Source organism: Lepus europaeus, chromosome 18 (genome assembly GCF_033115175.1).
Source record: "Lepus europaeus isolate LE1 chromosome 18, mLepTim1.pri, whole genome shotgun sequence".
In the NCBI taxonomy this organism is placed as follows: Eukaryota; Metazoa; Chordata; class Mammalia; order Lagomorpha; family Leporidae; genus Lepus; species Lepus europaeus.
In genome coordinates this window covers 67,129,521-67,201,609 of record NC_084844.1, presented here as the reverse complement: position 1 = coordinate 67,201,609, position 72,089 = coordinate 67,129,521, and the positions used below count along the sequence as shown (strand labels likewise).

Genomic DNA, 72,089 nt, shown 5'->3' with positions numbered 1-72,089 from the left:
CTTTTTAAATCAAGGAACAGGAGTGGGCTTACTGGAATTCCAGGTTGGGTTAATAGTTTTGGGCGCATCAACCAATAATTCCATTGTCCATCTGCAATTCCCTCCATTTATTCTGGTTTTTAATTGGTTTGTTGCCATTTCTCTTTCATTCATTATTTATTCTGACAAAAGAAACAACATTTTTGACGTCGTATAAATTTTGATATACAAGCACACTACATTATGGAAATTTATGGATCAAAATCTATAGGCAACACTGACCAAGAAGATGTTTGTGTTTGTGAAGATGAACGGTAAGCCTTTCCTAGAACAGAAGGACTTTAGTTTTCTGCAAAACGAATTTGCCTGCGATTTTCTGGTTACACTCAATTGGAATTCCTCCGCAATTTTGCCAGGTGTTGGTGGATGAAATGAGAACAATCTGGTTCTTTTGTGGCTAACTCAATATCAGATCTTGCAATAGGCTCTTTGCTTGGTTTTTCTTGAGGATTTTTCATGCATTTCACTCTATTTAATGAAGTTTATGATGTTACTTCTGTTTCATGCTGGATAACGGAATTCAGGTAACTGGATGAATGGTCTTTGTGAATCAGAGCACAGGATTGGGTTTTCTGGAATTCAATGTTGGTTTTATAGTTTTGGGAACATTAGCTGATAATTCCATTCTCCATCTGCATTTCCCTTGTTTTTTCTGATTTTGAATTTGTTTGTTGCCATTTATCTTTCGTTGTTTTTTATTTTGACAAACAAAAAACAGCAGTTTTCATGTAGTATCTATTATAATATAAAAATATGGTACAAATTGGAGTATTATGGTTCAAAAGCTCAGGCAACAGTGAACAAGATGATGTTTGTGTTTGTGAAAATGAAGTTTAAGCCTTTGATAGGACAGAAGAATTTTAGTTTTCTGCATAACGAGTTTGCCTGCGATTTTCTGGTTACACTCAATTGGAATTCCTCTGCAATTTGGCCATTTATCAAAGGATGAAGAGAGAAAAATCTGGTTCTCATGTGGCTAACTCAATATCAAATCTCACAACAGGCTCTTTGCTTTGGTTTTTCTTGAGGATTTTTCACGCTTTTCACTTTATTTAATGAAGTTTGTGATGTTACATTTGTTCACGCAGCATAATGGAATTCTGGTAACTGGATGAATGGTCTTTTTAAATCAGGGCACAGGAGTGGGCTTACTGGAATTCCAGGTTGGGTTAATAGTTTGGGGCACATCAACCAATAATTCCATTTTCCATCTGCAATTCCCTTCATTTCTTCTGGTTTTTAATTGGTTTGTTGCCGTTTCTCTTTCATTCATTATTTATTCTGACAAAAGAAACAACATTTTTGACGTCATATAAATTTTGATATACAAGCACACTGCATTATGGAAATTTATGGATCAAAATCTACAGACAACACTGGCCATGATGATGTTTGTTTGTGAAGATGAACGTTAAGCCTTTCATAGAACAGAAGGATTGTAGTTTTCTGCAAAAAGAGTTTGCCTGCGATTTTCTGGTTACACTCAATTGGAATTCCTCCGCAATTTTGCCAGGTGTTGGTGGATGAAATGAGAACAATCTGGTTCTTTTGTGGCTAACTCAATATCAGATCTTACAACAGGCTCTTTGCTTTGGTTTCTCTTGAGGATTTTTCATGCATTTCACTCTATTTAATGAAGTTCATGATGTTGCATTGTGTTTCATGATGGATAAAGGAATTCTGGTAACTGGATGAATGGTCTGTTTAAATCTGGGCATGAAATCAGGGAAATGCAAATCAAAACCACAATGAGGTTTCACCTCACCCTGGTTAGAAAGGCTCACATTCAGAAATCTACCAACAATAGATGCTGGAGAGGATGTGGGGGAAAAAGAGACACTAACCCACTGTTGGTGGGAATGCAAACTGGTTATAAGCCACTATGGAAGTCAGTCTGGAGATTCCTCAGAAACCTGAATATAACCCTACCATTCAACCCAGCCATCCCACTCCTTGGAATTTACCCAAAGGAAATTAAATTGGCAAACAAAAAAGCCATCTGCACATTAATGTTTATTGCAGCTCAATTCACAATAGCAAAGACCTGGAACCAACCCAAATGCCCATCAACAGTAGACTGGATAAAGAAACTATGGGGCATATACTCTATAGAATACTATACAGCAGTCAAAAACAATGAAACCCGGTCATTTGCAACAAGATGGAGGGATCTGGAAAACATCATGCTGAGTGAATTAAGCCAGTCCCAAAGAGACAAATATCATTTGTTTTCCCTGATTGGTGACAACTAACTGAGCACCAAAGGGGAAACCTGCGGAAGTGAAATGGACACTTGAGAAACAGTGACTTGATCAGATCTTGTGCTGACTGTTGATGTACAATGTTATACTTTAACCATCTTAGTATTTTTTTGTTCTAGTACTAATGCTTGAACTCTGTAATTAACACACAATATTCTTAGGTGTTTAAATCTTAACTGAAAAGTGATCCCTGTTAAATATAAGAATGAGAAAAAGAGAGGGAGGAGATGTACAATTAGGGACATGCTCAATCAGACTTGCCCCAAATGATGGAGTTAGAAATGTGCCAGGGGATTCCAATACAATCCCATCAAGGTGGCATGTACCAATGCCATCTCACTACTCCAAGTGATCATCTTCAGTTCACAATTGATCACACTGATAGATTTAAGAATCAAAGGGATCACACAAAGAAGATTAGTGTCTGCTAATACTAACTGACAGAATCAAAAAGGGAGAGAAGGATCCAACATGGGAAGGGGGAGACACAGCAGACTCATAGAATGGCAGTTGTCCTAAATAGCACTCTGGCCTCAGAATCAGCCCTTAAGGCATTCAGATCTGGCTAAAGAGCCTATGAGAGTATTTTAGGCATGGAAAGTCAAGACATTCTGGAAAAAAAAGAAAAAAGAAGAAGAAAAATACCTAAATGAGGGATCTCAGCAAGTGTGATCCCAGTGGAAAGAACAGGGCCATCAAGGTAGGAGGTACCTTTCTCTGAAGGGAGGAGAGAATTTCCACTTTGACTATGACCCTGTCAGAATAAGATCAAAGTCGGCGAACCCTAAAGGCTTCCATAGCCTCAGCAACCCATGACTAGAGCCTAAGGAGATTACTGACGCCATAAATAAGAGTGTTAAATTGTTAAATCAACATCAAGGATCACTGTGTACTTATGTCTCATGTGGGATCTGTCATTAATGGGTTGTCCAATGTGAAGTAATGATATAGCTAGTACTGAAACAGTATCTTTACACTTTGTGTTTACCTGTGGGTGCAAACTGATAAAATCTTTACTTAGTAAATACTGAATCAATCTTCTGTATGTAAAGATAATTGAAAAAAAAACAACCTTGGTGTTAAATTGGAAATTACATAGAAAATTAATCAATCTTTTTTAAAAAATATAATGTAGGATCTCTGTCATTAATGTGCTGTACACTGTTATTTAATGCTATAACTGGTACTCCAACAGTATTTTTTCACTTTGTGTTGCTATGTGAGGGCAAACTGTTGAAATCTTTATATATACTAAACTGATTTTATGTATATAAAGAGAATTGAAAATGAATCTTGATGTGAATGGAAGGGGAGAGGGAGCGGGAAAGGGGGGGTTGTGGGTGGGAGGGAAGTTATGGGAGGGGAAGCCATTGTAATCCATAAGCTGTACTTTGGAAATTTATATTTATTAAATAAAAGATAACAAAAATCTGGGCACAAGAAAAACTTCCTGGAATTTATGTTTTTTTGTTTTGTTTTGTTTTGTCCCATCAGCCCATAATTCCATTGTTCATCTGCAATTCCCTCACTTCTTTAGGTTTTTTAATTTGTTTGTTGCCATATCTCTTTCACTCGTTTTATATTCTGACCAAAAAAACAACAGTTTTGACATGGTATCCATTTTGATATACAAACACTCTACAAACTGGAATTTTATGGTACAAAATCCAAAGGCGACACTAACCGAGATGATGTTTGTGTTTGTGAAAATGAAATTTAAGCCTTTTGTAGAAGAGAAGGGTTTTAGTTTTCTGCATAACAAGTTTGCGTGAGATTTTCTGGTTACACTCAATTGGCATTCCTCAGCAATTATGCCATTTATTAGTGGATGAAATGAGAAAAATCTGTTTTTCGTGTGGCTAACTGAATATCAGATCTTGCAACAGGCTCTTTGCTTTGGTTTTTCTTGAGGATTTTTTGTGCTTTTCACTATTTAATGAAGTTTATGATGTTACATTTGTTTCGTGTTGGATAACAGAATTCTGGTAACTGGATGAATTTTCTTCCTGAATCAGGGCACAGGATTGGGTTTTCTGGAATCCAATGTTGGTTTTATAGTTTTGGGTGCATTAGCTGATAATTCCATTGTCCATCTGCATTTCCCTCATTTTTTTTCTGACTTTCATTTTGTTTGTTGCCGTATCTCTTTCGTTCTTTTTTATTCTGACAAACAAAAAACAGCAGTTTTGATGTAGTGTCCATTATGATATACACTCTACAAATTGTCATATTATGGTTCAAAAGCTAAGTTAACAGTGAACAAGATGATGTTTGTGTTTGTGACGATTAACGTTAAGCCTTTCATTGAAGAGAATAATTTCAGTTTTCTGCAATTCGAGTTTGCCTGCGATATTCTGGTTACACTCAATTGGAATTCCTCCTCAATTTGGCCATTTATCCGTGGATGAAGAGAGAAAAATCCGGTTCCTGTGGCTAACTCAATATCAGATCTTGCAACAGGCTCTTTGCTTTGGTTTTTCTTGAGGATTTTTTGCGCATTTCACTTGATTTAATTAAGTTTATGATGTTACATTTTGTTTCATGCTGGATAACAGAATTCTGGTAACTGCATGAATGGTCTTTTTAAATCAGGGCATGAGAAAGGACTGCCTGGAATTTATGTTTGGTTTTTTGTATTGTGTTTCATCAGCTGATAATTCCATTGTTCATCTGCAATTCCCTCCATTTCTACAGGTTTTTAATTTATTTGTTGTCATATCTCATTCATTTGTTTTATATTCTGACAAAAAAAAACACAACAATTTGATGTGGTATCAATTTTGATATACAAGCACTCTATAAACTGGAATTTTATGGTTCAAAATCTATAGGCGACACTGACCAAGATGATGTTTGTGTTTGTGAAAATGAAGTTTAAGCCTTTTGTAGAAGAGAACGGTTTTAATTTTCTGCAAAACGAGTTTTCCTGTGATTTTCTGGTTATACTCAATTGGAATTCCTCAGCAATTATACCATTTCTCGGTGGATGAAATGAGAAAAATCTGGTTCTCCTGTGTCTATCTTAATATCAGATCTTGCAACAGCCTCTTTGCTTTGGTTTTTCTTGAGGAATTTTCATGCATTTCACTCTATTTAAGGAAGTTTATGATGTTACTTTTGTTTCATGCTGGATAACGGAATTCAGGTAACTGGGTGAATGGTCTTTTTAAATCAGGGCACTGTAGTGGGCTTTCTGGGATTCAAGGTTGCTTTAATTGTTTTGTTCTCATCAGCCGACAGTTCCATTGTTCATCTGCAATTCCTGCCATTGCTCTGGTTTTCACTTTGTTTATTGCTGTATCTTATTCATTTTATATTCTGAATAATAAACAACAGTTTTGATGTTGTATAAATTTTGATAAACAAACACTCTATAAACTGGAATTTTATGGTTCACAATCTACATGCAACACTGTCAAAGCTGATGTTTGTATTTATGAAAATAAAATTTAATCCTTCCGTAGAAGAGAAACATTTGAATTTTCTACAAAATAAGTTTGCCCATGATTATCTGGTTAATATCAGTTGGAATTCTTCAGCAATTTGGTCTGTTTTTGTGTGTGTGTGTGTGTGAATCAAATGAGAAATATTTCATTCTCTTGTGGCTAACTTAATAGCAGATATTGCTATTGCCTGTTTGTTTTATTCTGTTTTTTGCATATTTTCATGTTTTTCACTATTTTTAATTAAACTTTTATTTAATGAATATAAATTTCCAAAGTACAGCCCATGGGTTACAATGGCTTCCCCCTCCCAAAACTTCCCTCCCACCCGCAACCCTCCCCTTTCCCGCTCCCTCTCCCCTTCCAATCACATCATGATTCATTTTCAATTCTCTTTATATACAGAAGATCAGTTTAGTATATATTAGGTAACGATTTCAACAGTTTGCCGCCATATAGCAACACATAGTGAAAAAAAAATACTGTTGGAGTACTAGTTATAGCATTAAATAAGAGTGTACAGCACATTAAAGACAGAGATCCTACATAATTTTTTTTAAAAAATTAATTAATTTTCTATGCCATTTCCAATTTAACACCAGGGTTTTTTTTTTTTCATTTCCAATTATCTTTATATACAAAAGATCGATTCAGTATATAATTAGTAAAGATCACATCAGTTTGTACCCACGCAGAAACACAGAGTGTAAAAATACTGTTTCAGTACTAGTTATAGCATCACTGCACATTAGATAACACATTAAGGACAGATCCCACATGGGATGTAAGTACACAGTGACTCCTGTTGCTGACTTAACAATTTGACACTCCTATTCATGGCGTCAGTAATCTCCCTAGGCTCTAGTCATGAGTTTCCAGGGCTATGGAAGCCTTTAGAGTTCGCTGACTTTGATCTTATTCCAATAGGGTCATAGTCAAAGTGGAAGTTCTCTCCTCCCTTCAGAGAAAGGTACCTCCTTCTTTGATGGCCCCGTTCTTTCCACTGGGATCTCACTCGCAGAGATCTTTCATTTAGGTCTTCTTCTTTTTTTTTCTTTTCCATGGTGTCTTGGCTTTCCATGCCTACAATATTCTCATGGGCTCTTCAGCCAGATCCGAATGCCTTAAGGGCTGATTCTGAGGCCAGAGTGTTGTTTAGGACGTCTGCCATTCTATGAGTCTGCTGTGTATCCCATTTCCCATGTTGGATCTTTCTCTCCCTTTTTGATTCTATCAGCTAGTATTAGCAGACACTTGTCTTGTTTGTGTGATCCCTTTGATTCTTAGATGTATCAGAGCCATCGGTTGTGAACTGAAATTAATCACTTGGACTAGTGAGATGGCATTCGTACATGCCACCTTGATGGCAACAACAACAAAAACAACAAATACTAAAAAGGATAAAGTATTACATTGTACATCTAGAGTCAGGACAAGAGCTGATCAGGTCATTGTTTCTTATAGTGTCCATTTCACTTCCACAGGTTTCCCCTTTGGTGCTCAGTTAGATGTCGCTGATCAGGGAAAACAAATGAAATTTGTCTCTTTGGGACTGGCTTAATTCACTCAGCATGATGCTTTCCAGATTCCTCCATCTTGCTGCAAATGACTGGGTTTCATTGTTTCTTACTGCTGTATAGTATTCTATGGAATACATGTCCCATAATTTCTTTATCCAGTCTACTGTTGATGGGCATTTGGGTTGGTTCCAGGTCTTAGCTATTGTGAATTGAGCTGCAATAAACATTAATGTGCAGATGGCTTTTTTGTTTGCCAATTTAATTTCCTTTGGGTAAATTCCAAGGAGTGGGATGGCTGGGTTGTATGGTAGGGTTATGTTCAGGTTTCTGAGGAATCTCCAGACTGACTTCCATAGTGGCTTATAACCAGTTTGCATTCCCACCAACAGTGGGTTAGTGTCCCTTTCTCCCCACATCCTCTCCAGCATCTGATGTTGGTAGATTTCTGGATGTGAGCCATTCTCACCGGGGTGAGGTGAAACCACATTGTGGTTTTGATTTGCATTTCTCTGATTGCTAGTGATCTTGAACATTTTTTCATGTGTCTGTTGGCCATTTGGATTTCCTCTTTTGAAAAATGTCTATTGAGGTCCTTGGCCCATCTCTTAAGTGGGTTGTTTGTTCTGTTGTTGTGGATTTTCTTGATTTCTTTGTAGATTCTGTTATCAACCCTTTATCTGTAGTATAGTTTGCAAATATTTTTTCCCATTCTGTCGGTTGCCTCTTCACTTTCCTGACTGTTTCTTTTGCAGTACAGAAACTTCTCAATTTGATGCAATCCCAAATGTTAATTGTGGTTTTGACTGCCTGTGGTTCTGGGGTCTTTTCCAAGAAGTCTTTGCTTGTACCTATATCTTGCAGGGTTTCTCCAATGCTCTCATATAATTTGATGGTTTCGGGTCATAGATTTAAGTCTTTAATCCATGTTGAGTGATTTTTTGTGTAAGGTGGAAGGTAAGCGTCTTGCTTCAAGCTTCTGCACATGGAAATCCAATTTTCCCAGCACCATTTATTGAATAGGATGTCCTTATTCCAGGGATTAGTTTTGAATCTTTGATCAAATATAAGTTGGCTGTAGATGTTTGGATTGATTTCTGGTGTTTCTATTCTGTTCCATTGGACTATCCATCTGTTTCTGTACCAGTACCATGCTGTTTTGATAACAACTGCCCTGTAGTATGTCCTGAAATCTGGTATTGTGATGCCTCCGGCTTTGTTTTTGTTGTACAAGATTGCTTTGGCTATTCGAGGTCTTCTGTGTCTCCATATGAATTTCATCATCATTTTTTCCAGATCTGAGAAGAAGGTCTTCGGTATCTTGATTGGTATTGCATTGAATGTATAAATTGCTTTTGGGAGAATAGACATTTTGATGATATTGATTCTTCCAATCCATGAGCATGGAAGATTTCTCCATTTTTTGGTATCCTCTTCTATTACTTTCTTTAAGGTTTTGCAGTTTTCATCGTAGAGATCTTTAACATCCTTGGATAAGTTTATTCCAAGGTATTTGATTGTTATTGTGGCTATTGTGAATGGCATTGATCTTAGAAGTTCTTCCTCAGCCGTGGCATTGCCTGTGTATACAAAGGCTGCTTGATTTTTGTGCATTGATTTTATATCCTGCTACTTTGCCAAACTCTTCTATGAGTTCCAGAAGCCTCTTAGTAGAGTTCTTTGGGTCCACTAAATAAAGAATCATATCATCTGCAAAGAGGGATAGTTTGAGTTCTTCCTTCCCGATTTGTATCCCTTTAATTTCTTTTTCTTGCCTAATAGCTCTGGATAGAACTTCCAGAACTATATTGAAGAGCAGTGGTGAGAGTGGGCATCCCTGTGTGGTACCAGATCTCAGCGGAAATGCTTCCAACTTTTCCCCATTCAATAGGATGTTGGCCGTGGGTTTTTCATATATTGCTTTGATTGTATTGAGGAATGTTCCTTCCATACCCAGTTTGCTTAGAGTTTTCATCATGAAAGGGTGTTGTATTTTATCAAATGCTTTCTCTGCGTCTATTGAGAGAATCATATGGTTTTTCTTCTGCAGTCTGTTAATGTTGTGTATTACGTTGATTGTTTTGCGAACGTTGAACCATCCCTGCATACCAGGGATAAATCCCACTTGGTCTGTGTGGATGATCTTTCTGATGTGTTGTTGCATTCTATTGGCCAGAATTTTATTGAGTATTTTTGCGTTTATGTTCATCAGGGATATTGGTCTGTAATTCTCTTTCAATGCTGCATCTTTTTCCGGCTTAGGAATTAAGGTGATGCTGGCTTCATAGAAAGAATTTGGGAGGATTCCCTCTTTTTTTAATTGTTCTGAATAGTTTGAGAAGAATTGGAGTTAGTTCTTCTCTTAATGTCTGGTAGAACTCAGCAGTGAATCCATCTGGTCCTGGGCTTTTCTTTGTTGGGAGGACCTTTATTACTGTTTCAATTTCTGTGTCAGTTATGGGTCTGTTTAGGTTTTCTATGTCTTCCTGGCTCAATTTAGGTAGGTTGTATGTGTCCAAGAATCTGTCCATTTCTGATAGATTTCCCTGTTTGCTGGCATACAAGTCCTTGTAGTAACTTCTGATGATCCTTTTTATTTCTGTGGTGTCTGTTGTTACGTTTCCCTTTTCATCTCTGATCCTATTGATTTGGGTCTTTTCTCTTCTTTTTTTAGTTAGTTGGGCCAATGGGGTGTCCATTTTGTTTATTTTTTCAAAAAACCAGCTCCTTGTTTGGCTGATTTTTTGTAATTTTTTTTGGATTCAATCCTGTTGATTTCTTCTTTGATTTTAATTATTTCTCTTCTCCTACTGGGTTTGGGTTTGGTTTGCTGCAGATTTTCTAGATCCTTGAGATGACTTGAAAGCTCATCTATTTGGTGCCTCTCCAATTTCTTGATGTAGGCACCTATTGATATAAACTTTCCTCTTAACACAGCTTTTGTTGTATCCCAGAGGTTTTGGTATGTTCTGCTGTTATCCTCATTTACTTCCAGAAAATTTTTGATTTCTCTTTTAATTTCTTCTATGACCCATTGTTCATTCAGGAGCATGTTGTTCAACCTCCATGTGTTTGCACGTGTTCTAGGGATTCCCGAGTTGCTAATTTCCAATTTCATTCCTTGTGATCTGAGAAGCTGCATGGTATGATTCTAATTCTTTTGAATCTGCTGAAACTTGCTTTATGGCCTAGTATGTGGTCAATCCTAGAGAAGGTTCCATGTACTGCTGAGAATGTAAAGTCCTTAGATGTAGGATGAAATGCTCTGTAGATATCTGTTAGATCCATTTGGGCTATAGTGTCAATTAAATCTACTGTCTCCTTGTTGATCTTCTGTCCTGTTGATCTGTCTATCTCTGAGAGTGGAGTATTGAAGTCCCCCAGTACTATTGTATTGGGGTCTAAGTCTCCCTTTAAGTCCCTTAACAAGTCTTTTAAATAAGCTGGTGCCCTGTAATTAGGTGCATATACATTGATAATCGTTATATCTTCTTGTTGAATGGATCCCTTAATCATTATATAGTGCCCCTCTTTGTCTCTCCTAACAGTTTTTGTGGTAAAGTTTATGTTGTCCGATATTAAGATGGCTACGCCTGCTCTTTTTTCATTTCTGTTGGCATGGTATATCTTTTTCCAGCCTTTCACTTTCAGCCTGTATGGATCATTGTTGGAAAGATGAGTTTCTTGTAAGCAGCAAAAAGATGGGTTTTGTTCCTTAACCCAATCAGCCAATCAGTGTCTTTTAACTGGACAGTTCAAGCCATTAACATTCAATGTGACTATTGAGAAGGAGTAACTTTGCCCTGTCATTTGCCAAAGATTTTTTTCTAATATATGGTTTGAGACTCCTGTGATCTTTTGTTGTGAGGTTTCCTTCCTTTATCTTCTTTCATATTGGTTACCGTGTTTCTGTGTTTCTGTATGTAAGACATCTTTAAGCATCTTTTGCAGGGCTGGACGAGTGGCAACAAATTCTTTCAGTTTCTGTTTGCTGTGAAAGGTCTTTATTTCACCTTCATTCACAAATGAGAGCTTTGCAGGATATAATATTCTGGGCTGGCAGTTTTTCTCTCTTAGTACCTGGGCTATATCTCGCCATTATCTCCTAGCTTGTAGGGTTTCTGATGAGAAGTCTGCTGTGAGTCTAATTGGAGATCCTCTGAGAGTAATCTGGCGTTTCTCTCTTGCACATTTTAGGATCTTTTCTTTGTGTTTCACTGTGGTGAGTTTGATTACGACGTGTCGTGGTGAGGATCTCTTTTGGTCATGTTTATTAGGGGTTCTATGAGCTTCCTGTATTAGGATGTTTCTGTCTTTCTCCAAACCTGGGAAATTTTCTGCTAGTATCTCACTGAAAATGCCTTCTAATCCTTTCTCCCTTTCCATGCCTTCAGGAACTCCTAGAACCCGAATGTTGGGTTTTTTAATAGTATCCTGTAGATTCCTGACAGTATTTTTTAGATTTCTGATTTCTTCTTCTTTTCTTTGGTTTGCCTGTTTCCTTTCCTGTTCTCTGTCTTCTAATTCCGATATTCTCTCTTCTGCTTCACCCATTCTGTTTTTAAGGCTTTATAATGCATTTGTCATTTAATCTATTGAGTTCTTCATTTCATTGTGGTTTTTTGTCGCTATCACAGTTTCATGTTCTACTAGTTGTTTCATTTCATTTTGATTCCTCCTTAATATTTCATTTTCACGAGAGAGATTTTCTATCTTGTCCATTAAGGATTTCTGTAGTTCAAGAATTTGTTTTTGAGAACTTCTTAATGTTCTTATTAATTTTTTGAGATCTGCTTCTTGCATTTCCTCTATCTCTTCATCTTCATAATCTTGCATTGGCGTGTCTTGTTCATTTGGAGGCATCATAGTGTCTTCCTTGCTCTTGTTACCTCGGCTTCTACGTTTGTTGTTTGGCATGTTGGAGATAATTTATGTTTTTTTGGTTTTTTTTTTTTTTTTGCTGTGGTGTTTTTTTCTCGTTATACTATGCCTCTAAGTGGGCTGTCTGCTTTGGTGGATCCTTAGGGGCTGTGATGGGTGTGGCCAGAGAGCTCTGCTTGATTCTTCAGGTTTAAGGCTGTGCAAAAAGGGACTCACCCAGATTGTTCACTCCCTTGCTCCTTACTGGATTGCGCTCTCTCTCTCTCTCTCTCTCTCTCTCTTTTTAATCAGTTGGGTAGTAATCCCGAATGGCTGAGTGAAATTGAGGGTAGTTGAAATCTGGCCTCTGTGAGTATTCCTTTGATCTACCCCTGGGACCACACAAAGAGTTTATGCAGCCCTCAATGTGTTCTCAAGATTCACCGAATTCCGAAGTTACTGAGTTTGTGGCTGCGCTTTAGATATGTAAAATGGCTCCTGCTCTTTGTTTTGCTAGTTGAGTGACAAGAGAGGCCTCTGCTTTCCCCCCCCCCCCAATGTCTCGGGTTTCTGCTGTCTTTGTCTTACCTCCCTCCCGTTCCCGCGCTGGTGAGATTCTGCGGCTCCTTTCCCGCGGTTGAGTTTCTACGCGGTGGGCTCCCTGTAGGTCCTCTGTGTCACATCCACTAGATCCGGAAGCGTTTCCTCTGCAGTTTTTTTCTTGAGTCTTTTCCTGAGGCTACAGTAATTCCACTTTTATGAAACTTTATTTTCCGAAACTACGGCGCACGTCCTCACTATCCGCCATCTTGGCTCCGCCCCATTTTTCACTATTTTTAATGAATTTCATGATGTTTGTTGCTGTATCTCTTTCATTCATTTTTTCTGACCAAAAACCAAACAAACAATAAAACAATTTTGACATAGTACCCATTATGATATAAAAAACACCATGTATTGCAGTTTTACGGTTCAAAACCTACAGGAAATACTGACCAAGATGTGTTCTGTGTTTGTGAAATTGAACTTTAAACCATTCATAGAAAAGAAAAATTCAGTTTTCTGCAAAACTAGTTTGCCTGCGATTTTCTGGTTAAAATCAATCAGAATTCTACAGTAATAATTGCCGGTTATGTGTGGATGAAACAAGAAAAATCCAGTTTTCTTGTGGGTAACTCAATATCAGGTCTCACTATAGCCCCTTTGCTTTGGGTTTTCTTGCATATTTTTCATGTTATTTCTCTATTTTAATGAATTTTATGATGTTACATTTTGTTTTCATGCTGGCTAATGGAATTCAGGTAACTGGATGAATGGTCTTTTCAAATCAGGACACACGATTTGATTTTCTGGAATTCAATGTTGGGGTTTTATTGTTTTAGGCTCATTAGCTGATTATGCCATTGTTATTCAGCACATCGCTCTAGTTTTTCTGGTTTTATATTTGTTTGTTTCTGTATTTCTTTCATACATTTTTTATTCTCACCCAAAACAACAGTTGTGATGTAGTATCCATTTGATATACAGAAACACTACAAATTGTGGTCCTATGATTCAAAATCTACAGGCAACACCGACCAAGATGATTTTTGTGTTTGTGAAAATGATATTTAAGGCTTTTGTAGACCTGAGTGATTTTAGTTTTTCTTTTTTTCTTTTTTGACAGGCAGAGTTAGACAGTGAGAGAGAGACAGAGAAAGTTCTTCCTTCCATTGGTTCACTCCCCTAATGGCTGCTACTACCAGTGCTGCACCAATTGAAGCCAGGAGCCAGGTGCTTCCTCTTGGTGTCCCATGCAGGTGCAGGGCCCAAGCACTTGGGCCATCCTCCACTGCCTTCCCGGGCCATAGCAGAGAGCTGGACTGGAAGAGGAGCAACCAGGACAGAATCCAGTGCCCCAACTGGGACTAGAACCTGGGGTGCTGGCACCACAGGCAGAGGATTAGCCAAGTTAGCTGCAAGCACCGGTGGAATTTTAGTTTTTCCAAAACAAGTTTGCCTCTGATTTTTATTTGTTAAAATTAATCTGAATTCTACATCAATTTGCCTGGTCATATGTGGATCAAACCAGGAAAGTCTGGCTCTCTTGTGGCTGTGGCTGGGCTGATCAGGAGCCCTGAGCCAGGAGCTTCTTCTAGGTTTCACATATGGGTGTAGGGGTACAAGTGCTTGTGCCATCTTCTGCTGTTTTTCTAGGCCACTTGTAGGGAGCCAGATCAGAGTTAGAATGGCTGGGTCTCAAACTGGTGCCTATATGAGATGCTGGCACTGCAGGCAGAAGTTTAACCTACTATGACATAGTGATGGGAGCATAATGTATTTAACTACCCAGTGTTGATGTACTCTTGAATTGTGTCTAGTACAGGGTAATGGCAAACAGACAGCCACTTGGAATATTGCTGCTGTGCAAGCCTTTGAAGTAGTGGTTGTTTGGTTGTCTTAAGTGCCTTTAAAGTGGGCCATTGTGCCAGATGTCAAATATAGAATAAGAGCTCCTCTGTGTCAATTTCCTCCCAGCTTGCTCATAAGACATTCAGATGATCTCAGAGTATGTGTAAGCCTACTTAAGGCATAAGGTTTGTTCTGGTAGGCCATGGAATGAAAGGAAATAAAATATTTATTTATTTATTTATTTATTCATTTTTTCAACCATTTTTCAGATTATTTTAAAAATTTATTTTATTTGAAAGACAGAGTTACAGAGAGAGGTAGAGGCAGAGAGTTAGAGAGTTCTTCCATCCACTGGTTCACTCCCCAGATGGCTGCAACAGCTGGAGCTGTGCCAATCTGAAGCCAGGAGTCAGGAGCTTCTTCTGGGTCTCCCACGTGGGTGCAGGGGCCCAAGGACTTGGGCAATCTTCCACTGCTTTCCCAGGACATAGCAGAAAGTTGGAATCAGAAGAGGAGCAGCTGGGACTAGAACTTGTGCCCATATGGGATGCTGGTGCTTCAGGCCAGGGCTTTAACCTGCTGTGACACAGCACTGGCTCCAACATTTATTTTAGATGTGTAATTAGTATCACTTCTCATAGCAGCATTTTTAAAATTTAAGATGTGTGCCAGTGATTTACTTACAGTATTAAATATATGGTTAATATATATGAGCTTATTGAAGAGTATTTATATTTGTTTATGAAAATTCCAGTGGAATTTACTTATGATTGCATTTTCATTCTCCATCAACTATTCACTTCTCACATTGTCATGTCAAGCAGCCATGCACAAATAAGAGCTCTATATACCTCATTGTAGTAAAACATCCCACCCCAACACAATCCAACACTGCTGTGTTTTTCATGTTGATATGTTGATATGTTTATGTTTTCAGAACTTTTTTTCATCAAACCATTTCCCTGTAAATCCTTCCAATTCTGTGTGACAACCAAGATTTATTTCTATTTAAAGTAATATTGAAAATGAAGACATGGCATGTTTAGTGCCTTCAACATTGCTTTTAAGAACTGCTAACTTATCTTTAGCACAACACCTGTAATAAATTCAAATCATGGCCGGCGCCGCGGCTCACTAGGCTAATCCTCCGCCTTGCAGCGCCAGCACACCAGGTTCTAGTCCCGGTCGGGGCACCGATCCTGTCCCGGTTGCCCCTCTTCCAGGCCAGCTCTCTGCTGTGGCCAGGGAGTGCAGTGCAGGATGGCCCAAGTGCTTGGGTCCTGCACCCCATGGGAGACCAGGATAAGCAACTGGCTCCTGCCATCGGATCAGCGCGGTGCACCAGCAGCAGCGCACCTACCGCGGCAGCCATCGGAGGGTGAACCAATGGCAAAAGGAAGACCTTTCTCTCTGTCTCTCTCTCACTGTCCACTCTGCCTGTCAAAAATAAATAAATAAATAAATTCAAATCACACCTTAATATAAAACAGCACAGCATCTGAACAATCAAAATCTGAAATCAACACATAATATTGTCAAACTATAAGCTGTAGCTAATATGCTTCCATATTTATATTCTACATAAAAACATACCGTAAAACTCAGGATGACTTTAAGGAATTCTTTCTTTAAAATACAGTAAGCAAATATGAAAGCCTGAAAATTATTTCAAAATTACTCTTCTTACAGTTGGCATTAAGATGCAGCAGGTTAAGTGCCACTTGGGACACCACCACCCTACATCACAGTGCTGGTTTGAATCCTAGTCCTCTGCATTTCCAACCCAGCTTCCTGCTAATGCACCTGGACAGGCAGAGGATATGGACCAGGTACTCGGCCACTGATAACCCATGTGTGAATCCTGAATGAAGTTCCAGGCTCCTTGATTCACCGTGGCCCAGTGCTGGCTATTGCACTCATTTTGGAAGCTAACCAGAAGATGAAAGACCTTTCTGTCTCCCCTTTCTAACACTCTGCCTTTCTGGTAGATGGATAGATCTATTTAAAAATATTTTTAAAAAATGCTTCTCTTAGGAAGCAGTAATTTTCAAAATTATTTGAAACAAATAGATTTGGTACAATGTTGCAAAAATAAAATAAAACATATTAATGAAAACTCAGATTCATAATTGCCATCTATTTACAAGAAAATAGAAAATCAGTCTGTGAAAGTCCAAACTTTACTCTCAATAAAAATGTAGATGCATGCTTAACTCACTTTTAGATTATAACTAAAGCAAAATCTTAGAGAAAGAAAAATCTCCCAAAAGTTTAAAGTTTAAATGGTTCTACAAATCTTAGCAGTCCTCATAAATAGCTCAGAAACAACCCCTAAGAAAAGGAGAGGCTGATGAGAGATAGCATATTAGGCTTCTCATGTCAGCAAGTTTTTCCTGTTCCTATATTGGCATTCAAGTATAGTTTCACTTGAAAAAATAAAATGGCTATTTACAAGTCAAATCATCAGATTTTCATGTTTAGAATTATTGCACAAAATAGTATCTACCAACGGCCCTCGAAAGTTCTTTATACAAAGATGATTGATTGAGATTGATTCCTTCAAAGCTTTTATTTTATAGACTATTTTGCAGAAAGTGAATATTCTGAAGTATAAACTATATGCATATTAATATAACTGCAACACATTCCAAAGTCAAATATGTTTTTATACTCATCTTTTTTTATTAAACTTTTATTTAATGAATATAAATTTCCAAAGTACAGCCCATGGGTTACAATGGCTTCCCCCTCCCAAAACTTCCCTCCCACCCGCAACCCTCCCCTTTCCCGCTCCCTCTCCCCTTCCAATCACATCATGATTCATTTTCAATTCTCTTTATATACAGATCAGTTTAGTATATATTAGGTAACGATTTCAACAGTTTGCCGCCATATAGCAACACAAAGTGAAAAAAAAAATACTGTTGGAGTACTAGTTATAGCATTAAATAAGAGTGTACAGCACATTAAAGACAGAGATCCTACATAATTTTTATATTAATTAATTTTCTATGCCATTTCCAATTTAACACCAGGTTTTTTTTTCATTTCCAATTATCTTTATATACAGAAGATCGATTCAGTATATAATTAGTAAAGATCTCATCAGTTTGTACCCACGCAGAAACACAAAGTGTAAAAATACTGTTTCAGTACTAGTTATAGCATCACTGCACATTAGACAACACATTAAGGACAGATCTCACATCTTTTGAATGTAATCCCTCACCTTGGTTTCTATACATTAGCAAATATAACATTCTAATTCTTTATGTCTAGTTCCATCTGTTAGAATTATCAGTGCATTCAATAAGTTTATGATAAAACAGTAGGTGGAGCTTCATGAGTGCATTCAATTTTTAGATTTACTTATTTTGAAAGGCAGAGTTAAAGAGATCAGGAGAGACACAGAGAATAATCTTCTGTCTGCTGGTTCACTTCCCAGATGATCATAGCTGCCATCGTTGGACCAGGCCAAAGCCAGGAGCTGGAGCCTCATCCAGCTATCCTGCATGAGAGGCAGAGAATCAAACACTTGGGCCATCTTCACTGCTTTTCCCACACTGTTATCAGGGAGCTGGATCAGAGGTGAAGCACCCGGGACAGAAAGCAGTGTCTATGTGGGATGGTGAAATCACAGGCAGCAGCTTTACCTGCTATGTCACAATGCTGGCCCCAAGTATATGCAGTTTCTTTCTATTTAAAAAATATTCATTCTTTAGCATGCCATTTTGAGACTTGATTTTTTAAAGATTTATTTATTAATTTGAGAGGCTGAGTTACAGAGAGAAGGCAAGAGAGACAGAGATCTTCCATCTATTGATTCACTCCCCAAAGGCTATGATGGCAAGAACTAGGCCAATCTGAAGCCAGGAGCCAAGAATTTCTTCTGGGTCTCCAATGTGGGTGCTGGGGTCCAAGCACTTGTGCCATCCTCCATTGACTTTCCGTGCCTTGGACCAGAGAGCTGGATTGGAAGAGGAGCAGCCAAGACATGAGCCACTGCCCATATGGGATGCTGCTATCACAGGTGAAGGTTTAATCTACTATGCCATGGTGCCAGAACCATGTATTGAATTTCTAAAATTTCAAACTTACAGTACTTGATAAGCCTCAGAAAATATTATTACATTTTACTTTATCATCAAAAGCTAGATATGTTTGCTTTTCTAGTCAGAGTATTTGATTTTATCAGTGTTACTAATGTACAACATATTTTAAGGTATAATTTAAATATATTTTCAAATGTATTTACCTGCCCATGAATAACTGCATAACTGTCAAACTACAATTTTCACCTTATTTCCAAATGTTATAAATTTTTAATGGAGTACTTTGATGAACTGGAAGATACCATGCTGAATTTAAATGAGCATGTGGTATAAAATCAGAGAAATCATGATATTTCTCATCATTATTGCAACTGATAGTATAATATTCAACTCATCAAATTTGATAATTTTCTGTCTGTAAGTGGGATAATTGGTTCTGAGTTGAGGTTTGGGCTTGTACTAATGAATATAAATGTGTGGAATGGATATCATTTCAGGCTCAAGAGTTCAGATGGCATGAGAACTTCTAAGCATACTTATAAGGTTTGATTTTCCAACTGTGTTAACATTTTCCAACTGTAATTGTTTCTCTCTAGTTAAGTTAATAGTTATGCTCCATCAAAATTTGTGAAATACTGAAATTCTATGTGACCTTGACAGGAATAAGAATGCTGGGAGCTATGTAACTTCACAAAAATTATTTTTACTATAAATATATTTGAAATATGCAGCCCTATGCATGTATTGTCTATTTGAAATGGTTTTATTCTGTGTGTGTGTATCTCACTAACTAAAGTTAGTTTTAAAGATAACAGGGCATTATTTTTGCTTTGTTTTCTATCATCTACACATTAAAGTAATGGTGAAGAAAGTCAGTATTACTGTTCAGACACTGCTTTATTTGTCTTCAGAGAAGTTATCAAAGTGCTCTGGAGATTTCCCTCTATTTAAGAAAGGTAAAACAATTTATAAACTATTATCTTTATGAAAACTGAAGTGTTCTCTCTATCCAACTTTTTGCTGATTTTAAGTTTTATGTATATCATTATACTGCTGGTATCACAGAGAAAACACTTTCAATAACCAATCTAATTTGGCTAATCTCTATAAAAGTGATGCAAATATTTTACAAGATTATTTCTGAAGCAAAAGAAGAGTGAACATGTAAGCAAATGGGTATGCAATTTTCTCTCTTGCATAAGACTGCTTGGATTCCATGAGCTGCCTCATACTAGTTCCAGTAAAAGGGCAGTGCTCAGACACCAGGCTCAACGTACTCTGACAAAGCTGTCAGGATAATAAGTAATTTTCCCCTGAATAAGCTCAACAGTTAGTTCAATATAATTTTTTAACTGGGCAGGTGAATGCCACTTTGATGCCTGTATGTCATATTAGATTGTATGCTTTGAATCCCAGCTCCTTTGCTTTCTCTCACACTCCATGCTAATGTGCACTCAGGGAAGGAGCAGGTGATGACTCACGTACCTGTATCTTTGCCATATACCTGGAATGGTGGAATGAGAAGGCCATGCCGAGATGGCTGCTGGCAAGTGAGTGTCAGTTACTCAGGAATGGCTTCAGAATCCACCTCACAAAGGAGCCTGCCTGGAAACAGGCAGTGATTGGTTAGGGCATAAACTTCCCCTTGACCAGATTGGCTGCCTTGTCTATATAAGCTGCTGCACCAACTGAAATGAGTCTGCAAGCTGCTCACCTCTAACCTGCTTTCTCCTGACTCCCAGCATCTGCGTCATGACTCCGTGCCCCTTGTCCCCACCATGCTTTTCCTCTCAAAATGAGTCCACAGCAACAATGGAAGACTAAGGCAGAGTTTCAAGTTTTTTACTTCAGTCTCGTTCATCTCAGGCTGTTTGAATATTTGAGGTAGTGAACCAGCTGAAAGATCTGTCGCTCTACTGTCTGTGGCTTAAAAATACAGTGAAAAACAGTTTATTTGAAAAAAAATCAAAAACTTCCTTTGAAAAACAAATAAAAATGAAAAACACTTTATTTGGAAAACAAATGGAAATTAAAAACAAAATAAAAATTCTGGATTGTGCAGTAAAATCTAAGGTATTTAAAAAAAAAACAGCAAAACCCTCAAGACCAGAAATCATAAATAATGGGATAAAGTGGTTATAGTGATGTTTTCAGCTAACTTGAATTAGAAGGAAATAACAGCTGCTAAAAAGATGATCTGAAAATTTGAGTGTGGTGAGAACCATAGGTAATAAATTAAGAATGTGGAATCACACAAGTAATAGAATATACATGTGTCTACAAAATAATTTTTCTAAGAATAGGATTAAAAACATAGAAAAAGTACATGTAGGAAAAGAAGTGTAGATTTAAGGTTTATTTTAGGTCTTTGCTTGCGTACACACCTATTTGTGAATGTGAATCATATACAGGCCTAATATAAGACTACTGTAACCATACCATCTGCTACCAATATAATATTTTCTTTATTCTCAATACTTTAGAAATTCTCAATGTAGCTAGCCAAGTTCCTGTGCATCATTGATTTATAATCTTAGTATTTATGGTGTTTGACAATAAATTTTTGAGACAATTTTGTATTAGTACCAGAGTGGAGAGTCTAGAATAGCGTGAGAGTAGGGAGATTCTTAAAGTAGTCTTTTTCTTTTGAGTTTTATCTAATTTGACTTTCAAAAAATAAATTTTAGGCAAGTAATTCTCTTGATTCATATCAGTCTCTAGTTAAATATCTTCATTGTCCCAAATTAAAGAAATAAAAGTTTAGATTATATTCACATGAAACGTTGGCTAATAGATTTTTATAATGCCCTTCAAAAAGCTTACAGACATCATTTTTCCTCATGTGGAAAATGAAATATATGAAAACGAAGGATAATTATGTATGTGTGGATTATTTATTATCAGAAACCACAGAAGTTTATTATCTGAAGTTTATTATCTGAAATCACAATAAGCAGAGTTGTCCTCATTTGGACTGTTTTGTCTTGTCTTTCTTTCCCTTTTAGTGTGTTAAATCAATGTGCCTCTTTTGTAGACTTCCATGTCTTCTCTTGTCAAATGAGGGCTTCTTTACATTGGCACTTTCCTACATAGGTTTTCAGATGTTTAAGTGTACATTAAGGTCGTTTTGGGGATCTGTGTGTTTGGGTCAGAATTTGAAAGAAGTTAATTAGTGTAGGGCATGTAACTAAAATGTTAGCATCCCAGCACTGCAGCTCACTAGGCTAATCCTCCGCCATGCGGCGCTGGCACACCGGGTTCTAGTCCCGGTCGGGGCGCTGGATTCTGTCCTGGTTGCCCCTCTTCCAGGCCAGCTCTCTGCTGTGGCCAGGGAGTGCAGTGCAGGATGGCCCAAGTGCTTGGGCCCTGCACCCCATGGCAGACCAGGAGAAGCACCTGGCTTCTGCCATCGGATCAGTGCGGTGTGCCGGCCACAGCGTGCCAGCCGTGGCGGCCATTGGAGGGTGAACCAATGGCAAAAGGAAGATCTTTCTCTCTGTCTCTCTCACTGTCCACTCTGCCTGTCAAAAAATAAATAAAATAAAATAAAATAAAATAAAATAAAATAAAATAAATTATAATGTTAGCATCATTGACATTGGTAGTATTGCTAAGTATTGTCTTTGAGTCTTATTGTTCCTCATTTTATTCTTGTTGGCTTTGGCTGCTTTGAAAATTTACAGGATGAAACTATAGATTATTGCAACTGAAGGTTTAGGTATTGTTTATTTCATCATAAATCGTATGTGTGTCAGCAGTACTGGTATTTATGTTGCTTTTTGTTTAAGTACAACCAAATTTCACATAAAAGAGACAACTGGCAATAAATGCATATCAGCATAGGCAGCAATACAAAAAGTGAAGTTTGGCACCCTGAGTTTATTGGTAATCACTAACAAATATTTGTGAGAAAAAGTAATATCAACATCTTCAATTTCCAACGAATGAGGTCTCTGATTTAAAAGTCCTTTGGGACCTGGCACAGAACCACAGCAGGTAAAACTGCCACTGTGGTGCTGGAATCGCATATGTGTGCTGGTGTGAGTCCCGAAAGCTCCATTTCTCATCCAGCTCCCTGCTAATGTGCCTGGGAAAGCAGTGGAGGATGGCTCAATTATTTGGGACCCTGCAGCCTTATGGGTTAACTGGAAGAAATTCCTGGCTCCTGGTTTCAGACAGCCCAGCTCTGGCCACTGTGGTCATTTAGGGAGTGAACTAGTGGATGAAAGATCTCTATCTCTCCCTCTCCATTTGTAACTCTGCCTTTCAAATAAATAAATAGATCTTTAAAAATAAAAAAATCCAAACTTTAACAAAACTGCAGATGTGATATTTTATTTCATTTAATCATAATGTACAACCTTAGAACAGTAGGTTAAGGCTCACTTTGAATACTAGGTCATACAAAAACAACATGGGATTCATAGGAGATTGCTTAGCATACACACACAAGGGAATATTGAGATTGTGGACAATGGGATTAAAAGACATGTACTTTGTGCAAAAATATTTAAATCCATGCATAAATTTTATAGTATGTATTTTCTATTAATTTTTAACTCATATCATCCCATATCCCATAATGAAAACACAGTATTCCTTTTTTCTGTATGAGAACATTCTATGAGCATCAGTTATATGATTTCATGAATTTTTTAAAATTTATTTGGCAGATAGAGTTAGTAAGAGAGAGAGAGACAGAGAGAAAGGTCCTCCTTCCATTGGTTCACTCCCCAAATGGCCACTATAGCTGGCGCTGTGCCAATCGGAAGCCAGGAGCCAGGTGCTTCCTCCTGGTCTCCCATGTGGGTGCAGGGGTCCATGTATTTGGGCCATCCTCCCTCCTTTCCCAGGCCACAGCAGAGAGCTTGACTGAAAGAGGAGCAACCAGGACTAGAACCCAGCGCCCATATGGGATGCAGACAACACAAGGCGGAGGATTAACCAAGTGAGCCATGGCGCCGGCTCCATGAATATTTATTTTTGTCCAGCAGTGTATTTCTACCAAATTCAATGAAGAATGATTACTTCACTTTTTCCACATGTCAGACATGTCAAAGGAACAGAGCAGGGTAAATGACTGGATCTGTTTTTCAGCCAATTTCTATCATTTAGTCTTGCACATTCGTTTTATAATTTCATTGCCTTACCAGAAACAAAGGCCAGTTGTCCAAAATCCCACCCCATTGTCATCTTTTTTTCTGGATTCTGTTAAGTTGTCCTTTTACATTTTAATCTATATTCTGAAAATCCTTCAGAAACACAATTTTAAAGCAAAACTATTATGAGTTCAAGTTAAACAGACTTGATTGGAAGACAATGTGTATGCTACTGAGAGGGTACCTTCCAGGCCAGCGTTCTGGCATAGTGGATGAAGCCACCCTCTGCAGTACTGGCATTCCATGTGGGCACTGGTTCAAGTCTTGGCTGCTCCACTTCTGATCCTCCTGTTTGCTGTGGTCTGGGAAAGCAGTGGAGGATAGCCCAGGTCCTTGGTCCCCTGCACCTGTGTGGGAGACCTGGAGGAAACTCCTGGCTCCTGGCTTTGTGTTGGTGCAGCTCTGGCCATTGCAGCCAACAGGGGAGTAAACCTGCGGATAGAAGACCTCTCTCTGCCTCACCTTCACCCTCTGTGTAACTCTTTCAAATTAAAAAAAAATGAATCTTCTTAAAAAATGCAGGACACCCTAATACTGTGTGGAACATAATCAAACTAAAATTTATGTTGTTTATTGAAATTCAAATTTAGCTAAGACTGCCATCTTTCTTTTTAAATCTGACCACTTTATTCAAATGACATATGAAAGCTTATCACATTAACTAATGAAATGATGATAAACTGCTGCCTATACTGTATCATTATGGTTATCCCCCCCTTATAACATAAAATAAGGAAACTCCTATATATGTCAAGTAAGTTGAATCACATTTTGAAAACTCTAACCAATGAGTCAGAGAAAGATTTCACAATCAAAATTTCTGGTCCAAACTTACTGGCATACTCGAAACTTCTAAAGAAAAAAAAATGTTTCCCAGACTTATTCAAAGAGGAAATAAGCAAAAAAATATTTTGAAATTTCTTTTGTGAAAATAATATTACATCAATTATGAGGCAAGTGGACCAGGATTTGAAATAATTTTTTAAAAGCACCCCTTTCATAAACAGAGATACAAATATTCTAAACAAAGTATTATTGTGATAAATAAAATCATGTATGAAAACATAATAGATACATTGCAAGCAAGAGATAATAAAAAACAAGATTTATTAAGATTACAAAACAAGGCTGGTGCTGCGGCTCACTTGGCTAATCCTCAGCCTGTGGCACTGGCACCCCAGGTTCTAGTCCCAGTTGGGGCACTGGGTTCTGTCCCAGTTGCTCCTCTTCCAGTCCAGCTCTCTACTGTGGCCTGGGAAGACAGTGGAGGATGGCCCAAGTGTTTGGGCCCTGCCCCTGCATGGGAGACCAGGAGGAAGCACCTGGCTCCTGGCTTCAAATTGGCACAGCACACCGGCCATAGCAGACATTTTGGGGGGTGAACCACCAGAAGGAGGACCTTTCTCTCTGTCTCTCTCTCTCACTGTCTAACTCTGCCTTTAAAAATAAAAGATTACAAAACAAGTCATGCAAGCAGGTAAAAAATACAAAAGGAAATCACAAGATCAGTTAGATTACATGTTGAAAAACATTTAATAAAATTCGGCATCTAGTGAAAAAATACTTGCTATCAGTAAAAATAAACAAAAAGTGACTTCCTCAATCTGATGAACAAAAGGAACCTACAACAAACAACACAGCTAATACAGGATCACTGACAGCTTTCTTCCCTGGAAGTAAGCATGGATCAGGATGCTGCCACTATTTATCTTCAACTTCCTACTGGAGGGTTGTCAGGCAAATAAAATGGCAAAAAGTAAATCAAAGGTGTAAAGATAATTTCTAAGAAATAAAATTGTCTCATGGGATGACACATAGAGATAATTCATAAAATCTAATAAAATACAAATAAGAAACAACTTAAGGAGATTACTGGAAAGATTTCCATTAATTACTAATTACCAACAAGAGATAAATAGAAAATAGTATTAAAGGAAAAGAAACAGAGTAGAAAACAAATACCTACAAGAGAGATAAAAGAAAAAAGGATTAATTATGTAATAATTATAAAGATTCTTAAAATAAATATTAAAAACATCACAAATGAAACCACAGAGAATATGAAGGAAAGGAAAAGGCCCAGAAGCCAATAAATAGCCATTATTCTCTAACTCACCTTAAGCAGGTTATTGCACCCTCCAAGTAGGATTCTCTCAGGAAGATCCATGGGGAAACGAGGAGTCCCAGGAGGAGGCAGGATCTTGCTGGTGAAAGGACACAGCCCTAAAGGAGGACCATAGCACCAGAATCCAGGTTACACCTCTCTACATATCTGGAGTGGCCTGAAGTTGCATCTCTGCTATGGAGGATGCTGATTTGTTCTATCTTTTGTGTCATCCATGCTGACTGCTGTGCAAGCTGTCCAGTCAGGCCCGGTGGTGTAAACACTAGGTAATCTTGCAGGATTTTGACACCATAGTAGTCCAGTTCCACCTCTGGAGGTGTCCAAGGAGACATTCCACTGCTGGGAAACTCTGAAGTATGAAAACATCCACTGTGCTCTGACCATTCACTGCAGGACAACACCCATTTCTGATTCCTAGAAATGGTGTGTGGGGTCAGGAGTCCAGAGTAGGGGAAGGTGGACCTGGTGAGTATGCAGACAGGACACGGGGCTCCCAGAGGTCATCTCTGCAATCTGTGGGTTCCATCCCATGGCTGGCACAGTGTTTCCCTGGGTTCCCTCTGGCCCTCAAGTTGGGGCCTGGACTGGCACCCGGAACCCCTTGAGTCCTGGCCCTTACCTGCTCTCAGAGACTTCTGGGCCCCAGAGCCATCTGTGTGATTGCAGCCCTGTGTCTCTCCGATTGTGCAGTGGGGACTGGAGTGGTCACCAGGGAGAGGTCGGGCTGTGTGTATGGAGTTCCTGCAGGGCAGGAGCTGTCATTTATGGGTCTTCAGTTCCTCTATTCCCAGAGTTTCTTGAGCTCTTTATAGATTCTGCAAATTAATCTTTTATCAGTTTCATAGTTTGCCTATATTTTCTCCCATTCTTTCAGTTTCCTTTTCACTTTGCTGAGTGTTACTTTTGCAGTGCAAAAGCTTCTCAATTTGAAGTAATCCCATTTGCCAATTTTGGCTTTGACTACCTGTGCATCTGGGGACTTTTCCAAGAGGTATTTCCCTATGCCAATGTCCTGCATAGTTTCTCCAATATTCTCTAGTAATTTGAAGGTATCCAGCTGTAGATTTGTGTCTTTGATCCATTTTAAGTGGATTTTTGTGTAAGATGTAAGGGAGGGGTCATATTTCATACTTCTGCGTGTGGAGATCCAGTTTTTCCAGCATCATTTGTTAAAGAGACTGTGCTGGCTCCAGAGTAGCTCTTTTGCCAAAAATTAGTTGGTTGTAGATGCATGGATTGGTTTCTGGAGTTTCTATTCTGTCCCATTGGTCTACACATCTATTTTTGTCAGTACCAGGCTGTTTTGATTATAATTACCCTGTAATATATCTTAAAATCTGGTAGTGTGATGTGTACAGCTTTGTTTTTGATGTATAAGATTGATTCAGGTATTTAGGGTCTCTTGTGTTTCTATGAGTTTTAGCATCCTTTTTCTCTAGATCTAGGAAGAATGCCATTGGTATTTTGATTGGGATCACATTGAATCTGTAAATTGCTTTTGGTAGCATGGACATCTTGGTGATATTAATGCTTCCAGTCCCTGAACGTAAGTATTTCTGTGAGACTGTCAAGAAAACTTGAGAAAAGTTCCACTTTATTGCACACAAATTAATCAGTCTTTAAAGGGATCATACAAATCCATTTTTTTGCATTGACATTGAATAAATAATGAAAGATTTTCTCTGAGGCTTCTAGTAAAAAATTTAAAAATATATTGATTTTATTATTTGACGTCTTTAATTTTCCATTCAAATGTTGTTTTTCGCCACTAAAACTAGGATTTTTTTCTTTTTACTTGTTAAGCTTGTTCCTTGAATCATTATGCCTTTTTACTATAGTGTAAATTTAAAATGTTATCTCAGAAGCTGAAAAAAAAACAAAGATAGAAGAATAGGGTGAAGCAGAAGGAGGATGAGTTTATAATTGTGTTCTTAGAATTGTATCTATAATCCATATTGAATCTGTTAAACACTAATTAAAATTAAAATTAAAAATATCAATTTGACTAATATTTAAAATAAAATGAAAAACACTGTAGATATCACCAAATTTTTATTATCATTCTTATTTATGAGATTTGGAAGAAATCCTATTTTCTCACCTTAAAATATCCCACTATATTAGAATTCAGTATTAAATTACTCTGTTGAGAAGTCTAGTTTAATATACTTCATTAGGTGGTAACACCATGGGCACTGAAAAACAAAGTCTTTATCATTTTTGATAAAACAGAGCCTTTAAAACATCATCACTGAAAACATTAAGAGACCTAAAATACAGCATTCTTAAAACCCAAGTGACTTACTCCCATTCAAGGTTTTCAAATATGCAGGGATAGTTCTTACGCCAAGCAAATAACCAAATAATTTTTAAACATATATAGGTAATAACTTATATAACTTATTTTGGCAAATAGATGAGGCTATTTGTTATACATTTCAAGTAGTAAACATACTAGAAAAATGTCAACTTATATTTTGGCTATGCTATTGCAGAAAAATGTTAGCCATCTCTTTTATAAGGTCTAAAGATTAAATTGTGCATCCTACAGATTCCTTCATAATAGAATTAGTTTCCTACCTTGAAGAGAATAGAGAAATGAAAGAACAAGTTGGGCTTAGAATAGAGAAATGAGGGAGCAAGTCCTAGATCGCTTGCTGACAATAGCAATATCACATGAATACTTAGCAAACCGTTTCAACCATTAGATAACAACTTCAGGAAACATTTACCAGAAGGTCCAATGCCTTCTATAAATTTTAAGAATCATGTATTTGAAAACACCTCTTAAATATCTAACATGGTGTAGTTTGTTTAGCCAGTAAACTTAAGCACAACCATCTAAAATGTTTTTAGTTTCTTTCTACCAACAAGTCTAAAACATATGATACACAGATTCAGGTCCCACAAATTAAAATGTATCTTTGATTGATTTTAGCAGCTTAAATTTATGGACAATCTTATCTATAAGCCATTTAAAATAAAACTCTTAATAAAATTTCCCCATGTGGACATACAATATGTACACACATATAATATAGCATAATAGACCAATATAGCAATTTTAATAATAGCTTTTAAAATCTTTAACTCTTTTTGTAGATTGCCAATTGATTTGAATTGCTTTTTGTTTTTAGTAACCTCAGTTAACCATACTTTCTCTCAGTTGGTACTGTTAATACATTATTGGCTTCATCTGTTTACAGAGCCATCCCAAAGTACTGAATACAATAAAAGTGGCTGGAAAAAGTCCATAGGAACCTATAGGAGGACAGCTAAACACAGAACCAACAACGCTTTAGTTTTATGAGCAGCAAATCATATATAACTGTGGATGACAAAAGACTTTAAGTCGCCATGTTTAAAATTATAAACTCATCAACCAACAAGAGGCACTTGCTTACTTCACAGTATTTTTGAAAGCACCTGTAGGATTTTACAAGTATTTAACCCTTTAAGCCTCTGGGGCTTTCTCATTAAGATAACTATCATGTCTTGTAACACAAGATCATTAGACTTTTTAATTCTCAAACATTTGTATTAATAGCATTTTCCATTATAGAAACTTAAAGTCTGGTACCACATCACATCTTGACAGTACTTCTAATATACTCCAAATAGACTGATTAGTTGGTGTCTCTATAAGATGAGAGACATAGGTCCTTCGATTTTTTCAGTTGGGCCCAAACTGGAAAAACCAAAGTCCAGGATTTACTGGAAATTTTAGAGACCAGATTGTTTGAAACTTTGATTTTTTGAATGCCTGTCAAGAATGCCAAGAAGGCTCAAAATCCAAAATATCTGGTTGAAATAAGATTTCTTAAAATCATGACATAACATAGACCAAATTTGATCATTGTTACAAGGTGATTATTCAAATTTTTGAAAAAAGCACATATTTAAATAACCCATAGCTCTTAATAAAAATTCAGCTGTTTTTGAACAAATACTCAAATAATAATCTCATAGCTAGATTCACTTCGCCATCAGCAAAGTATACAGTAAGTAGAAAAAACCTCCCTTTCAGACCAAAGGGAAAGAAAGTTTTAAAGTGAGAATATAATTTTCCTCATGGGCATTGTCTACCTTAGAAAAACTACTACAGAACATGCCTGTGACTATAGACTTGTAGTTCAGGCCACCGAAGATTAGACATGGGACTTGGGCACTCCCTTGACTTGCATCCTCTGGTCTGCTTGAACACAAACCAGGAGGAAAAGAAAGCTCGGCATCAGAAACAATGGGTGGCAGGCCTATTAATGGCTGATCTGTACAGTGATCTGCCCTCAAGGAGACCCAACAGGCCAGTCCACTGCAGTGGCTTTCAATGTGGTAAGCCTGGGCTTCAGCAGAAGTCAGCTTGTGAAGAGCCCTGGCAGCTCTGCCAAGAGTTGGATCACTGGAAATGGACCTGCCCTGGAGTCGAAGGATGCCCAGGTCAGAGCCACAGATCTTATTGGCTCTAAGCTGAAAAGCCCTTCACTCAGCCCAACTTCCAAAGTGACCACTGCAGCTGAGGGGATGGTCAAGTAGGGTTAGCAACATTGCAGGCAGAACTGTAAATTTCTTGTTAGAGATGCCACCTGCCTTTACCTGGCCAGCTCTCCTCCCAGGCCAGCCAAGTAATGAAAGTCAACAGAGTGCCTTCCCCTAGGAGGTTCACACCTCCCTTAGGATATACCCCATGTGAAGAGATAGATAGGTCTGGGCCTCTGAATTTACAAGGCCTAAAGTCCACCAGATTATTATCAAGCCCCTTCTATCAGGTTCTATTTGCCTCTCAATCAGAAAACTTCATTGTAGCTTAGACAGCACCTTTCTTAGCTCCTCTAATAATGACTCTGTCCTTTGTTCTAGGCCCTGTCTAGTGCACTTGGGCCTCATTCCTTTGTAATCATAACCTCTACTCTACCACCAATGGCTCTACTCCCAACCTGTGTGTACTGATGGTCCTCTTCCCCACTTAATGCTGTATAATTGTTCAAACCTGGTAAATGCCACTCTTAGGATCATTGGTTACTATCCTCACTCTGTCTTTTATGACCTTGTCTAAATATGATCAGAGTCGGCAAACTTGGAAGGCTTCCATAGCCTTGGCAACTCATGACGACAGCCTAGGATGGTTACTGGCGCCATAAACTAGAGTGTCAATTTGTTGGGTCAACAACAGGAGCCACTGTGCACTTGCTCCTCATGTGGGATCTCTGTCCTTAATGTGCTGTACATTGTGATTTAATGCTATAACTAGTACTCAAACAGTATGTTTCACTTTGTGTTTCTATGTGGGTGCAAACTGTTGAAATCTTTATACTAAATTGATCTTCTGTATATAAAGAGAATTGAAAATGAATCTTGATGCAAATGGAAGGGGAGAGGGAGCGGGAGGGGGGGGGTTGCGGGTGGGAGGGAAGTTATGGGGGGGGGAAGCCATTGTAATCCATAAGCTGTACACTGGAAATTTATATTCATTAAATAAAAGTTAAAAAAAAGAAAAATGTTAACTTATAAGTATACAAAGAAGTTTTTGACTGTAACAAAATAACAATTACTGATTTTCCAATCTTAATTTTCCACAAATTTTATCCTTTAACTCCAGAGTAAGCACTATAATGACAGAACAGTGGCTGACGTATTGAGATACCTAATTTTATGTAGTGTTATCACTGCTACAATTTACCTATGTGATCTTGAACAACCTATTTTACTTCTCTGGATCTTAGCAATTAGGATCCTCATGTGAAAAATGAAGTTTGTATAAGGTAGGTTGTATTCAAGATAGACTTCAGGTATCTCTCATGTAAGGAACAAAGCTTCTGTGAAAGCATTCTCAGTTGAGAACACACTCTTCCTGCCATGGGGTGCAGCAGCAGGAGCTGATTAGAGATAAGGAACTGATTAGAAACAGTAAATGACCTTTTATAAAGAACATTGAGTTCTCACAGAACTTTGGCTCCCACTAGGACATTAAGCTATTTTCTCAGGCTTGCTTATCCAGTAAACCAAGACAGGGAGAACCCCAATGATGTCTTCACAATCATATTCTGAGGATTATCAAGTAATGTTACAAGTAATGTTAGAATATGCACATATACTATACAAATAGCTGATGTAACCTTTTCAATGGAGGAAGCACACTGGGGCTGCACAGGGAGCATTCCAGCAGTGCTCCTCAGAGGCAAAGTTTCTTTGTCCTGTCTCCTTTCACTTGCAACACACTCACAGCACCTGGCACCCAAAGAGGGACCCTTGGCAAGATGTGCAAAGAACAAATCATCATGCCCAGCAAGGGTTACAGATTTGTCACTTCATCTCAAGATCCTGGAACTCTCTGTCCCCAGCACAACAGAAAGATAAGATTGAACCACATTATCTCCTTAACAAAGACCTTGACCAGAAGTCAGGCAGCCAGGACTTGAACTGGTGCCCACATGGGGTACCGACCCAACACTGCAGTTGGTGGCTTTACCTGCTATACACAGTGCCAGCCCTGCAAAATTCTTATACAGTGGACATATTGGATAGAATGGGAGAAAGATATGAGATGGTGCCATGGGATTCAAAAACTCTGGTTAAATTAATCTTGGTTACTCCAGAGCAGGACACTGTTTGGGAATATAGAGATTTGGCTTCCATACAACCATTGATAATTTACATAACGATGTCCCTATTAATTTGGAACAGTTGCTAGGAGAGGGAGCCTTTTCAGATCTTGGTCAGCAGAGTTGATTATTTTTGAAGGGAGGCTTATGTGCACATTTCTAATATTGCATTAGAAGCTTGGAAAAAGATTGCTGATGTTAAAGATCCTTCTACTTCCTTTTCTGTAATTTGCCAGGGACTTACTGAAGGTGATATGTCCTTTGTGGATAGCCTAGAGAAAGCTGTTGGGCAGCATTAGATCATCAAGAAGCAGCAAAAGCATTACTAAAACAAATGTCTTGGGGGCCGGTGTTGTGGCTCACTTGGTTTAATCCTCCGCCTGAGGCACAGGCATCCTATATGGGCACCGGGTTCTAGTCCTGGTTGCTCCTCTTCCAGTCTAGCTCTCTGCTATGGCCTAGGAGGGCAGTGGAGGATGGCCCAAGTGTTTGGGCCCATGCACCCACATGGGAGACCAGGAAGTAGCACCTGGCTCCTGGCTTTGGATCGGCACAGCGCCAGCCATAGTGGCCATTTGAGGAGTGAATCAATGGAAGGAAGACCTTTTTCTCTGTCTCTCTCTATCACTGTCTATAACTCTACCTCTCAAAAAAAAGTCATGAAAATTCAAATCAAGGCTGCAAAAATATATTAAACACAGTCCACACTAAGCCTGAAACTACCACAGCAGAAATGACCAAATTGTGTCAAACTTAGGGACTGAAACTTATAAAAATAACTTACTGGCTTCTGCCCTTAAAGCTCCTGATAAAAAATGCTTTGGCTGTGGGAAACAAGGTCATCTTTTTCTTTTTAAAGACTTATTTTATTTATTTGAAAGACAGAGTTACAGAGAGAGATGAAGATAGAAAGAGAGGTCTGGTTCACTCCCCAGATGGCTGCAACAGTAGGAGCTGCACCGGGCCACAGCAGAGAGCTGGACTGAAAGAGGAGCAACTGTGATAGAACCCAGTGCCCCAACCGGGACTAGAACTCAGTGTGCTGGCACTGCAGGTGGAGGATTAGCCTAATGAGCCATGGGTCCAGCCCTCTAGCAATATATTTTATATTGAAACTTAGATTTTGTACTTTGAAGAGTGAACTGGAGGATTGGAGATCTCTGTTTCTTTTTCAAATAAAGAGTAAAAAAATTCTCAGCATTTAGTTGTCATAATCTTATTTTCATATATAATATACTTTAATACAGAATGCTAATTCTTTAAACAGGCTACTTTTATCCAATATTTGTTTTTAAAATATTAAAATATTATTTTGCATAAATTTGTACCACTATGTTTTTATAAATGTATTCTTCACATATTTTCGAAATATTTTATTTATTTGAAAAACAGAGAGAGACACAATGAGATCTTCCATTGACTGATTCACTCCCTAAATTACTGTAACAGCTGGGGTTGGACGAGGCCAAAGCTCAGACCCTGGATCTCCATCCAGGTCTCCCATGTGGGTTAACAGGACCCAAGCACTTGGGCTGTCTTCCTCTGTCTTCCCAAGTCACATTATAAGGAAGCTGGATGGGAGTGGAGCAATTGAGACTCAAATAACCATTCTGAAGTAGAATGCCCATGTCACAGGTCAGAATATGGCTTAATTCACTGTATCACAATGCCAGCCTCCTCTTCATATGCTTTTTTTTTACTTATTTTACACATAAGATTTAGACAGTGAAAGGGAGAGAGACAGAGAGAAATGTCTTCCTTCCATTGCTTCAACCCCCAAATGGCCACTACAGCCAGTGCTGCACCGATCCGAAGCCAGGAGCCACGTGCTTCTTCCCAGTCTCCCATGCGGCTGCATGGGCCCAAGCACTTGGGCCATCCTCTACTGCCCTCCTGGGCTACAGCAGAGAGTTGGACTGGAAGAAAAGAAACCGGGACTATAACCCATATGGGATGCCAGCACTGCAGGTGGAGGATTAACCAAGTGAACCATGGTACTGGCCCTCATATCCTTTTAATGTTTAATGATTAACATTTTGAATGCATAGAATCTTTTATGCATTGTAGTGTTTTTTTCATTTTCTTTCTCCAAATGTTATTTATTTTGCTTTTTTAAAATGATACCTAAGATGTAGTATTGTGATGCCTCCAGCTTTGTTTTTATTGTTTAGATTGCTTTGGCTATTTAGGGTCTCTTGTGTTTCTATATATTTAAGACATATTGCAGGGCAGTAATAATCAAAACATCCTGGTACTGGCACAAAAACAGACATGTAGACCAATGGCACAGAATAGAAACTCCAGGAATCAATCTACACATCTACAACCAACTTATCTGTGACAAAAGAGTTAAAAATCAATCCCTGGGGCCAGGACTGTCTCTTCAACAAATGGTGCTAGGAAAACTGGGTTTCCTCATGCAGAAGTAAGAAACAAAATTCCTACCGTACACCTTACACAAAATTCCACTGAAAATGGATAATAAATAAATAAATAAATAAATAAATAAATAAAAATGGATCACAGATATAAATCTATGACCTGATACCATCAAATTACTAGAAAACATTGGAGAAACTCTACAAGAAATTAATATAAGGAAATACTTGGAAAAGATGTCAGAAGCAAAGGCAATCAAAGCCAAAATTGAAAAATGAGAGTACATCAAACTGAGAAGCTTTTGTACTACAAAAGTGAAAATACTTCACTCAGCAAAGTGAAGAGGCAACTGACAGAATGGGAATAAATATTTACAAACTATGCAACTGATATAGGATTAATATCCAGAGTATATGACGAACTCAAGTAATCTAACAATAACAAATCAAATAATTCAAGTTAAGAAATGGGCAAAGGCTCTGAACAGGCATTTTTCAAGAGAAGAAATTCAAGTGGCCAATAGGCACATGGAAAAATTCTCAGGTCACTAGCCATCAGGGAAATGCAAGCCAAAACCATAATGAGGTTTACTTCACCCAAGTTAGAATGGCTTTAACACAGAAATCAACAAACTACAGATGCTGGCAAGGATGTGGGGGAAAAGGTACCCTAATTCATGGTTGATGGGAATGCAACTGGTACAGCCACTGTAGAAGACAGTATGGAGATGCCTCAGAAATCTGAATATAGTCCCACCATTTGACCCAGCCATCCTACTCCTGGGAATTTACTCATAGGAAATGAACTCAGCATATGAATGAGTGATCTATACATCCATGTATATTGCAGCTCAATTCACAGAAGCTAAGATATGAAATCAACCCATATATCCATCAACTAAAGACTGGATGAAGAAATTATTGTATAATAATAATTGTATAATAATAATGAAATACTACGCAGTAGTAAAAAAGATGAAATGCTGTCTTTTTGCTATAAAATGGATGCAACTGGAAGCAATTATACTTAGTGTAATAAGTCAGTCCCAAAAACCAAATACTATATGTATTTGTCTCTGATCTGTGGTGACTAATTGAGTACTTAAAAGGTAATTTGTAGGAGTTAAATCGACATGCAGTGATTTTGAACAGCCTTATCTTTACTATTGAGGAACAGTGCTTTTTTGCTTCATAATATTTGTTGAACTTTTACTTAATGTAAAGTTAATCTTATAAGTATAAAGTTAACTGAAAATGGGTCTTTTAAAAAATAAAAATTGTAATAGGGGAGGGAGGTGGAAGAAGGGTGAGAGTACAGATGGGAGGGAAGGTGAGGTGCAGAACATCACTATGCTCCTAAATTTGTATATAAAAAATTAAGATTTTTTTCTTAAATAAAATTTTAAAAAGTAAAGAGTAAAGAAAATAAATTATCATACATGTAAACATTTAAAATGATATTTAAGTGACTGAAGACATGCTTAAATTCCTTTTGTGGCTATGAAAACCTTTCATATATAATTATTTAAGTAGAAATTGACTGTATAATCTAGATCAATGTTCATTGTATGTTTATTTTAGTCATATGAAATATCTGAGAGTCTTGTTGAAACCAGATCTGATTTATTAGTTTTATTTTTTTTAATTCTTAAATGTTTCTTTTTTTATTTTTGACATGCAGAGTGGACAGTGAGAGAGAGAGAGACAGAGAGAAAATTCTTCCTTTACTGTTGGTTCACACTCCAATGGCTGCTGCAGCCAGCACACCATGCTGATCCGAAGCCGGGAGCCAGGTGCTTCCCCTGGTCTCCCATGCGGGTGCAAGGCCCAAGCACTTGGGCCATCCTCCACTGTACTCCCGGGCCACAACAGAGAGCCGGACTGGAAGAGAGGCAACCGGGACAGAATCTGGCACCCTGACCAGGGCTAGAACCTGGTGTGCTAGCACCGCAAGGCAGAGGATTAGCCTATTGAGCCGTAGCACTGGCCCTTTAAATTGTTCTTTATTTATAAACTTGATGCAAGTTTACAAGATTTACTGTACATTGCTAAATAAATATGCAGTGAAAAATAAAACTCCAAAAAGCAAAGCACGCCAAATGTGTAGCTGTCAATCTGCTAGCCATCCAGATATTAAAGAATAATTTATTCAAGATTTAGCATTAGGTATAAGGAACTGTAATGCTTTAAAGAACTCTGCCTTGTCACTTGTTACCTGAGCAATGGGTAATCCAGCCTTTCTATGAATGTAAGTGAGTGAACAAGAATGCCAGGAAATCTTTATCTACTGTCCTCTTAGAAATAAATAGAAATGCAATTAAACACCTGTAATAATACAGAAGTGTCAAGTCTCTTGGATATGGTTTACGAAATCAAAAACTGAATCTTAGGCAAACACATAAGGAACACTTTTGAACTTTGTAACTGGTTTGTGAAGAAAACTGTGCTTCTGGGTTTCTTTTTAAAAGTGCTTAGTCATTAGAATTTACTTTTAAGTCAAACCTGGGTGCATTTAAAAAATCTATTTCAAAACAAACATGACTTATTTGGGTAAGTCAATAAAATGGTGAGCACATTGATTTGAGTCAGGTCTTGTAAAGGAATTAATCTATGCATAATTCTTGTTAGTTTTTTTATGTTAAAGACATCATTACGACTTAAAGCAATGTCCAAATTAGGTATCGTTTTATACTTAACGCTGTAGCTTTTGCTCATATCTCCACACCAATCATTTTTAAGTTTATTAGTTTACAAATGATTACAACATCCCATTAATAAAGTGGAAATGTAAAATGACTATATTTTAAATAACTTCAAACTCTTTACTGTGGCTCTTCTTCATAAGAAATATGAAACCAACAAGAAGCAGATTCAGCCCAGTAAGACTGCTGCCCCAGTGGAAGTGACCACCTACAGCCTAAACTGGTGTAGCCTTGCTTTCTTGGCCTAAAAGGTACATCACCATGTGATTAAGAGTAGACCTTCAGCCAACAGTTCAATCATCACATAGCCACTAATATTTGTTGATGATTTAATTAGATATCTTGTCATTATTTTGGCAGTATCACAAAATGGTTTTAGACTTGACAAAACTATTTGGTTTAGAGGACCTAAAAATTTCTAAACCAATACTGAACATTGATTAATCAATTATTGGCTCTAAATATAGCAACATATTGCAAATTCTCTTAACCCGGGGGCTCAAAATAAGAAAGTTCCCATAAAGTCACAACTGTTCAGTAACCTGGTGCTAATCTGATTAAAATATTTCACTTTTCAAGAAAAAGAGATGATAAGGAGTGGCCAGTATGTGTAATATAGGAAAGGCCCCTCTGCTAAGTCCAGGATACCTAAAATGAGCAAAATCAGAAGGCTGTAACTTATACTAGATGTCAGCTGACAGATTATCCACTAAAATATCTATTAGCTAATGTCTTCAGTACTGCTGTTATGGGGCACTCAAAGCTGTGTCTGCATGTTGGAAAGATTTTCTTTAAAGCAACATTGATCCACACATGTGACAGTCAACATATTCAGCCATCTTCCTTTGGAGGGGTGTACCAGCCATTTTTCTCATGTGTCTGTACAATGGAATTATAGTATTGTTGGGCTCTTGCTAGATTATATTGACTCTTATTTGCTCCAAACTGCACTCTAGCTTTGCCTTTGACTAACGTGGCATTTATTTGCCTGACGATTGATTCTACTGAGTAGGCACTGCTCCAGCCCTGTTTTGTGAAAAGTTCCACACACAATGCTCCTCCAACCAACACATACCCTCCTGAGAGAACAGGCAACACCACTGGAACAAATGGAGGAGCAAACAGAAAGCTATCCTTAAAAGAGAAGCTAAGCAAACTATATTCTATGTCTTCTTTTTCTTTTAAGATCTGGAGATCGCTGTGCAAAGAGGAGAATCAGGGTCAACCTACAGTTTAACATGGCAGTCATAGAAGCTGTCATTTATGAATTCCACTGGACAAATCCCTGTCTTGTAACTCTGTGATCTGTGTATGTCCCTGAGCTCTTTCACAAGTCTGTCTGAAGCTTGCACTGACCCAGACACCGCAGCATTTAAATGGTCTTGGCTTTGAGTCTTCCTAATCTTCTCTAATATTGCCAAGTTTTCTTTTTCAATTCCTTCATCCTCTGACTTTCTCCCACTAACAAGCTCTTCTTCCTTCATCTCATAGTGATCTAAGTCTTCTATGTCTTCGGCCCTCTCTTCCTCCTCCTCCTCCTCCTCCTCCTCCTCCTCCTCCTCCTCCTCCTCCTCCTCCTCCTCCTCCTCTGAAGTGAATTCTCTGTGGTCCCATTCTGACCCGTGGGGAGTGGTTGATCCAGCATCTCAACATGCAGGTGCTTAGGAAGGTTATATAATCTGGGGAGTTCACATATCAACCACTTCAATTGCTGAGGAAGAGAATTGGTCTTAGAATCTGCTAGACGCTCCAGAACTGAGGTCAGATTTGGGTCATTGGCATCCACAAGCCATATTGGTGAAGAAGAGGGGCGAGACCCCGCAGTGCTGGAATGCAGCGTGAGCAGCGGTGGCACCAGGAACGGGCAGTGCAGCTCCTCCAGCTTCCCGCTGACGATGTGGAATCGCCCGTGGTTCTCATCGAAGATGACGCCAGGAACTTCAGCTTGGCCTTCAGCCCTGACACGGCCATCCTCCCTCATCTCTGGCGGGAGGGGTGCGGAAGGGGAGCTGGGCCGAGCCCCGGTCATGGTCACGGCCGCGACCTCCCCGTGGGCCACCCCAGCCCTGCTCTTGTGGCTCCGCCTCTCCCCGCCTCTGGGACCCGCGTCAGAGCGCAGCAGGAAAATGTCTTATTAGTTTCAAATGAACATAAATTTCTGCAGGTCTAACAAGCGCCAGTGTGATGCTGGATCTGCAATTTCATGGAGTCATTCTTTGTGTAGCTGTGATTCTAGGGCACAGTGTGTCGCTTTTAAATTGTAACTTAAAAATAGGCCCCTAATGTGTTTTCTCTGCTTCTATTCACTCTTTGGTTAATTGAATTTCCAGAGAGTATTTCTCAATTTTCATTTAATGTGGGTTTTATTTGTATGATTTGGGGGAGTTAAGGTTTCTGTTTCCATTTATTATTTAATTTTTGTAAATCTTGCCATAGCAAGTGTGACTTCTTTAAAGCCTGGTCACTGATTTTGCAAATAGAAATGCAGAGAAACTACCTGTATTAACCCGAAAGGCTTCCATAGCCTTGGCAACTCATGACTAGAGCCTAGGGAGATTACTGATGCCATAAACAAGAGTGTCAAATTGTTAAATCAACAACAGGAGTCACTGTGTACTTACGTCTCATGTGGGATCTGTCCTTAAAGTGTTGCCCAATGTGAAGTAATGCTATAACTAGTACTGAAACAGTATTTTTACACTTTGTGTTTTTGTGTGGGTGCAAACTGATGAAATCTTTACTTAGTATATACTGAATCGAACTTCTGTATATAAACATAATTGAAAATTTAAAAAAAACTTGGTTTTAAATTGGAAATTGCATAGAAAATTAATCAATTTTTTTAAAATATCATGTAGGATTTCTGTCCTTAATGTGCTGTACATTGTGATTTAATGCTATAACTAGTACTCCAACAGTATTTTTCACTTTGTGTTGCTACGTGGGGGCAAACTGTTGAAATCTTTACTTAATATATACTAAACTGATCTTCTGTATATAAAGAGAATTAAAAATGAATCTTGATGTGAATGGAAGGGGAGAGAGAGCAGGAAAGGGGAGGGTTGCGGGTGGGAGGGAAGTTATGGGGGGGAAGCCATTGTAATCCATCAGCTGTACTTTGGAAATTTATATTCATTAAATAAAACTTTAAAAAAAGCACAAAAATAATTTCAAGCCAACCAGGCATTTTTGATATATTATGTCCCAGATATGCCTGCTTCAAAGAAATGTTCATTCTATTTCTAAAACACATTTAACTGCCTTCTGTATTTTATCTGGAAAGCAAACTTTAATTTATAGTGTAGATTAAATGTAGTGAGTTATAAAAATATGAATATTCTCATGTTGAACAATAATTCATTTAAACCTACAAATACAGATTTTTAAAATTGGGTTTATATTCTCCAAATCTTTATTTTTTTGTTTATTTAATATAGGTAACATACTTGGATAATTGAAATCTTTTATATCTTATGTGTGAATTTTCAATTACAAAATATTTTGCTTCATTCATTTTTCATTTGCTGTGTTTTTATTCAATATTTCCCTTATTTTTGCTAAAATACCATGGTGCTTTGTTAAAGACTTTAAATTTCAGTATTTTCCATCTAATATTTGACCTAAGATGCCTCTGTTCCTTCTGTTTGAGAATAGTACATTTTTGCCTGATGAGCCGTGATAAAATACTCTGATATATCCAAATCCATGGTTTCTAATGTTTATCACATCATTTTTAAGTGTACATCAGTTTTGGTTCATTTTAAATTTTATTGTTGTTATTGAAGGGTGGTGGCTCCCACACCAATGAAGCTTTAACTGGGTCCCTAGGATGCCCAATTCTCCAGGAGGTTCACTTTGTACTTCGATTTCCACTTGTCTCTCCTCTGGAAGCACTTGAAATGATCTCCAGGGGTGTGCCCTCAGGCTGCATTGTGCACAGTGAGTCAGACAGCTCAGAGCTTAGTTCCATATTGGTTTCCCAGGCTGATACTGGAGCTGCCCGAGCCTGAGAAAGTTGTGATCCCCAACTTGCTGCCTTAGCTTTCCTCTGCTTCCGCTACAGCCAGGTCCTTCAGCCTCTGCACCCCTGGCCTTGATCCTAAGATACCTGAAAAGCTCCTGGCACCAGATCCCTGTGTTGAACACTGCATCTTGCTGTCCCCACCATGTGGACTGGCCTTTTCCCTTGGCCCTTGCTGCTCTAGCTGATTTTCTGCAGCAGCCCAGGGCCAGGTCTTGGTTACTGTAATCAGTGCCCCTCTCCTTGGCCAAACAATTCCATCCATCCTGGGCCTCCAGAAACACTGAGACAGTTCTTGGATCCCTGATGACTGTTGGCTGAAATCAGGAACCAGAGTCTATAAATGAGCTCAGGCATCCTGGTTGACCCCTCAAGTGGCAGCAATGGCCAGAGCTGAGCCAATCAGAATCCAGGAGCCAGGAGCTTCTTCCATTTCTCCCACATAGATGCAGGGGCCCAAGCACTTGAGCCACCATCTGCTGCTTGCCCAGGCCATAAACAGAGAGCTGTATGAGAAGAGGAGCAGCCAGGCCATGCACTTGCACCCTTGTGGGATACTGGTTCTGCAAGTGGATGCTTAGTCTGCTATGCCATAGCACTAGCTCCCGATGTTACATTAAAAATTTATGTGTGTATTGTAGAAAGATTTAATCATGCTAATTACCAAATTATCTTTGGTTATGGTAAAAAGTCTATTCTTTTAGCAATTTTAGATACACAATGCATTATTAATTGTGGCAAATAAGTGGTTTCATAGATTACTATAACATATCCTCCTGACTAACTGAAAATTTGTACCTTTTGGTCAACATTTTCCTTTCCCCATCCTGCCTCATACCCTAGCCTCTGGAAACCACCTTTCTACTCTCTGTTTCTGTGACATTTTTTTAATTCCATATATACATAAGATAATACAGTATTTGTCTTTGTCTATTCAGCTTATTTCACAATATAATGTACTGTAATTTCACCCATGTTTCTGCAAATTGTTGAATTATTTTCTTTATTAAAGCTAACTAGTATTTCATTATATATACACATACACACATAGATATTTTAATTATTCATCCTTTAATTGATATTTAAGTAACTTCTTTATGTTGGTTATTGTTAATGCTGCTAAAATAACCAGGGGAGTGGGGATATCCCTTTAATATAATGATTTTAGTTCTTTTGTATATGCACTCAGGAACACAGTTGGTGGATTATATGGTAATTCTTTCTGTTGTTCTCATTGCTTTGTTTTCCATTATGACTGATGTCCTACTTTACATTCCCACCAACTACACAATCTCACTTGTCCATCCCTGCCTTTGGTGTCTGCAGTTTTAGAGTCCTGCTCAGAAGAGTAAAGCTTCCACCACATGTTTTCTTACAGTGGATTTATAGTTTGGGTGTTACATTTAAGTATTTCATCAACTTTTAGTTGATTTTTGTATATAACATGGAAAAGGGACTAATTTCATTCTTCTATATTTGCATTTACAGTTTCCCCAAAACCATTTATTGTGAGACTATCTTATCCACATTGTGCTTCCTTGATATGTGTCAAAAATAAGTTGACTATAAATCCTTGGATATTTTTTCTGGACTTTCCCTCCTATTCCATTGGCCTACGTATCTGTTTCATGCTGGTGTCACACTGTTTAATTACAATAGCTTTGTGATATATTTTCAAGTGAGAAATGTGATACCTTCAGTTTGTTCTCTGGGCTCAAGATTACTATGACTATGTAGTATGTTTTCTGGTCCCAAAGAAATTTTAGAATTTTTTTCTATTCCTGAATAAAAGATTGTTTGTATTTTTATAGCATAAATCCTCAATAAAATTCTGGCCAATAGAATGCAACAACACATCAGAAAGATCATCCACTCAGACCAAGTGGGATTTATCCCTGGTATGCAGGGATGGTTCAATGTTTGCAAATCAAAAAATGTGATACACCACATTAACAGACTGCAGAAGAAAAACCATGTGATTATCTCAATAGATGCAGAGAAAGCATTTGATAAAATACAACACCATTTCTTGATGAAAACCCTAAGCAAACTGGATATAGAAGGAACATTCCTCAATACAATCAAAGCAATATATGAAAAACCCACAGCCAACATCCTATTGAATGGGGAAAAGTTGGAAGCATTTCCACTGAGATCTGGTACCAGAAAGGGATGCCCACTCTCACCACTGCTATGCAATATAGTTCTGGAAGTTTTAGCCAGAGCTATTAGGCAAGAAAAGAAATTAAAGAGATACAAATTGGGAAGGAAGAACTCAAACTATCCTTCTTTGCAGATGATATGATTCTTTATTTAGGGGACCCAAAGAACTCTACTAAGAGACTATTGGAACTCATAGAAGAGTTTGGCAAAGTAACAGGATATAAAATCAATGCAAAAAAATCAACTGCCTTTGTATACACAGGCAATGCTACGACTAAAAAAGAAGTTCTAAGATCAATCCCATTCACAATAGCCACAAAAACAATCAAAAACCTTGGAATAAACTTAAACAAGGAAGTTAAAGATCTCTAAGATGGAAAGAAAGAAATAGAAGAGGATACCAAAAAATGGAAAAATCTTCCATGCTCATGGATTGGAAGAATCAATATCATCAAAATGTCCATTCTCCCAAAAGCAATTTATAGATTCAATGTGATACCAATCAAAATACCGAATACATTCTTCTCAGATCTGGAAAAATGATGCTGAAATTCATATGGGGACACAGAAGACCTCGAATAGCCAAAGCAATCTTGTACAACAAAAACAAAGCCAGTGGCATCACAATAACAGATTTCAGGGCATACTACAGGGCAGTTGTAATCAAAACAGCATGGTACTGGTACAGAAACAGATGGATAGACCAATGGAACGGAATAGAAACACCAGAAATCAATCCAAACATCTACAGCCAACTTATATTTGATCAAGGATCCAAAACCAATCCCTGGAGTAAGGACAGTCTATTCAATAAATGGTGCTGGGAAAATTGGATTTCCAGGTGCAGAAGCATGAAGCAAGACCCTTACCTTTCACCTTACACAAAAATCCACTCAACATGGATTAAAGACCTAAATCTATGACCCAACACCATCAAATTATTAGAGAACATTGGAGAAACCCTACAAGATATAGGCACATGCAAAGACTTCTTGGAAAAGACCCCAGAAGCACAGGCAGTCAAAGCCAAAATTAACATTTGGGATTGCATCAAATTGAGAAGTTTCTGTACTTCAAAAGAAACAGGAAAGTGAAAAGGCAACCGACAGAATGGGAAAAATATTTGCAAATTATGCAACAGATAAAGGGTTGATAACCAGAATCTACAAAGAGATCAAGAAATTCCACAACATCAAAACAAACAACCCACTTAAGAGATGGGCCAAGGACCTCAATAGACATTTTTCAAAAAAGGAAATCCAAATGGCCAACAGACACATGAAAAAATGTTCAAGATCACTAGCAATCAGGGAAATGCAAATCAAAACCACAATGAAGTTTCACCTCACCCCGGTGAGAATGGCTCACATTCAGAAATCTACCAACAACAGACGCTGGCAAGGATGTGGGGAAAAAGGGACACTAACCCACTGTTGGTGGGAATGCAAACTGGTAAAGCCACTACAGAATTCAATCTGGAGATTCCTCAGAAACCTGAATATATCCCTACCATTCAACCCAGCCATCCCACTCCTTGGAATTTACCCAAAGGAAATTAAATTCGCAAACAAAAAAGCTGTCTGCAGCTTAATGTTTATTGCAGCTCAATTCACAATAGGTAAGACATGGAATCAACCTAAATGCCCATCAACAGTGGACTGGATAAAGAAATTATGGGACATGTACTCTATAGAATACTATACAGCAGTAAAAAAAAACAGTGTATTTTTATAGGAATTGAACTGAATGCATAGATTCTTAGGGTCATATGCCTATTTTAATAATATTACTCCAATTTATTATGAGAGACTTTTTTCATTTATTTGTATCTTCTTTGATTTATTTCAATAATATATTATAATTTTAGTGTATAAAATATTCACCTATTTGGATCATTATTTCCTAAAAAATTATTTCTTCATGCTCCTATATGTGGGATGATTTTCTTAATTTTTTTCCCAGATAATATATTATTAGTCTGCAGAAACACTAATGATATTTATATTGATTTTAGAACTTGATTTTTCCTGAATTTATTTATTTTCTAACAGTTTTTTATTGGATTCATTATTATCACTGACAAATAGAAACAATTTTACTTCTTCCTCTTATACAGATGATATTTTTGTTCTTGCCTAATAATTCCCTTTAGGAATTGCAGCACTACATGGAATAGAAATTATAAGCATGCTGTCAAAAAAAAAAAGAAATGAGCAGCATGGACATACTTGTATTATTTCTAATCTTAGACAAAGACTTTTTAAACTTTTCATCAGTGACTTTAATGTTAGCTCTGGTTTTATTGTTCAGGGCTTTTATTGTGTGTTCTTTCTGTGACAACTTTTAGAGAGTTCCCATGAACAAATTTGAATTTTCACAAGTTGTTTTTTCTGCATCTGCTCGTATGGTGACAATTTTATGATTTTTATTCTTTATTATGATAATATTATATATCACTTATTTTTACATTTTAATTTACAGTATGCAAATTTAATGTATTTCATATATATAGATTAAGGAACATAGTGATATTTTCCATCCTACCATTCCTCCTGCCCATGCTCCCACTCTTCTTCCTCTTTCCATTCCTATTCCAATTATTTTTACCAAGATCTATTTACAGTTAACATTATAGTCATAAGATTAATCCAACAACTAAGAGTTCAACAATTAGTATGAAAAAAAAAGTTCCTCACCTTTTAAGGGCTGTTAAACATCATCGCATATCAAAATGTCATTTTTGTTTTTAATGTACATAGGAAAGCTGCAGAAGACACTAGTGCTTTGGCCTTGAACCCAGGCAGGAGATCTGGAAGAAGCACCTGTCTCCTAGCTTCAGCCTGGCCCAATCCCAGCCATTGTGGCCATTTAGGGAGTGAACCAGCAGATAGAAGATATCTCTTTGTCTCTGTCTCTCTCCCTCTACTTAGCCTAATAAGTAAATAAAATAATTATTTAAAAAACCAGTATATGTGAAATAAAGGAAATCTAGTCCTTTATATAAATGGATAAATTTTATAAAGACTCTATTCCCACTTCAGAGTGCTTGCTTTGATTTGCAGCTGTTTCTGATGCCAGGTTTTTGCTAATGCAGATTTTGGGAGGCAGTAGTGATAGCTCATGATATTGGGCTTCTGCCACTCATATGTGGGAGGACAGAAGTACATTCCTGGCTCTTCGATTCAGCCTTGATACAGCCCTGGTTACTGTGGGTATTTGGAGGAGTAAGTCAGTGGATAAGAGGTTTTCTCTTTTGTCTCTCCTGGCCTACCTGTCTCTCTTTGTGTCTCTTTAACTCACACACACACACATACAAACACACACACACATATGTAATTTTTAATATGACAATAATCAAGCAAAGCAACAACTAAAGAATATAGTCAATTATTCAAACGTATGTCAATATGGTATTGACATACGTTTGAATAATTCAATTGAGACTACTGTGAGTTGTTTAAAGTATGAATGAAGAACAGAATATCTGCCTGAAAATGTAACTTTGGAAAAGTCTGCAACACAAACAACCTATAGAGACTGGCTAGAAGAAATGTATTCAGAGCTGTCTGAGAACCTGCAGCAGATTCTGTTCTCTGCATATTCCTGCTCTGATCCATAAATACAGTACAATCTCACAAAAGCTGTCTCAGCAATTCCTTAAAAACTTCATTTGCTGACTTCCATGTTAGCAGTGGGTAACTCTCACCATTGCAGAATGTTGCATGTTTATTTGTAGGCTGATATTAACCACTTCTACTATATCATCTATATAACCAATAAAGGCCATTTCAGACTTCATATTCCATAGGAATTTAGCAAATTCTAAATTCTGATTTTAATCCTATATAACAAAAATGTCTTTGTTGTGGCATCAGAAGACCTGGAGACCAATATGCAATCAGCTTTGATGACTCTAATTTCTTAGAACCATGACAGTTTTAACTTATCACATTTATTTTTTTATATTAATTTAAAAGCCCTTATAAATCTCCTATAATGTGAAATAAAACAAAATAAGAAATAATCAATCAACTTACTGGAGATGTATTCATTTTCTTTGGCCTTGGAAACATGTAGAGCTCTCTACAGTTTTACCTGGATGAGAAGCTGAATGCAGGGAATCATGAGAGAACTGGTCTGACTTGCTCCTAGAGTCTAAAGTGCTAATGAAGATCATGCAAATGCAGAATAACCGACACCTTAGCTGGAGAAAAAAATAAAAGAACCTCCCTGTGGAGAATTAGCACTTTACACTTGGAAACAGGCAGAAGACTTTTTGAAAGAGCACCCAAAATTATAGTAATTGGCAGCGATAAATCTAGTTATCTTTAGGTTAATGGAAACATCAACATGTATGATACCAACACACTTTGAAAAGTATTTGCCTACTGAAGTTTACTTTATTAAATTGTGATATTATGAAGAAATCTGGGACTTGCCTGTTGGAGATTACAAGATCTAGGTAAGAATCAGAACAAACCACCAGACTTGAGAAGGTCGAATACAGGTTAGACTACTGCTTGGGACAACCACATCCCATATGCAAATTCTTGGATTGTGTCCTTGCTATTACATACTTAAAATACATCATCCAAGATGATGGATATGTACTTGGATTCCTGCTACCCTCATATGAGACTCAGATGGATTCCTGCCTCCTGGCTCCACCATGGAATAGCCCTGGCTGTTAGGGACATTTGGCGAGTGAATTAATCAGCAGAGGGAACATCTTTCCCCTTCTCTCATGCTCTGTCTTTCAAATAAATACTTTAAAATTACAAATAAAATGACAACAAAAAGCCTCTGTTAATTTCTAATACATCAAATGCTGATATATTTTGCTGAGTATGGAAAAATTTAATTATATTCAAATACAATCAAGAGAACTTCACATGGATATTATCATGGGCATGATTCATGCCAACTACGTTAGCAAGTATGTCAGCAAGACTGCTGCCACATAAACTGCCTGAACATCATGAGCATTGGTTTCCAATTTCTGTAAAGTAAATACTTCTACCTAAAATGCCATGGTATCTGACATCTATTAATCATTTGACATTTGTCAACAGACAATGTTCTAGAGCACATTTTGTTTCATCTTTCTTATATGGTACAAAGAAGCTGACAATTCCTCAGCCACCAGAAAGAACTATCAGGACACAGGGAGTTCCAGGATTATCTCCAAATACAAAATGCAGAGTCAGAGGATAGGTTTCAAACAGTTCAAATTCTGGGAATAACAAAGGCAGAATTAAGCAATGGGAGTGTGTAAGGGAGAGATGATTCAGATATGACAAATTAGCCCTTCACTGAAAGTCGCATCTCCAGGATCCCTCCAATAAGTATCATTTCCTAGGCCCTTGCCTATCTTTCTCAACTACTCACATCTTCCTTCTCAAAGTTTATATAAAACTTGCACTATCAATCAGGCTTGGTTGCTTACAGATGAGGCGAGTTAGCATCACTCAATCTTGGTCACCCTGGACCACAGGATCAATAATTGCTTGGGCCATGAAAAGCTAGGGCCTTTACCATTCTAGGACTGCTTTGCCTCTACTATCAAGCTCCAAGGAGAGCGTTTGGCCAGAAGATTGGATCCTGAATCATGGGGTCCAAGTCTCTATTCAGCACGAACATTTTGTTAGAAAGAAAACAGACTCATCACCCAGTACCTTCATTTTCCTCATAGAATCAACTGTCTTCAGACAACATATTTGGATAAACTGCTTTAAACTCAAACAAGGGTACTGGGAAGGCCACACATAGGAATGAACCAGAAGCTTCAGTGACTGATGAGACAGGACAAAACCCCACAAATTCAACTGCCCCATAGTAGATCTCATGTACACTGCATAGTGATTTTGCTGGAAATTTGGGGGATGTTTCACTTGTATTTTAATGTCCTCATGCTTCAAATGGATAAGACCAAATGGCAAATGACTAAATCAGTTATAAAACTTGTGCTATGGTTTGAAAATTTCTTATCAAAATTGCTTGGTTACAGGGGCTGGAATTGTGGTGTGGTGGATACAACTGCCACCCGCAACACCAGTATAGCATGTGGGCAAGAGTTTGTGTCCCAGAGGCTCCACTTCAATCCAACTCCCTGATAATGACCTAAGAAAAGCAATAGAAGATGGTCCAGGTGTTTGGGCTATTGCCACACATGTGGGAGACCTGGCTGATGCTCTTGACTTTGGTCTGGTCATCTCTGACTTTTGCAGCCTTCAGGCGAGTAAACCGGCAGATGGAAGATCTACCTGCCTTTCCCCAACACCACCTGTAACTTTTTCAAAAAAATAAGTATTTAAGAAATACTTGAGGAGCTAGCACTATGGCTTAGCAGGTAAAGCTGCCGCCTGCAGTGTTGGCATCACATATTGGTGCCAGTTTAAGACCCAGCTGTTTCACTTCTGATCCAGCTCTCTGCTATGGCCTGGGAAAGGAGTAGAAGATGGTCCAAGTCCTTGGGCCCCTGCACCCACATGGGAAACCCAGAAGAAGCTCCTGGCTCCTGTCTTCTGATTGGCTCAGGTCTGGCCCTTGCAGCCATCTGGGGATTGAACCAGCTGATGAAAGACCTTCCTCTCTCTCTCTCCCTCTCTCCCTCTCTCTCTCTCTCTCTCTCTAACTCTGACTTTCAAATAAAATAAATAAATCTTAAAAAAGAAGTATGTGTAGGTTTTCCTGCTGTGAGTAAATGAAAAACAGGACTGGGTGAAGGGGAAAGCAATAACAGATCCTAGGAGGCTAAGTCACTAACTGAAAAGTGGTGAGCAGGTTTCATCCACAGAAGACTCTGCAGAGCATGGAGAACCATGAAGTTTAATGGAGATCTAGAACTAAGCTACTTGTAGATTTTACGTGTTCTTGCTGTTATAACTCTTATGTAAAATAGTTATGCCTCAGCCACTGACTCTAATGAAAGTCTGAAATAAGCAGCATAACTCTAATCATTGTTATGAAATTAGTCTAGTTTCCTTCCAGCTTATCCTGAAACTTTTATGAACAAAAATGGAAAAAAAAGCTTGTGAATCTAAAATAGGAAATCCTTGGTAGGCAGTATTATATCAATATTCATCTTTTTTTTGACAGGCAAAGTTAGACAGTGAGAGAGAGAGACAGAGAGAAAGATCTTCCTTCCGTTGGTTCACCCCCAAAAGGGCCACCATGGCCGGTGCACCGCGCTGATCCAAAGCAAGGAGTCAGGTGCATCCTCCTGGTCTCCCATGCGAGTGCAGGGCCCAAGCACCTGGGCCATCCTCCACTGCCTTCTCAGGCCAAAGCAGAGAGCTGGACCGGAAGAGGAGCAACTGGGACAGAACCCGGTGCCCCAACTGGGACTACAACCCGGGGTGCCAGTGCCGCAGGCTGAGGATTAGCCAAGTGAGCCATGGTGCTGGCCAATATTTGTCTTTGAATATGAGTAAGTTTCTTAAAAAACTTTTGAAAATGTTCACTCATTAAAAAACATATTATTATATTTTCATTATATCCAGAAGATAAATTTTATTTTTAACTTGCCTGTTTTTTAATGCTGTTAGTAAACAAAATTCTCATAACTAGGTTAATTAAATGTTGGAGAAATTTAGATAAATATAGTTATTCCCATTGATCTTTCTTTTTTAGGGCAAAAAAGCAAATTTTTGTATTACCTGATTGCCATTTTATGAAACAAAATGCAATTTGGGCATAAAGACTTCTTACTAGTTTTATTATGCTACATGTAGGGAGGATAAAACTATGAATAGTTGTTACAAGGGACAAGGTGTAAGTCATAAACATCTAAAGAAAGAAATATATATATTTAACACTGTGAAATCACTCACCAATAAAGAGTTGCTATAATGAAATTAGCTTTTTGTTTAAAAGTAAGTATTTTCTTAAAAGATGATTTCAGAAGATATTGAGAAACACCAAGAGTTAACACAACAACTTCATGAAAAAATAACATCTGTCAATCTATATACACATAAAAAATATTCAAATAAGACTTTGTCTTCTGGCACATTATCAGTGTACAATTTTGTATAAAAGGATTTATAAATATACCTTTATATGAATGCATACAAAGATATACATAAATATATAAATAGGCTATAATCTCAATCTTTTACCTATACGTTTAAATATAAAAAACTTAGCAGTATAATAAACAAGCAATATATGTGATATTCATCTTACAAATGAACTACAATAACTTAATAAGGAATTAAATATAATATCCATTACCTAATATACATAGTTACATTTCTAATTATTATACCTAGTGCAATTAAATATTTTCATTAATTCATATAGTTAACCAAAGGAACTAACTTGTTTCTTCAGACATAGAAGACAACTACAAAACAAGAAATAATGTTGGGGTCCAGGATTGCAGTGTGAAGAGATAAAGCTGTTGCCAGTGATCCCTACAACCCATATGGGTGCTGGTTTGTGTCCCAGTGGCTCCACTTCTGACCCAACTTCCAGCTAATGCCCTAGGTAAAATAGAGGAAGGTGGCTCAAGAGCTTGGGCCCCTGCTACCCATGGGGGACCTGGCTCCTGGCTTTGGCCCAGTCAGTTCCTGACTATTGTGGCCATCAGGAGAATGAGCCAGTGCATCTGTCTTCCTCTGTCTGTGTAACTCTTCAAATAAATAAACTCAATTGTTTTGACCGGCAGAGTTAGACAGTGAGAGAGAGAGACAGAGAGAAAGGTCTTCCTTTGCCATTGGTTCACCCCCAAAAGGGCCGCCCTGGCCGGCGCACCGCGCTGATCCGATGGCAGGAGCCAGGTGCTTCTCCTGGTCTCCCACGGGGTGCAGCCCAAGCACTTGGGCCATCCTCCACTGCACTCCTGGGCCATAGCAGAGAGCTGGCCTGGAAGAGGGGCAACCAGGACAGAATCCGGCGCCCCGACCGGGACTGGAACCCGGTGTGCCGGAGCCGCAGGTGGAGGATTAGCTTAGTGAGCCACAGCACTGGCCTAAATTCAATTTTTTTAAAAAAAGAATAATTTAGCTATCTTTACTCCATAAACAACTATTTAATATTATTTAAACACTTCTAGGAGATTATATATCCTCCAAAACATTTAAAATATATATGGATGTATATATAAAATAAATTATAACTGTATGTACCTATATATAAATATATATGAAAACGCTAGATATATGGTATTCCCAAAAGCTTTTGCAGCCAGTTCTCTCACCTCGGCAGCCCAAGGCCACCCTGTGATGAACACGGGTTTCTCTGAGGTCCCAACAGAGAATCTCAGGGCGCCTCCAGCCACCCAGCTCACAATGACTGTAACCTAGCAACGCCCTTACACACAAGTGTTCAAGCGCACCTCCAGAGGGCAGTCGCTGCGCCTGCGCACAGAGTCCGGCGACCAAGCATGCTTAGTGCGCATGTGCATGGTTCCCACCTGGTAAAGCTGACGGATTAGGTTGATTACAGATGTTGGTGGACTGACCGAGTGTTGGGGTCATTGTGGGGACGAAACACTGGAGCCTGTGGAAGCTGTCTGCACCGCCCGGGACTCAGGGGCGTGGCATTTCAGGGTGCTGAAGGCCTCCCGGAGTAGACGCCCTTAAAATCCCTCTCCACATCTCCTGCTCCTCAGTTTATGCTCCCACACGTCCTGTCCCTCTGAGTCCTGGGCGGTTTCAGTGGGAATTTAACAGATGCGAAGACAAAACTGTGCTCCGTGATTTCAGAAACTGGCACATGGGCCATCTAGGTCAATCTTCAGAAATCAAAGCAGGTTTTCGAAAAAACTGTCTTCAGGCCTCTTGCTTTTGCCCAGCCTTTACCTTTTCTTTACTTTTAGTTTTTACTATTATTTCCCTTAATTGGAGTTTTAGTCGATCCATGCATTATTTGGAAACATGGTGTAATATTTATAAACTTTCTAAAATGAATGTTCACTTGTCCCAAACAGTTCGTGATTTGACGGTATGTTAAAATGCCTCTATATTTTACTTGAAATTCCTGTTTTTCCCATTTCTGGTTTTTTCATTGTGTTCCATCAAATGGTCTGCTTTTTATTCTTTTTTTTTCCTGATCCATGCATTCTTCATTCCATTACCAGCCCCTGTGCCCCATTAAAACAACAGTACACAACCCAGCAATCAGCTACAGTCCAGTTGCACCACGATCCGAGGCTTACGGTGCTTTAACGCTTTTAACTTTGAGGAAAATAAAATGGAGAAATCAAGATAAAGAACCGCTAAAGCCGTACCCGCATCCGGTACAAGTCATACATCAATTTAAGCACCTTACACACCTGATGCCCAGAGGGGCTCCACCCCCGGGGTCAGCGCTCACACACGGCCAGGCCGTGAGAGGCCGAGGACCTCACCCTCGCCCCAGAATGACCCGCAGGTGAGAGGAGACCGGAAATCCCCTCGGTGCTGGGAAGGCCAGGAAGCGGTCAGTTTTCCAGGAAGCGGTCAGTCTTCCTGGAGTCCGGACAGGCCACGCGCAGAGCGGACGTCAGGGGGCAGCAGAGGACGAGCGCGCGCGGCCCCGCGAGGCCGAGTCCCCCGCGGCTGCAGTCCCGGGTCTCTGCCCGCGGAGGACGAAGTTCTCGGGACTGGGACCCTGCCCAGGGCGCAGCGCCTGCGGGTCTGCAGGGCGGTTCTCGGGGGCTGGCCGGGCTCAAGCCGCAGACCAGGAATCCGATATGCTGCATCTGATGCGCGAGCCGAGGCCGACATAGAAGCTGACGTCTGGCCCGGGTCCCCCACGCCCCCGCGGGAGAAGAGCGGCGCGCAGCGACTGCAGGGCGGGCGGGCCACCAACCTGCAGCCCCGGGGGTCATGCCTGGCCGAGGGCGCGTAGAACACCTGGGCCAGAGTGCCCTGCTGCGAGTAGGACGTGCTGTAGGCGGGAGAGCCGTCCATGCATGTCCGCGAGCTGCTCCTGGAGTTGTACTGCAGGGCGCTCACACCGCAGGCTGCCTGGGCTGCATCTGTGAGGTACCGGGAGCTGTGGGCAGCCCAGCGGGTCCTGCATTGCGCTGTAGCTGCCCTTGATCCAGCCATTCCTGTGCGCGTGGCTGTCCACACGCTGGTTCGCGCCCGCGCCCAGGCCCCGCTCACCTGCTGTGGCCTCCGGGTCCAGCAGCCCCCGGGCAGCGTGCACTGATCCTTCTTCCTGAGCGTCTGGGTTTTCCGCCGGAATTTATAACCCGGTGCTCCTCCGTGTGCAGCGCTCGCAGCCGCTCGGCCTTGTCGGTGAACGCCCGCTTCTCCGTCTCCCACAAGGGTTTCCACTCGGCGCCCAGGCGCTTGCTGATCTCCGAGCTGTGCATCGCGGGGTTCTCCTGGGCCATCTTGCACCGCTGCCCGCGGGACCGCACCAGAAAGGCATTCATGGGCCGCCTCACGCGATCCGGGCTGTGGTTGTCGCCTGCCCCCCGCGCCCTGAAGTCTGCCGTGGGCCCAGCGGCTCGGCTCCGTCTCGGTCCAGTTGCACCTGTGGGCGCTGTGAGCAGGCCTGGCCCGACCCTTGGCGGCTGGGACTCCCTGCCTGAGGGCGGGGCGAGAGGAGGAGGGGAAGGGGCGGAGGTGCTGTGAGCACCTCCTTGGGGCTTCCTGAGGAGACCAGAGGAGGAGAAATTGGGGGGTGGTGGGGGAGAGGCTGGAATCTGGATCAAAAAGCAGCGCTTCCCTTTGCCTCCGGCCAGTGCCACCACCAACAACTGTTGTTGTTGTCGTTGTTGTTGTTGTTATTACTTGAAAGGCTTAAGCCTGGGGCTCCAACTTTTGTGCCTTTCTTTTCATTCTCTTCTTTCTCTAGGTCCCGGTCTTAAAGAGGCAGCAAACTACTTTCCCCTTTTGCAAACACTCTCTTCTATGCCTTGACAACTCCTGATGCTTTTTGGAACAAGCTAGTAGACAACCGCCCTCTATTGTCGTTATGTGTGTTTATATATAACAGGAAGAATCTGTCAGGCTTGGATCAGCAAAGGTTCATCCCTCTGGGGACGGAGGCATACATAAGTCTCCTCATCTAGTGTCCTGATTTCCAGTGCTGTCTCTGCCCATGGCATCTGCTTTCTTTACTCTCATCTACCCAGACTAAGAGGGCTCTGTCTGCCTCTGACCAGTGGTTTGCGCTTTGGCCAAACCATGGAGATAGAAAGTTCACCATCTTTCGGTTCTCATGGGGTTTTCTCCGGATAACAAATATTTTTCAACCTGAACACCTGCTCCCGTCATGTTTTTCTGCAGGGCGCTGTGTGCGCTCGCCCTCTGCTGCCCCCTGGCGTCCGCTCTGCGCGTGGCCTGTCCGGACTCCAGGAAGACTGACCGCTTCCCTGCTGTCCCAGCACCGAGGGGATTTCTGGTCTCCTCTCACCTGCGGGTCATTCTGGGGCGAGGGTGAGGTCGTCGGCCTCTCTCTAGCGCTGACCCCAAGAGTGGAGCCCTTCTGGGGCATCGGATTGTAAAATGCTTAGAATTGCTCTACTACTTGTATTTTTTTGAAAACTTTTATTTAAGAAATAAAAATTTTGGAAGTACAACTTTTGGATTATAGCGTTTTTTTCCTCCATAACCACTCTCCCGCCCACAAAGCATCCCATCTCCTACTTCCTCTCCCATCCCATTCTTCGTTAAGATTCATTTTTAATTATCTTTGTAAACAGATCAACTTAGTATATATACTAAGTAAAGATTCCAACAGTTTATACCCACAAGTGTAAAGTACTGTTTGAAGACAAGTGTCGCTGTTAATTCTCAAAGTACAACACATTAAAGACAGGGATCCTACATGGGGAGTAAGTGCAGAGTGACTCCCATTGTTGATTGAACAATTGACACTCTTATTTGTAATGGTTGTGGGTATGGGTTGGGGGTTTCTTTGTCTTGATTTCTCCTTTTTTTCCCCTCAAAGTTAAAAGCTTTAAAGCAGCATAAGCCTCGGTGCTTTTTTTGTTTACTTAAGAGACACAAAGGTCTTCTATCTGATAGTCCACTCCCCAAATGACTGCAAATGCTTGAGCAGGGGCCAGGCCAAAGCCAGGAACCTGGAACTCAATCCAGATCTTCCATGTGGGTATCTGGGGCCCAACTACTTGAGCTGTTATTTGCTGCCTTCCTGGGTGAGCATTGGCATGAAGCTAAATCAGAAGCAGGGGTAGATACACTGAGCACCCCAAGAAGCAGCTTATCCCAATGAGCAAAAATGTTTATGTTCCCCTTATATTTTACAGTATTTACATTACATATAGAATCAGGGTTGGGAGAACATTTTCTCTGAGTACACTGATGATTTCTTTCCATTGTTTCTGTGGGGAAGTGAGCCATCATTCATGGATGGCTGTAACCCAATATGCCATAGGCTGTTCTTTCTTTCATTACATTCAGGATCTTTTCTTTGTATTTGGATTCCTTCAGTTTGTTATTGCCTAGAATAGTTTCTATCTGTGCTGATTAGGACACATTCTGTATTTCACTCATTCTATTTTTACTGAAATTTCAGTTGCAGTTATGAAGGACTTTGAAATAACAGACAAGGTTATTTTGATGCAAAAATATTAGTAATCCATGCATACCAGTGGTCTGGAAGAAGTTTATTCAAAATCAATACTATAAACACCATGCATAAACGTGAAAACAGCACATTTGTGCATTTAATTTTTCTTTAGCCAAAGTGACCTTGTTTTTTAGTTCTCTTTTCTACAAATCTTTTAATGTTAGATCACTTTCTAAATCATTCCTGGGCTTCTGAAGCTCTTTTATGAATTAAAATCTTTTGGCTTATTTTCCATTTTAGTCTGTTTTTGTGTCTGATAATGGGTTATTTAGAAAGAAAAACAGCTTTCAAAATTACTTGCCTGAAAGAGCAATAGAAAGAGGGAGAGAGGGATGGATTGAAATTGAGTTTATACACAGAATAATCAAATGGCTACAACAATCAGGGTGGGACAAGGCCAAAGCCAGGAGCCAGGAGTTCCATCTGAGTCACCCACATGGGTGGCAGGGACCTAAATGCTTGAGCAATCATAGACTGCCTTCTTGGTGCATTAGCAGGAAGCTGAATTGGAAGTTGAGCAACCAGGACTCAAATCAGACTCTGCTGTGAGATCAAAGATTCACCAGTGGTGGAATAACCTTCTGTGCCACAAGACTAGCCTCAAGAAATCAAATTTATTTCTTAGAGTCTGAGGGTGGGCAGCCTAAAGTCAAGAGGCCCTATCTGGAAAGGTCCATCTCCCTGAATCATGATGTGGCAAGAGTGACATTAAATGATGAGAAAAAAATAAGAGGTAGAACTGAGAGCCTTTGGTCTTTTAAAATTGGTAGGAAGATGTTCCTTAGGATAGGGACTGTTACCTTGAGGATTACACTTCCAACACTTTATGTGGATATGTTAAAGTCCTACTATATATCATGCTCCATTGTGCTATTTCTTCTCCATTTCCATTTTTTGAATACCAATAGGCTTTTTTTTGACAGGCAGAGTTAGTGAGAGAAAGAGACAAAGAGAAAGGTCTTCCTTCCATTGGTTCATACCCCCAAATGGCCGCCACAGCCGGCGTGCTGTGCCAATCCAAAGGCAGGAGCCAGGTGCTTCCTCCTGGTCTCCCATGCAGGTTCAGGGCCCCAGGACTTGGGCCACCCTCCACTGCCTTCCTGGGCCACAGCAGAGAGCTGGACTGGAAGAGGAGCAACAGGGACAGAATCCAGCACCCCAACAGGGACTAGGACTCAAGGTACTGGCGCTGCAGGTGGTGGATTAGCCTAGTGAGCCATGGTGCCGGCCCACAAATACATTTTCATTATAGTAAATATTTAGTTTATCATTCTTTATCTAATTTTAAATGATTGTAATACTGGAATATATTTGGAGATTATTAACTAACTTGCCTGCTACTTGCAGCATCTAACTTTTTTTTTTGGAGAGAAAGATTTATCTTTTGGTGAATTCTCCAAATGCTCACATGAGTAACTGAACAAGAACGATGTGAGTGTGGGTTATTTATCAGCCTTAAGATGATCACAACCTTTTAAATCAACAAACAAGATTAAAATATTGACTTAGAAATGAAAGCCTAATGGTTTGCAAATTTGCTTTTTTTGGAAAACTTTTATTTAATAAATATTAAATTTCAAAAGTACAACTTTTGGATTTTAACAGTTGCCCCCCATAACCACCCTCCCACCTGCAAACCATCCCACCTCCTACTCCCTCTCCCATCCCATTCTTCATTAAGATTCATTTTTAATTATCTTTATATACAAAAAAATCAACTTAGTATATACTAAGGTAAGATTTCAACAGTTTGCACCCACATAGAAGCACAAAGTATAAAGTACTGTTTGAAGACTAGTTTTGCTGTTAATTCTCATAGTACAACACATTAAGGACAGAGCATACATGGGGAGTAAATGCACAGTGACTCCTGTTGTTGATTTAACAATTGACACCTCATTTATGACATCAGTAATCACACAAAGCTATGAAGCCTCTTCAGTTCACAAACTCCGACCTTATTTAGACAAAGCCACAATCAAAGTGGAAGTTCTCTCTTCCCTTCAGAGAAATGTACCTCATTCTTTGATGGCCCATTCTTTCCACTGGGATCTCACTCAGAGATTTTTCATTTAGTTCATTTTTGCCACTGTGTCTTTGCTTTCCATGCCTGAAAAACTCTCATGGGCTTTTCAGCCAGATCCGAATGCCTTAAGGGCTGATTCTGAGGCCACAGTGCTGTTTAGAGCATTTGCCATTCTATGAGTCTGCTGTGTATCCCTCTTCCCATGTTGGGTCATTCTCTACTTTTTATTTCTATCAATTATTATTAGCAGATGCTGGTTTTATTTATGTGATCCCTTTGACACTAATGCTATCTTTATGATCAATTTTGTACTTAAACTGATCATTTTAACTAGTAAGATGGCATTGGTACCTGCCAACGTAATGGGATTTGGAGTCCCATGACACATGTCTAGCCCTACCATTAAGGAGTAAGTCTGTGTGAGCATGCGCCAAACTGTACCTCTCCTCCATTTCTTATTCCCAATCTTATTTTTAACAGGGATCAATTTTCAGTTAAATTTAAACATCTAAGAATAATTGTGTGTTAATTAAAAGAGTTCAACCAGTGGTGTTAAGTAGAAAAAAATACTAAAAAGAATAAAATAATAAGTTCTTTCTCGACTGTCAGGAGAAGGGCTGATCAAGTCATTGTTTCTCATAGTGTCAGTTTCACTTCTACAGGCTTCCTTTTAGGTGCTCAGTTAGTTGCCACAGATCAGGGAGAACATATGATATTTGTCCCTTTGGGACTGCCTTATTTCACTCAGCATGATGTTTTCCAGACTCCCCATTTTAATGCAAATGACTGAATTTTATTTTTTTACCACTGTGTAGTAATCTATAGAGTACATATCCCATAATATCTTTATCCAGTCTTCAGTTGATGGGCATTTAGTTGATTCCATGACTTAGCTATTCTGAATTGAGCTGCAATAAACATTGAGGCACAGACAGCACTTTTATTTGCAAATTGGGTAAATTCCGAGGAGTGGGATGGCTGGGTCATGTGATAGGGCTATATTCTGGTTTCTGAGGAATCCCCAAACTGTCCCCATAGTGTCTTTACCAGTTTGCATTCTCACCAAGAGTAGATTAGTGGGCCTTTTCTGCCACATCATTGCCAGCATCTGTTGTCAGTTGATTTCTGTATGTAAGCCATTCTAACCAGGGTGAGGTGAAACCTCATTGTAGTTTTGATTTGCATTTCCCTGATGGCTAGTGATCCTGAACATTTTTTCATGTGTTTGTTGGCCATTTGGATTCCCTCTTTTGAAAAATGTCTTTTTAGGTCCTTGGCCCATCACTTAACTGGGTTGTTTGTTTTGTTGTTGTGAAGTTTCTTGATCTCTTTGTTGATTCTGGTTATTAATCCTTTATCAGTTGTAAAATTTGCAAGTATTTTCTCCCATTCTGTCAGCTGTCTCTTCACTTTCCTGACTCATCATTCTTTTGCAGTACAGAAACTTCTCAATTTGTTGTAATCCCATTTGTTAGTTTTGTCTTTGACTGGTGTTATATCCTTGTTCAAATATAAGGTGGCTGTAGATGTTTGGATTGATTTCTGGTGTTTCTATTCTGTTCCATTGGTCTATCCATCTGTTTCTGTACCAGTACCATGCTGTTTTGATTATAACTGCCCTGTAGTATGTCTTGAAATCTGATATTGTGATGCCTCCTGCTGTTTTTGTTGTCCAAGACTGCTTTAGGTATTTGAGGTCTCCTGTGTTCCATATGAATTTCAGCATCATTTTTTCAAGATCTGAGAGAGAATGTGTTTGGTATTTTGATTGGTAACACATTGAATCTGTATATTGATTTGGAAGAATAGGCATTTTGATGATATTCATTCTACCAATCCATGAGCATGGAAGTTTTTTTTTTTTTCATTTTTTGGTATCCTCTTCTTTCTTTAAAGTTTTGCAATTCTCATCATAGAGATCTTTGACATTCTTGGTTAAGTTTATTCCAAGGTATTTTTTATGGCTATTGTGAATGAGATTGATCTTAGAAGTTCTTCCTCAGCCGTGGCATTGTCTGTGTATACAAAGGCCGTTGATTTTTGTGCATTGCTTTTATATCCTGTTACTTTGCCAAACTCTTCTATGAGTTCCAAAGTCTCTTTGTGGAGTTCTTTGGATCCCCTAAATAAAGAATCATATCGTCTGCAAGGAGGGATAGTTTGACTTCTTCCTTCCCAATTTGTATCCTTTTAATTTCTTTTTCTTGCCTAATGGCTCTGGCTAAAACTTCTAGTACTATATTGAATATTCCATGGTGAGTGGGCTTCCCTTTCTGGTAGCAGCTCTCAGTGGGGATGCTTCCAACTTTTCCCCATTCAATATGATGCTGGCTGTGGGTTTTTCATAAATTGCCTTGATTGTGTTGAAGAATGTTCCTTCTATCCCCAATTTGCTTAGAGTTTTCATCATGAAAGGGTGTTGTATGTTACCAAGTGTTTTCTCTGCATCTATTGAGATCATCATAAGATTTTTCTTCTGTAGTTTGTTAATATGGTGTATCACATTGATTTGTGAAAGCTGAACCATCCTTGCATAACAAGAATAAATCCCACTTAGTCTGGGTGGATGATCTTTCTGATGTGTTGTTGAATTTTATTGGCCAGAATTTTATTGAGCGTTTTTGTGTCGATGTTCATCAGAGAAATTGGTCTGTAATTTTCTTTCTCTGCTGCATCTATTTCAGGTTTAGGAATTAAGGTGACACTGGCTTTGTAGAAAGAATTTGGGAGAATTGTTTTGAATAGTTTGAGAAGAATTGGAGTTAGTTCTTTAAATGTCTGGTAGAATTTAGAAGTGAATCCATCCGGTCCTGGGCTTTTTTTCTTGGGAGGGCCTTTATTACTGATTCAATTACTGACTTGGTTATGGGTCTGTTTAAGGTTTTTATGTTTTCATGGTTCAATTTAGGTAGGTTGTATGTGTCCAGGGATCTATGCATTTCTGCTAGATTTCCCAGTTTGTTGGCATACAACTCTTAGTAGTAATTTCTTTTTTTAAAGATTTATTTATTTATTTGAAAGTCAGAGTTACACAGAGTGAAAGAGAGGCAGAGAGAGAGAGAGAGAGTGAGAGAGAGAGAGAGAGAGAGGTCTTCCATCTACTGGTTCACTCCCCAATTGGCTGCAATGGCCAGAGCTGTGCTGATCCGAAGCCAAGAGACAGGAGCTTCCTCCAGGTCTCCCATGCGGGTGCAGGGGCCCAAGGACTTGGACCATCTTCTACTGCTTTCCCAGGTCATAGCAGAGAGCTGGATCAGAAGTGGAGCAGCCTGGTCTTGAACTGGCATCCATATGGGATGCTGGCACTGCAGGCGGTGGCTTTACCTGCTACACCACCATGCCAGCCCCTAGTAGTAATTTGTGATGACTCTTTATTTCTGTGGTGTCTGTTGTTACATTCTTTTTTTCATCTTTAATTTTATTGATTTGGGTCTTCTCTCACTTTTTGGTTATTTGTGCAAATTGGTGTGTCTTTTTTTTAAACAACTCTTTGTTTTGCTGATCTTTTGTAATGTTCTTTTGGATTCAATTTTGTTGATTTCTTCTCCAATTTTGATTATTTCTCTTCTCCTACTAGCTTTGGGTTTGGTTTTCTGTATTTTTCCTAGATATTTGAGATGCATTGATAGCTCATTTGTTTGGTGCCATTCCAATTTCTTGATGTAGGCACCTATTGCTATAAAATTTCCTCTTAACACTGCTGTTATTGTGTCCCATAAGTTTTAATATGTTGTGTTGTTATCTTCAGTTGCTTCCAGAATGTTTTTTATTTCTCTTTTATGTATGACCCATTGTTCATTCAGGTGCATCTTGTTCAGTATCCATGTGTTTCCATATGTTCTAGGGTTTCCTGAGTTCCTAATTTCCAGCTTCATTCCATTGGGGTCTGAGAAGATGTATGATATGATTTTGATTCTTTTGAATTTGCTGCGACTTGCCTAGTATGTGGTCAATCCTAGAGAAAGTTCCATGCACTGCTGAGAAGAATGTGTATTCTTCAAGTGTAGGATGAAAAGTTCTATAGATATGTTAGATCCATTTGGTCTATAGCGTCTATTAAACCTGCTGTTTCCTTGTTAATTTTCTGTCTGGTCGATCTGCCTATTGCTGAAAGTGAGTATTGAAGTCCTCCAATACTACCGTATTGGAGCATAAGTCTCCTTCAAGTCCCTCAACATATCTTTTAAATAGTCTGCTGCCCTGTAATTAGGTGCATATATGTTTATAATAGGTAGATCTTCCTGTTGAATTGATCCCATAATCATTATATAGTGCCCTGCCATTTTCCCAAAAATATTTCTAATATATAGTTTGAACTCCCGGTGTTCTTTTACTGAGAGATTTTTTTCCTTTACCTTCTTTCATATTGATGACTGTGTTTCTGTGTTTCTGTGTATAACACATCTTTAAGCATCTTTTGCAGGGCTGGATGAATGGTGACAAATTCTTTCAATTATGTTTGCTATGAAAGGTCTTTATTTCACCTTCATTCACAAATGAGAGCTTTGCAGGATATAATATTCTAGGATGGCAGTTTTTTTTTCTCTTAGCACCTGGGCTATGTCTCGCCATTCGCTGCTAGCCTGTAGAGTTTCTGATGCGAAGTCTGCTGTGAGTCTAATTGGAGATCCTCTGTGAGTAATCTGGCATTTCCCTCTTGCACATTTTAGAATCTTTTCTTGAAGCTTCATTGTGGGGAGTTTGATTACAATGTGTGGTGGCTAGTATCCTTTCTGGTCATGCCTATTGGGAGTTCTGCGTGCTTCTTGTATGTGGATGTCTTTCTCCAAACCCTGGAAGTTTTCTGCTAGTATCTCACTAAAAAGGCCTTCTAATTCTTTTTCTTTCTCCATGCCTTCAGGAACTCCCAGAACCCAAATATTATTTTTTAATAGTATCCTGTAAATTCCCAACAATATTTTTTAGATTTCTAATTTCCTCTTCTTGTCTTTGGTTTGAGTGTATACTTTCCTGTTCTCTTTCAAGTCTGATAATCTCTCTCCTGCCTCACTGATTCTGTTTTTAAGGCCTTCAACTGCATTTTTTATTTTTTCTTTTGAATTCTTCACTTAATTTTGGTTTTTCTTCAATATCTCAATTTCATGTTCTATTGAATTCTTCATTTTGATTCCTCCTTAAGATTTAGTTTTCATGAGTTTTTTTTTTCATATACTGCATGGATTTCAGTACTTTGTGTGCTTGGTTTTGATTACTTCTAAGTATTCTTATCACCAATGTATTGAATTCCATTTCTTGCATTTCTTCTATTTCATTGTCTTCATAATCTTGTATTGAAGTGTCACGTTCTTTTGGGAGCATCATGTTGTCTTCCTTATTCTTGTTTCTTGGATTGTTGTGTTTGTTGTTCTGCACTTGTGGAGATACTCATTGGTTTCTTCTTCTTCTTTTGCTTTTATTTCTGCTGTGGCAGCTTTTTTCATTGTACTATGACTCTGTAGATAAGTGGACTATCTGCTTTCAGTGAATCTCTAGAGGCTTGTGGTGGGTGTGGCCAGAGAGCTCTGTTGAATTCTTCAGGCTTTAAGGACGTGCCTAAGGTGTCACACCCAGGTTTGGTGTGGTAAATCTCTCTTTTTTCTTTTTTTTTTTAATCAGAAGGGAAGTATTTCCACTCAGTTAAGCTCTTCACTTTGATGGTGATCAGTGCCTGAGTGCTAGCCCCAGTGGGTTTATTTGTCTGCCCTGTTACAAGGACCACACAATGGATTTGTGCAGTCTTCAGTGTAAGTTCAGATTCCCCCACAATGTCTCCCACCATCTAGCCAGGTCTGCCTGAGCTTGTGGCGTCTCCTACCAAGACTACTCAAAGTCTCAGCCACACTGTGACTTCTCCCTCACACTCAGTTTTTTTTTTTTTTCAAAATCCCAGTTCAGAAGCTCCACACAGTCACTAGGTCTTAGCCTCCTGTTATTACTCCCCACCAGAGTCAGGTTTCTCTGCTTGGCTGATTGCTGATTGCAAACACAAGCTGCCGCTGCTGTCATGTATATACAAAATGGAGCCTGCTCTATCGGCTTGCATGCCTTTGTAAGGTGATCAGAGAGAAATGTGTCTCTATGGTCCCTTTTATTTTTTCTCTCATCTAGTTAGGCTGGTGTACTTTCCCCCATGGGACTTCAAGCCTCATTCCCTCTAGGCTCTTCCTGCTGCTTTTTTGTCAGTGTCTCCAGCTACTGCAATCTCATCTCACCTTACTTTCCAGTGCTGGTGCATAGGCTCTCAGCTGCTGGCGTCTTGAGCTGTGGGTGACCACGCCCTTCAAGTAGGTCCACTGTGTCCATCTAATTTTGGAAGAGTTTCCTCTGTCATTTTTTCCCTAACTCTTTCCTGAGACTACACTATCTCCACTTTTTTTTTACTATCTTCTCCTGGACTAGATCAATAAGCTTTCTCCCTATTCTGTCATCTTCTCTATGCTTTTTTAATCTTTTAATCATTAGAAAATGTCCATATTTGACCCTATGACCTTATACCAAGAACTGATTACATCAAGAAATGAAAGCTATTTCTGCTTCTAATGTCAACTCAGTCCTTGGTGGAGTACCCCACAATATTCCTGCTGAATTTCCCAGTTGAAATTGGTTCTAGATTTCTTCAGAAGGCATTTCCAAGGAAACAATTCAAGGTCATTGTTTGAAGTCTATATAAATACCAAAGGAAATAAAGGATGCTGTGGTGAGGTTCAGAGAATAGGATGCAGGTCTCCACTTCTCTGCCACAGAAGGACAGTACATGCCTCAGCAGAAATAAATTTCAGGTATAGGCCAGATACAGAGAGGATTGCAGGTCTGATCTTTTGGGGCCTGAACAGGGAACACGATTTTGTAAGTTGCCATACAATTATTGTCCACACAGAAAGAGGAAAACTAGAGGGGCCATCACACCTCAGGGCCATCACAGCTAAAGCACACTGCAGTAATAGGAGAGGTGGGGAGGGGCATGGGCTCCAACACAGTGCACACTCAGCACAATGATAGGGTCCAAGCACCCTTGCTGCTCCTTTGTATGATCCAAAGACTTCTGTGGCTTAGCAGCACTGGAAATTCTTAGAGTTCCCAGGGCCAGAGTGCATCTGTGTTCTCCCACTCTTGTGTACAGGAAGCCTAGCCTGGGCTGGTTGGTCATCTGCAGACATTGCCATCCCACAGCCTGGCTCTTGGCTGTCCTCCTAGGGTCTCATAGGCAAATGAGGAATATATCCCTGGTCTGGGATCTAGCATAGGGCTGAAAAGGTCTACTCCTCACTGTGCACACCCTGTTGGATCACACACTGGGCCGATTACCTGCCCAGGCTCTGAACCAAGTCAGGAACAATCAGCACAAGCTCCTGAAGAAAGTGCTCTTCCTGCACAATTAGTTCCAGCTGCTCACAGAATGTTATCTCTTAGCCTGGGACAGGCCCATTCTCCAGCTCATCCATCTAAGAGCATGCACATCACAGCTTAGATTTGGGGTTTTCAGATGCAGGATGGAGGCATCCTTATTCATTGTTTTTGGGAAAGTGAGATATTGAGAGGTAGTGTTTTCAGCTCCACTCTCTCACTGGAAGGCTTGAAGCTGTGGTGAATGTCTGCCTGAAGGTCAGGTCCACAGAGCCGAAGAAGGGTCTGAGAGCACAGAAGAGGGAGCAGGGTCATGTTGAGCAATCCAAGATGGGATCAGGCTGAGGGGAGGAATAGGCGAGACTCTGAGAACACATATTGTCTGTGTTTGTGTCTCTTAAGATTGGGTCTTGCAGAGCATTTCCAAGTCCAACAGTGAGGATGAAGTCCCTTTGGTAGGAGCAATACCCACAAAGACCAGAGAGTCAAATTAGGGGAAGGCTTGGATTATCTGCTGCTTTGGACTCTGGAGAGGACATAACTCAGGAGGAAAAAATACATTGCATGTAGGCACCTGTTTTGTTCTTTTTTACATTAATTATAGAGTAGGAAGAGGTTATATGCTCATGGGATTGGAGCAAACTGAATTTTTACTGATCATTTCTTGCTTTAGTATTTAGAACTTTACATTTTCTCTACTGCTGACCATCCCTGGCTTTGCCATTGCAAAGATCAAACCCACTGCATTATGATAGGATAGCACTGCCTGCATATTCAGGACAAGAGGTGTTTGAGTTTTCTGTTGACCATTATCTTAGTCCACTTTTCACTGCAACATAATACCTGAGACTCTGTAATTAATAAGGAACAGAAATTTCTTCTCACAGTTGTCAGGTCAAAGTCCAAGATGCTGCCATTGTGTCTGAGGAAGGGCTCTTTGTTGCATCCTCGATTCACTTGGCAGAAGGCAGAAGGGCATGGGATACAGTGGGACACCGTCTCTCACACACACTGGCTGGAACCCACACAGTCCTTGTAGCAAGTGCCAGGTGACAGTGAATAGTGGACCCTGCCCCTCTGCACAGCCAGTACATGTACCAATGCTTCTGTGCTCTATCTTCACTGTCTACTCCCAGCTTACAACACAACCTTCTCACCCCCAGGTTTGGCCGAGTTAAAGAATACTTCCTCCGAGCTGACAGGGGAGGCCCCAGCATCCTAGAATTGTGGCGGCCAAGCATTACTTTGAGTTCCTCTTGGCATCCCCATCTCACCCAAGTCTGGAATAGGCTTTCTGACAGGCTGTTATCCAGTTGCTACTGGAGACACTGCATAGCTGCACAGGCTTCCCAGAGGATCTGTGTTAGGGCATTCTGGGCTGGAAGCACACACTGGCCCTCACAGTCCTGCTGACCTCATCCCTTGGAATGTACTGGGCTCAGTGGAGTGCCTCTGGGCAGCAAGGCTGTGTGTTGCTGTTCCCCTAGATGTACTGCTCCAAACACATAGTACTGAACTGTTCCCACCTCCAGGCATACCCAGCAGATTCCCTGTCCTCAAGCCTGCCAGGTGTCCTTCTTCCCAGTCCTTCCACTGTTCACTGAAAACTCTAGCAAGTCCCCTTTATTGATATGGCCAAAAATAAACCTGCTGTGGACTCCCTGTTGCCTCCTTGGCACACTACTAGAATTTGAACAAATTAAATTTCCTCTTTTGGGGGGGGGCATCTTTTCAAATGGGATTGAAACCTGGAATTGCTATGATGATTAAATATTTCCAAACTCCACAAGGTTAACCCAGATATATGGACTTAGTCCTTGTTACCTTGTTACCTTCTCAGGCCCCAACAGGAGACCAGGACATTCGCTCCCCACATTTGGAAGTGATCTCCAGATATATTGCTGTGCATGAAAATATATTTTTAAAATATTTGTATACTTATTTGAAAGGCAGAGTTATGACTTGGAGCAAAAGAGAGAGAGAGAGAGAGAGAGAGAGAGAGATTTTCCATCCAATGTTTCAGTCCCTACATGACCCCAAAGACAAGGTTGGGCCAGGCCGAACCAGGATCCTGAAACTCCATCTGAGTCTCTCAAATGTCTGGCAGGGGCCCAAGCATGAGCCACCTCACACTGTTTTCCAAGGCACATTAACAGGGAACTGGATCAGAAGTGGTGAACCAGGAATACCAATCAGTGATCCTATGGGGTGGTCACCACACATGGCACTTTAACCTGCTATACCACAATGCCAGCCCCAGGTGACAGTATATCATTATATTGGGCTCCAAAGCTCCCATAGCCAACAATAATATGATTGATGGATGTTGACAAGGACAAAGGAAATGGACAATATTTATGAGTCAAAATAGAGGAAGGGACACATGAGGGATGAAAAACAATGTGTTGCACAAATCGACAAATGGACAGTGCCTACACAAGGAGGAACAAGGTGACATTCCTAGTGAGTATTATGGTATACTGAAGGCTCAAAGAAGAGGTCAAAGTTCAGAGATCCTCCAAGTCATTACAAAGGTGAAGCCATCAATCCCAGGAACAGGGGTGCAGAGATGGAGCCCCAAGAGGGTCCCAAGGTTGGCCTATGTCATCCAACCAGCAGCAGGGGTCCAAGTCCTCATCTCAAGTCTAACTCTCCCCTTTCCTTTTCTCTGGCAACCTCATCACTCCCTGCTCCTGTGCACATGGAAGGCTACGTGGTAGTCTCTGAACATTCCATTCGACGTGGCGATCTGGGGGTGTTTTCCTTTTTCATATCCTTCTGATTCTCTGGCTTTTTGCTCAGAAGCTCCTATTCCTTTGTCTCCCTCATTTCCTCCCCACCAGAGTTGATGATTCTCATTGTGAAGAACCTGGTATGATCTAGGCACTTGATATACTTGCACTATGGATGCTGATGCAGTCTCTCTACAGCCCTCCTTTCTCAGTTGATCAAACTTGCCTTCACTCCGGACCTCCAGACTACACTATGAAATGGTGCTGAGCAATCTGGCTGGCCTACAAGGGAACTGGCCAGGGCACAGGCAAGCTGGGCACCAATCTTGATGGGAGGGAGTACTCCAGGGAAGTCTGAATCTGTCATTAGTGTCCACCAAGACAAGTCAGACAGGTCTTCTCTTGCAATTCCTGCCTCAAGAAACATTCTGGTTGCCTTCCAGCTGTCCACATGTTCCCTTGATGTGAATTACACTCAAAGTGTTCAGGACATCGAGGATCTCGACCAAGAAGAACAGGAAATGTGAGTTTGTAGCAGGTAGATGGGGGTCAGGGAAATAAGGTCACATGGACTCCATTGCTCCACATTCTTTGTAACATCTCAGGGATGCCAACCAAATGGAGCCCAGAAGTGGAGAGGCTGCCAATGAGCCTGACCTTGAGAGTGGAGATGAATGGATGTTCAGGATCCACAGAGGTGAAGGATGTGCCCTGACGTGGTCCCATGGAGAACATCCCCATTCCATGGAAGCTCCTAGAGCTGCTAGGAGGAGTTTTGCTTTCATCTGAAGGGAAGGCTGGAGGCGCTAGCAGGATTGGCAGGCAAATGACTTTGGAGGGGACTGTTAATTGTGTTGTGTCTGGGGAGAGCCACCATAGCTGTTGAATATCTCCCTCTACAAGGTGTGCCCCTGCCAACCCAACCTGAAGTCAACAGGAGCCTCATGGGTGTGGGGAGACACTGGGGGTTGTCCCTGACCACCTCCAACTCAGGAAGGTTAGGAAGACAGTGAGACAGAGAGAGGCACCTTTGGTTGCCTTTTCACACCAGGAAGAGAGCCCACTGCACCCATCTTTGTATCCTTGTAGCTACCCATCCCAACCTGACATCACATAAGAGCCAGCACAGAACACAAGAGCTGTGGGGATTTACCCAGGCCTTTTGGGGCTGTCAGCCTCCATTCTCAGAGGCCGATAGATGCTTTTTTACATGTTGATTGTTTATTTTTGCGCATATAAAATTTTCTATTTGCCTGTTAAACTTAATTGTCAGCAATTAAGGCAAAACTCACTTTGAAGAGTGACAGGAGCAGGGTGTCAAGAACTTAGTGTTCTTCTCATTTGTGCACTAATTTTATACTTCAATTACAAATACAAACTGGCTGCATGGCCCTCTCAAAAGAAATGTCTTCCATCACATTTTCCATGCTCAAATATAGCAAGGCGATAATGATTGGGTTAATGTCACAGAATAATTCTTGCCAATAAAATCCCTGAAATGACTTCTACATGGAGGATAGAAAGAACTTCTACACAATTAGGGAAGAAAACCAAAGAGCTCTGTGCAGTTGTCCATAATTAACATGCAGGTCACAGGCCCCAGACTGGTGGGGTAAGGACTGAGTAGGCAGCGTCAGGACTCCCATTATGTGTCATCAAACCTCCTGCTCATAAGACCCAGGGGAGTAGGCCTTTGATTTTTAACCCCAGGGGCCAAGAGATCTCCACTTTCTTGTACATCAGGTTCAATGCCATGTGAAATGTCCTCTGAAGGCTGCCCAAGTGAATGCCTAATGGAATTCACAATTGTAGGAGATCCATGCCCCACACAAATGAGCCTCAGTGACCCACGGCCCTGATTTCTGTGGAGGTCAGGACCTAAGGTTACCCTCCAGGGCACAGGAGCCTTCTGAGTGCTGCACACCCATCCCATTGTCCCTACCTCTACAACATCCTTGTCCTCCCCCACTGATCCCTGTACCTGTTTCATCTTTGCAGAAATTTTTAGCAACTTAGGAGACTGCAGTGTGGAGTCCTGGGGCACAGAGGAGCAGGAGTTTCCCAAGCCATCAGAAACTTGAACCATACAGGAGGAGACAACTTCAGCCACATGCACCTCATCAGTCTTCTGATAGCTTTGACATTAAATTCTTGTCACCCAGTGCTAGTTGATTTTCACATGCTTTTCTGTCAAAGAAAATAAATCGAAAGAAAACACCTTTAGCAAATGTAGTAGAACTTGAAATGATCAGAGAGCAGTCACCCTGGTGAGTACCACCACCATCTCTCCCTCAAGAGGAATCTCATTTGGTCTTCACTGAAGAAAGTCACAGCCAGGTTGGCTGCTTCAATCTGTCCTTACAGTAATGACTTTCTAGGGATTTTGTCTCACATCTGTTCCTTCCTCTGGAAGGGATCATGGGGTCCATCTCACCCAAGATCTCTCTCAAAGACTTGGAAGCCATTGCATTTTTTACCTAATGTCAGCTTGCACAGCACGCAGTTCCTGGCTTAACCTTTTCTTCTTGAACATCTTAAATATAGTCTTTTCCCTCCTAACCCAGATAAGCTGGATCCTTTTCATTCCCTCCTATATTACTCATCCGTTTATTCTAGATGCCTGAGTACTTTTTATTTAATTCCCAGATTTTACTAGAATAGAAATGACTTCAATCACTCTAAGTATGACTCAGTTTTCTTTGAAGATGGACATTGAGAGCATATTGTCATTTTCTGAAATA

The 72,089-nt window shown here is 39.7% G+C and overlaps 2 pseudogenes; both read right to left on the bottom strand.

Annotated features, from left to right (window-relative positions):
* Positions 1–38,174: 38,174 nt before the first annotated feature.
* Positions 38,175–39,497, bottom strand: LOC133777334 (ubiquitin-conjugating enzyme E2 Q2-like; annotated as a pseudogene).
* Positions 39,498–54,155: 14,658 nt separating this feature from the next.
* LOC133746939 (transcription factor SOX-2-like) lies at positions 54,156–55,102 on the bottom strand (annotated as a pseudogene).
* Positions 55,103–72,089: the final 16,987 nt, after the last annotated feature.